Consider the following 72089-nt stretch of genomic DNA (forward strand, 5'->3'; position numbering starts at 1 on the left):
GCCAAAAGTTCAATTTTGGTTTCATCTGACCAGAGCACCTTCTTCCACATGTTTGGTGTGTCTCCCAGGTGGCTTGTGGCAAACATTGAACGAGACTTTTTATGGATTTCTTTGAGAAATGGCTTTCTTCTTGCCACTCTTCCATAAAGGCCAGATTTGTGCAGTGTACGACTGATTGTTGTCCTATGGACAGACTCTCCCACCTCAGCTGTAGATCTCTGCAGTTCATCCAGAGTGATCATGGGCCTCTTGGCTGCATCTCTGATCAGTCTTCTCCTTGTTCGAGATGAAAGTTTGGAGGGACGGCCGGGTCTTGGTAGATTTGCAGTGGTCTGATACTCCTTCCATTTTAATATGATTGCTTGCACAGTGCTCCTTGCAATGTTTAAAGCTTGGGAAATCTTTTTGTATCCAAATCCAGCTTTAAACTTCTCCACAACAGTATCTCGGACCTGCCTGGTGTGTTCCTTGGTCTTCATGATGCTCTCTGCGCTTTAAACAGAATCCTGAGACTATCACAGAGCAGGTGCATTTATACAGAGACCTGATTACACACAGGTGGATTCTATTTATCATCATCAGTCATTTAGGACAACATTGGATAATTCAGAGATCCTCACTGAACTTCTGGAGTGAGTTTGCTGCACTGAAAGTAAAGGGGCCGAATAATATTGCACGCCCCACTTTTCAGTTTTTTATTTGTTAAAAAAGTATAAATTATCCAATGAATTTGGTTCCACTTCACAATTGTGTCCCACTTGTTGTTGATTCTTGACAAAAAATTTCAATTTTATATCTTTATGTTTGAAGCCTCAAATGTGGCAAAAGGTTGAAAAGTTCAAGGGGGCCGGATACTTTCACAAGGCACTGTATACCCTTTAATTAAGTCCCAGGTCAACAAAGTGCTTTAATAAGAAATCAGACTTCTTCAGAAAGTTGGTCAAAAATAATGATGCTTGACTGGCGGCATTTGGAAAAATCTGGAGGGGCTTTGAAGCAAATGGCGGCTTCAGCTAAAGAGGAACTGTGACAAATGTCCGACATTAACTGCTGCTGATTAACAAATCTGCAGATTAAGGGGCCGTTTGTGTGCAGCCAAGTTCGATTTTTGTGTGCGTAAATACTTTAGACTTTGCTTGAATGTGTTTAAAATTCCACGAAGCTGCAACAACTTCAAATATCTCGGCAGCTCCCACATTTTTGGTTGCTTAGTAACAACAGAAGCCGCGGGGGGAATTTGCTTTTCACACATTTTTCCCCCACACTGCTGCACATGAACGGGAAACCTCTTACAAATACAAAATCTGCCAGTTCCTGGAAGCTCCAATCTTTTATAAAATGTTGTAAATACACGTCACATTCCTCTTTTAATAAAGTGAAAAATATCCACTTTGAGTTTTGCCCATTAATGCTGAACTCACCACTTATTTTCCATTAAAACTGTGCTTTTACCATTTTAAATAACGATCTCCTGACTGTGTAAAATGGATCCACCGACCAAACAGAGAAGAAACGTTTGATTTGAATAATAATATTTTCCACTCTCAGATTGATGTGACATGTGACAGACATGAGGCGTTTTTTTGTTAACTATGCTTTTTTAAAACTGACATATTCCTTTTCATGTTAAGAGTAGCAACGTTTTCCAGTCTTTATACACAAAACCCCCCTCGAGTTGGAACACATTCACTAAAAACCTTCAACATGAAAGGTAAGAAACTGACCCAGCCTCATTCATGTCTTTTTAGTTTTAAACTTATACTAAGTGCAATTTTACTTTTGTTTTTCATAAAAATAGCAATTTATCAAAAGGACAATGCATATTTGCATTTCTTGTCAGTACAATGTCTTTACATCACAGTGTAAATCAATCGTTCTTTATTGTCTTGAGTCATAATTGAGGGTTAGGCACCACAGGGTAAATTTCATATTCTAATCTGGGTTCCGCAGCTCTTTGCGGAGATCTGGTCGTGTAGATAAAATGAGCAAAAGCAGCGATGATTGAATCCCCTCGTACACGACGCGGTTTGCAATGCTCTCGTCAGTCAAACATCATTTTGTTTCTAAATGAATTAAATCACTGTATGAAAACAGACATTGCTATTTAGAAAGTGTACTGTAATACCTTAGTAATACATAAGTAGTTTCACCAAAGGGCTAATTCATTTTAAATAGTACCTCAATTCACTGAAAACTCTCTACATCACCACTTGAGTATTTTCGTTCTACAGTAAGGACATTCTGTTTTACTAGGTGCACACGTCTCACAGAACACATAATGTTGGCAAGGCTGCAGAACAATGCAACGATCATGCTTTTGGCAAACTATACATTTCTTTGACTGAAGCTGATATATTACCTGTTGGGGGGGAAGAAAAAGAGCGAATATCAGCCGGAGCTTTAAAGGAAAAATGCACTTCATGCTGACTTTTTCAAAACAAAAGCATGCGTGATGATGAGTCTGTTTAAAGAAAAAGAAAAAAAAGAAGAAAAAAAAAAAGACTACGGCGAGGCTACGAATGAAAATGCGTTGTATGATCTCGTCTTTCTTACCCCGTCTATAAGGTCTAGGTCATTACGCAGCTGACTCTGGATGGAGTGGAGCTTGGACAAGGGGAGCTGCTCCAGCTCGCCATAGCTGCGCAGGAGCGGTGTTCCCGGGGAGCGGCAGAGCACTTCAAAGTCTCCTTGGAGCTCTTTCAGCTTGCGCTCCGTCTCCTCCCATTTCTGCTCCGCCAGCTGCCGCTCCGCCTCGGCCGTTTTCGCTTGCTCCTTCGCCTCGCGGGCTTCTTTCTGACATGCTTCACACGCCTGCAAGAAAGACAGAGTCTTAGGGTCAATGAATGAAACTCGTCAATCGCTGTCAGTAATGTCGCTTTTGCATTGTACAGTTCAAGATTTTAGTTTTTTGTTTTCTAAGCGAGCTGAGCTGATACTAAAATGTGACGTCAACACACTCGGTGTCGGCCACTGATTGGTCAGAGAGTGTCGTCACATAATGACACAAGAATCAAACCCCGCCGAAAATTGTTTTTTTAGCTGTCAAGTCAAGCAAATTTGACATTTTATAATGTTTCTGACTGTGTTTATTGCCATTTCTGACACCTGAAGTTTGATGAAAACTTGCATCAAAATACAAATACACAAACACTTACTATACGAGACCAAATAAATGAATTTAGCTGAAATTATCCACAGAATATGTGATTTTGTTTACGCAGTAAGAGGAGAGAGACCAACACAGGCAGAAACCAGGACTAACTAATAGAAAGGGAGCATGCTCCCTCATGTGGCTGTGGGGTGTACTGCAGATATAAGTCTTAAAACCAACTCCGTTTCTGGGTTTAGAGGTGCAAACAGGGCTGCAATGATTAATAATTAATAATTAATTAATTGAGTGTTGAGTTTTCAATAATTACAACATGCTTTCTGACATTTTATGGACTCAAATTAATCCAGAAAATCGAGAAAGTTGCAGCCCTAGGTGCAAAAATGAGTCTTTTCGGATAATTATATTATTTCTATTATTATTATTACCCTATCAGTAGGATAATGATAGGGTTATTTGACTATTTGCCTGCCTCCCTTTTTTTATAAGTAAAAATGCATTTGATCCAGTGTATTTTTTGACACAGTGAGTACACACAGTATTTAGTGAAGAATCAAATAAGTCAAATCGTACCCTTAACATACACTTCAGTGAGAGTTGGTGTTAAACACTGACCTGTTTGACCTGATGCCAGGCCTCCTCCCATTGCTTGATCTTCCTCTTGGCCTCGTCCAGCTCTCTAAAAAGTCGCGTCAGATCAGCGCCGCTGCTTGTGGAGGTCAGGCTGCTGAAAACTGGAGATGGACTCGGCGAAAAGCTGCCACTAACAAAGTCCCAAATGCTGCTGGCTCCTCCATTTAAGCCTGAAAAGACACAGGAAAGACGATTAATCTTCGTCAAGAGGGGTTTTGACTGCTTGAGGTGGTGATATTGGCACTGGTATCAGAATCGAGCCATCCCTAACCCTTCATTGTGCTTATTTTAGCAGTGATTTAATGTTTTGTTTTTTAAGATACAATCAGCCATACTTCGAATAAACAGGAAACTAGACTTAGAATGACAACAAGAATCAAAGGAAGTGCAAACGACTTGGTGCAGTAACTGTATAGTAAGTCAAAGGTGCAGTGGAGGAGTATGAGATTGAAATCCAAAGTCACATGCTTTCCCTCTGATGCTATCAGCTCACCTAAAGAGTTCTGGGAAGAGGAGGTGGTCGTTCCCAGGAGGCCGTGCTCTTGTTTGGCCAACATATTTGAAGGTTGATTCTGCTGCGATACCGCCGCAGACAGGAGGGACTGTGACAGCGACTGGGAGAGCGAGCTCAGCGGGGAGGTGGAGAGCGATGACGAGGAATTGAAAGAGGACGACCGTGCCAGAGAGCCGGGAATGTTAACGGGGGCTGAGCCGACGAGAACTCTGTGACCTGTCGGCACGAGGAGAACACTGCTGTTACAAAGTCAAAGTCTCTTAATGCGTCTCCCGTGGGAGAAGTTTGTCTCCGACAGGAGGAAATCGCTGCAGTGCATTCAGAAATGAGCTTACAAGCACATTCTGGTGAAGTTGTTTAAGCTAAATGAAATACATGTTCTGTTTAAAATCAACCTTTATGACCTGAAATCAATTCATGAAATTGTAAGATTCATCATTAAATACACACCATTACCCATGGGCAGCTCAGACAGATGCAGGTGATGGCTGCCATATTTAAAACAACAGTTTTAAAATAACCAATGATAAACAAATAGCTGCTTTTATTCAGCCGTGATAACTGAGCACTGCTGCCAATATTTCACAAAGTCGACAATAATAATGATTATCATTCATAAAACACCTGAGCATTTCCCCTTAAATTTAATCTGAAAATGAACAAAATTGATACTAAATCACACAAATCAAAGACTTTGTGATTAATCTGTGTGTCATTTGTTCTGTCAATATTTAAATAAGAATCTAAAAGAGAAGAATTTTATTTAATTACTATTTAATTACTAATACTTTAGATTTTGTGCTCAAAAACGTTTTTGTGTGTTTGGCAAATTAGGCAGTAGAAAACCTGTATTACATTACAAAAGTTTTTTTTAAAACTTCTTTTAAGATTTTAAATCAAAAGATGATCACACTAAAGCTCTAGGACAAGTTTCTACAAATACCATCGGTACGAAAGCCCTCATTATTTTATTGAGTGTCCTGACATGATTACCGCGTGTACCAACGTTCATTCATGTACGTGAAAGACAAAAAAATCACCTGATAAAAGCATTTTTTTCATTTTTGTTAGCCCCTGCCACTTCCAGTTTTCCCACGCTTTTTTTCAAAAAGAAGAACTAGTACAAATTGTCTAGTTCTAGCATTTACAGAGTGCGCAAATCGCCAAGATGGCCGACTTCCTGTTGAGTTGAGGCCATGGTCCCAATTGACTTTTCTGTTCGTATTGGGCTATTACAAGCTCCCACCGAGTTTTGTGAAATTCGGTGCAATGTAATCTTGGCTCGATAAATCCAGGTTTCGTCTATAGAGGCCTGGTGCAATGCACAGGTCCGAGCACTATGCGTTTTCACCAGATTTGACCCCCGTACAAAGTTTCAAGAGTTTTTATGCATGTTAACCCCCTCAACAACTACCGTAAAGCCACGGATATTATTATAATAATCTGAAGGATAACAATAGGTTTGTTTCGGCGCCTAGCATTCATGCTCGGGCCCTAATAACTTCAACTTCCTCTGCACTTTTTAGATTCTCAGTTGAATATGGAAAGAATGAATGATGCACAGCTTGTGATTCATAATAAAATGAAAACGGTAACAAACTACAGTTCCTTACTTGTCAACCCAACACTGTGGTCCTGCTCCTCGAACTCCTTGTCCAGAGACGCCACATTAATGTCACTGAAGTTGAGGTCCAGAGCAGAACCTGAGGGAAGAGCAAAATGCGTCCTGTCTGACATTTGACAAAACCCAGAAGGGAGCAGTGGGTTTAATCCGTTTACCGGCGTCTTAATGTGACACTTACCTATGACAGACTCCACCGTGTTGCTCCCGGGATAGAAAGGAGTGGCTTTTGCATTCATCGTTGATAAGGTGGTGGGTGACGAGCTGTCGGAGCCAATACTTGAGGCCAAGCTGGACGTTATACTGGAGGTAAAGCTGGACGCTAAAGGGTTCACCGCAGAGAATACAGTATTTTGTGTCTGAAAGGGAGAGCAGAGGAGGTATTTGTTGTTAATTATCGTTTTGTTTTGAGTTTTTATACCAAGTACCACCAACATATTGAGCTTTTGTGTGTTTTTGCAATATTTAAATTTTTTTTCGGATTTTTCAGCTTCTTAAATGTGAATATTTTCTGGTTTCTTTGCTCCATGCAACAAAGAAATCAATAAAACTTGGTTTGTGGAGAAAAGAAGACATTTAAGAACATCAACATTTCCAGATCACACAGATCAACATTTGTCAACTTTTTACAGATCAAACAAGTACTCGATTAATCCAGAAAACAATCGAGATTAATGGATTATGAGAATAATCGTTGGATGCCGCCTCCTCACATATGCTTCGCACACTGGTAGAGTGAAATTAGATTAAGATTATTTTCATAATTGATTAATCTGTCGATTATTTTCTCGATTAATCGTTCATAATCAGAAAACCTTAAAAAATGTTGATCGGTGTTCGTCAAACCTGGAAATGATGATGTTCTCAAATGTCTTGTTTTGATTCACTTTTAATGATTTCTTTGTTATCCAGAGCAAAGAAATTAAGAAAGTATTCACATTTAAGAAGCTTAAACAATCGGAAATCTTGTCTTAATCATGAAAAAAGCTTCAAACCAATTAATCGATTATCGAAATAGTTGTCGATTAATTAAGTAATCGATTAATAATCGATTAATCGTTTCAGCTCTAGACTAATTATTATTATTTAATGTATTCTTCTTTTGTTATTTGTTCCATTTTCTACACAATCTGGTCAGATTTCCTCATCTCCACTCCAATCACACTCCCTGTTTATACAGTAGAACAGTATTTCTGATTTACCACCAGAGGTAGCTCGTGTACCACAGTTTGAGAATCATGGTCAAACCAAGTATGATCATCAAAAAGAAACTCATTGAAAATACTGACCTGTTTTTCTTGGTCCATCATTTTGTGATCCAGCTTATTCTTAATCTAAAAAAATGAATAAAAAGAAACAGATGGAAACAGTTAAACATGAATGTTAATTTCACATCCATGCAGTTTAATTAAATTTTTCTCTCTCTTAAGCTGTGATGTGGTGACAGGCTCCTGAGCAGCTGCTGATTCACTCGCTTTTATCATACCACTTAATGTGGTTTAACCGCCGAATAACACGCAATCATCGACGGAGGTGGTGCGAGGGGATTTTGTAGTCATTCATAGAGCGACATGAGGCAGAGTCGAGTGTTTGATTACAGTTTCTTTGCTTTGAGCGGTGGAAACAGACGAGTGGGCAGCCTCCTGCTGTAATCACAACAACACCAAGAAGCAGCGACAGAAAACTAGAAAGGGGAATTAAAATGCGGAGCGTCAAACACAAGTGGCTGTTTAGTTTTTTTGTCTGATTGGAGGACTGTTTGTTTTTAAAACAATCACATCACCCTGGTATCAACTTTTGTGTTTCTAATAAGTATGTGTAGGGCTGGCTAAAATTCAGAGACAATAAAAATGATAGAATTTGTATTGATAATATATGTTTAAATGTATAAAGTGTTGTTTTCTGACCATAAAGACGTTTGAAACCAGAACTGGTTTCTTTAATTCTCATTTCAGGACCGAAAATCTACCTTTAATCATCTGACAATTGCAGGTCTGCAATGATTTATAGACAATTAATCGGTTTGAGTGTTTTTTAAACAATTAAAACAAGCTCTCTGGTTAAATGTGTGTATATTTTCTGGGTTCTGGGCTCCATATAACATAGAGATAATTAAAAACTGAAAAATTGTGGGAAAACATTTAATAATGTCGTCATAACTTGATATGGGAAACAATAATTGTTTAGTAAAACGATTACTCAAGAAAGATTATGAAAAAAACATGTTCATGGATTAAATGTGAAATAAATATGACAGAATTGCAATTAACCGTAAAAGTAGAGTTGTTTCCACGAGTGGCAGCCATCTTAGAATTAGGGGTGGGAATCGCCAGAGACACCACAATACGATACGGTCACAATATTGCGATATACTGCGTGTTTACGAAATCATACATTGCGATATACTCACACAACAGCTGTAGTGAGAGCGAGCACTTGTAGGCACCATGTAGTGGAATGAAACGTCAATTGTTTGTTTTGTTTTTTTGCTAATCCACAAAATGTTTAATGTTTATTTGTAGTTAAAAATGTATATGCTTTTAAAAAAAAAAAAAAAAAAAAAAAAAAACACATTACTTGGTGTCTCAAAAGCGATATATTGCGACATTTCACCATATCGATTTTTCTACCCACCCCTACTTGGAACCCCAAGATAAGGTTGATTAGGGTTGCCCTGTTTTTCCGAGTAGGGAATTCCAACTTCCGACTACAACTGGAACGAGTCCCCAAAGGAGAAGAAGATGAGGCTTAAAAGTGCAAAGAAATGTCCTGCGTGTAAACGTCAATAAGGGTAACAATTACTTCAACCATTTCCTCCTTTTCCCTATGCTTTCAGAAAATGTAACCGATACAAATCAAATGAATGTAGACTATTATTTTCCGGATACGCACGAGTCTCTTGACAACACATTCAACACATGACATGACCTGCAAATTAAGATCAAGCAACAAGCCATTGGGAAAATGACTTAAATAAAAAAAAAAGGCATGGTAAACAATGCATGAAAAACAAATCAATCATAGTCCCTGTGTGTATTTTTCCTGAAGCTGAAGAGAGCAGTCTGTGTGTACCTGATCCTCACGTTCAAAGCCGGGAGCTTTAGGATAGTTAGACGTCAGAGATGAGACACTGGACACTGTGGTGGACTCTGAACATAAACTACTGTTAGTTGAAGGTGACATAGACCGGAAGCTCCAATTAACGCTGCGTTTTTGTGTGTATCTGCGTCATTACCTCGTTTATGAAACCCTAAAGTTTCAGAACAAACAGTTCAGCCACTGCTGAGAAAATAGTGTTGTATTGTTTTCCTGGGCTCTGCGAAGCGGATCGACACTTCCTTAATTTGATGTCGTCATCAGAAATCCTCACCACCGTAGCGCCTCCCGGTGCGGGCACTAGTCCGGGCACATCCGGTTGCGTACATTCAACCGCAGAAGAAGAAGAAGAACTAGTCTCGTTGTAGCTGCTGAGATGCAGAGCATCCACCGTGCCAGAGGGGGAGCTGTGTATCTGAGCGCTGGCCTATCTATTACGTCACTTCCAGGTACCTGGCCAATCACAGGACAGTAGGAAAGCTCTCGTTGGCTGGCCAATCACAGCAACTGTTTGGTCTGAAACAGCGCGGCTGACGAGAGCGTCAGCGAGGAGATATTTTGATCGGCTCGTTTGCAGCGATTAGGAGGTTTTTAATCATGAAAACAAGTTAATATATGTAAGTAGACCTCCATAACTAACATATATGTGTGATACAAGCATTCTATGTCGCCTTTAAGGATTTGCGCCTGCTGATGGATCCCACTGGGGATAAACTGTCGCTTCCTGAGCTTGGCGTTACAGTTAAACTATTAGAACATGAAACCTGAGAAAGAGAAACGGCACATGGTCTCAATAAAAAAACGTGTAAGCTGCTGAGGAACTGCTTGTTCGTGTAAAACAGTGGTAATGCAATGAAAAACAGTGAAAGAAAATGGTAATAATGACAAATCAATGTTAGGAAAACAAGACTGGGGGTAAACGTATGTGGAAGTGTTATTTAGCCTCTTTTTAAGAAATCCAAAGAGAGGGGGAAACTTACACTTTCTACTTGTCCGTTGCTACTGGTTGCGCTGATGGTGGAGTTTCCTCCACTGCTCCACTCACCGACTGGACACTCTGAATACTGCTGAGAGCCCAGCTGGGACTGTGAGCTCGACTGCATCGCTGTCAACAACGAACCCATGGTCTCTTCTGTGGAGGGAATTCCTGGAAGGATGGGAATGAAAACTGAGACACAAAACCAGGAAGCACGAACGTCCGAAACAGAGCTGAACATTTCGCTCGCTTTACACCACGGACAATAACTGAAATCAAACTATTTTGTTGTGCTGTAAAATGAACATCTAGATAAAATGACCCTCAATTATATTGGTTTCAGTTGTATTTCCAGGCTGACTCCTACAAATCAAAGTTTTGTTTATAGTAATTACAGCTTTTTTTTGTCAGTGTTTATCAAGACACTACGGAGTTCCCCTAACACAACTCACTCACAGCACAAGTATTACAATAATTACAGTTGAATATAAACTTTACATTCCACAATTGGAATTAATAGTTTCTAATAAAAAAAAAGTGACAGCCACAGCCCTGAGTAAACTGGGACAGTTATCTGATTAACAGACAGACAGATGTTCCTCACAGATAGACAAACTGCCACATGCTGTGAAGAAATAAAAAAACACAGAATGCTTGATATCCTCCATATTTACCCTTTGGTTACTGTGTCATGTTCTACTTCTATGACGTTACGGTATTCACGCAACTGACGCCGCTGCATAAACAACTACATCATTTACGCATCGAACCAACTCGGCCCGCAGCAGGACCACAGTCAGATTAGAGTGTACTGATCTAAACAGCATCGTGATGAGCTGCACACTGCAACACTTGGTAGAAAACAAGGCTATACAGTATTAAAAAAAGAACCTAAAGGTGCCCCAGTAAGTTGAAAAAAGATCTAGTATTTTATAAAACTGTATAAAGTAGATATGTCTAATCAGAAACATAAAAGGGTACCAAGCCTTGGTACGATAAGATTCTATGTTTCGTAACACTACAGACTCTATTTTCATTTTTACACTCCAGGGCTTTATTTTAGTCTGAACAGGCAGAACCACATTTGTAAATAAATGATGATGTTATCATTTCAGTCACTACTCCATGATCAACTGTGAAAACATTTCTTGGTCATTTCAGTTCCACTTCCTCATCAGAGCAAGAAAAAAAAAGTCCCTACTCTCCTCCCCCCCCCCCCCCCCCCCACCACCACAATTGCTGTTCCCTTTTTTTTCTTAAAGAAATAGTATTTTATTAAAGTAAAAAAACAACAGCTGAGAATGTGGACACCAACATGAATATGTCAATGATTATGTGATGTGATGTTTTCAGGTGAGATACTATGGATGCAGATTACCTCTGATTAGGGCTGCAAATAACGATTCTTTTCATAATTGTTTGTTTTCTTGATTAATCTTATTCAACTCGTACTTATTTGGTCCACAGAACGTTAGAAAATAATGAAAAACATTGATCAGTGTTTCAAAAATCTGAAAATGATGTTCTCAAAAGTATTTTTTGGTCCTCAAACCAAAATGTAATGATTTTTTGTTATATGAAGCAAAGAAACCAGCAAATATTCCCATTTAAGAAGCTGACCCTCAAACCGTTCAAATCGATTGTCAAAGTAGTTGACGTAATCGATTAATAATCAATGAATCAGTGCGGCCCTACTTCTGATTCTGAGAACATTCTGAAACATTTACTGTTATGTTTTAAAAAGTAAACTTAGTGGTATGGATGTAAACTGTCAGTGTTACACAGGCTTTTTACTTACTTTCTACATGTGCGAATGCACAAAATGGTCCTCGTGGACAGTATCCAGTTTGCCTCATATCATTGCATTTGGTAGATTTGTAGATCTTAAAGAAACAAAACAAAAAGCAAGCCATGAAGACACAAATTCAACCCTTAAAAAACTAATATGTACAGATTTACAGAAAAACGTTGTAAAACAACAACTGGAACAAATGTTGAATGTGACGAGCCTTTAATTTTCTCACCTCTGGGTGAAACTGCTGTTCAGTGCGAGAGTGACAATACTGGCAACTGTCTCCACTGTCGCACTTGGACGGCTCGCCCCATTCGTCCCCGTGTTTCACATTCGGGCAAGGAGTCGACCTGCAGCGGTGTTTCAACCACAACGGTCAACGTGCGGCTACTACACCAATCAAAACCCATTCGTGTTTTTTTTTTTTAAACTTAAACCGAGTGACATCTTACCTATATTTGAACTTTCGTGGATTTCGTCTTCGGTCTCTACTGTTGTGGTAGTGTGGGCAGGCATAACCCTGTCTGCATAGTCGTGGGGGCTTAGTACACTGGTCTGTTTTATAATTGGCTAAAACAAAGTTGGTATCTGTAAAAGAAAAAAAAAGAGACATTTTTTCATTTCATTTTGCTGAAAAGAAGAGGTTTACTCCTTTGTAATGAGTTGTGGATTGAAGACGGGGTTTTTTCTCACCTTGCCACCGAGGGTCTTCAGTCAGAGTTTTCTCAATCATAGCTTGGCTGGCTAAAACACCAGGCTGCAAATCTGGGATTCCTTCCCCAGAGCCGAGCTGACCATTCTGAAGAGCTTCTTGTGCTTGAATTTCTCTGTGTGCAGAAAAATTATCGTTATTTTTTTAAGCTCGGTTCAGCAACAAAAAGATTAGATTTCACAGGAACAAATTATTTTGTTAACCTCTCGCTAATGCTACAACCTTATTTCATGAATGAACAGCAGTTTCTCAGCTAAATATATGAAATAAATGTCAAAATGATCACTCAATTTGGTCGATTCCGTGGGCTGAAATCAGTGGGTATTAGCGCCGCAACTAATGACTCTTTTCATAATTGATTAATCCGTCAATTGTTTTCTGGTAATGTTGGAAAACTGTTGATCTGTGTTTACCAAACCTGGAAATGATGATATTCTCAAATGTCTTGTTTTGTCCACAAACCAAAATGATTCATTTTTGATGGTTTCTTTGTTACGTGGAGCAAAGAAACCAGAAAATATTCACATTTAAGAAGCTGAAAACCTGTTTTAATTACTGAATAAAACACTCAAACCAACAGGTAATCAATAATCAAAGTAGATGACATCGTTGGTCGTTAAAGCTCTAGACGGAGGCGGAACAATTTTAAAATAAATACATCTAATTGCGATTAGCATTTTGATTCGTGTATCAGAAGGGATGGACATTTTTACATCATTATTCTCATTTTAATTCGCAAAAAAACATATTTAAAAAATGACCACTGAGAACAGAGTTCTGAGAAAAAAATGTTCTCTTTAAGAAATATTGCACCTTGCGCTATTTCGATAAAATTTCAATTAATTGTTCAGCCCCACTGGCAGCCATGGAAGAGACCAAAATGTTAATCAACCTTTAGTTTAAGATCACGTAACTCCAAATTATGCACAGCAGAAACTGATGTTTATCACTCCTGAATTTTGAACTCCTAAATGTTGCTTTAAATCTAGTATCTGCTTTTTTCAAGAAGACGACAAGTTTTCCCTGAGTTTGTCACCTGATATCATAGACTGGAGGTCGAAGGTCATGCGGCCCGTGAGCAAACGCACAGTGGAGGCCGTTCTTCACACAATGCCCTCGAGCATCCGTCTCATGGATACAAGTGCCCGTCTTGTAATAGCGTAGATGGTACTTGCGCTCTGTGTCACCAGTGGTCCGGTGTAAATAAGGACAGCTAAAATGAAGCAAACGTTTATTTTGATCATCAAATATATCAAAACAACAGAAAGATCTTTCAATTCAAGGTTTATATAAATGTAAAAAGGCGCATAAACAAGCAGTTGTTTTTCTATCATGACCCAGAAAGGATTATAAATTACCCTACGAGGATGTAATTTCTAAGTTGCATACATTTTTAATCAGGAATGATATTCCACTGAGAGTCAGCCATGCCTCAAGAAATGCACTTCCAAAAAAGCCCGTCTGAATACAGCAATATTCTCCTTTCTTGAGTAGCAACAGTTGCTATAGCAACACATAAGGTCATACAGAAATAGCTTCCATTGGCAAAGGAGGAATTGTAAGGATTGCTATGGTGTTTTTTTTTTATTTGTATTATTTATACTTCTATGTGAGGCCCAATTAAATGTTAGACTGTTTACTTTAATTAAATCCCTGCTCACACAATGAGGCAACTGTCTTTAATTACTACAAATTAAAAGACTTGAATCACTCATTATATTGTTTTCTTTCTCTCCTGAGATGAAGCTTCAAAATGAAACTTTGCATCAGACGTTACATCAAATCACATGTTGCCATTTTAGCTGAAGAACAAAGGAAATAAAAAAAAAGCAACAGTCATAAATATAACGCTGGAGGCTGGAGCCAACCAGTCAACATTAGCCTAATTTGAATACAAACGAGTTGAGCCTGTTCAGTCATACATTTGTGACACAAAGACAGTAATTACCCACCAATATGTATGAGGCGTAATCAGATTACAATGCGACATGTCACAGCAGTGAACAGGACGTACACACAAGTCATAATCAGACTACGATCTGTAGCATTAAAGACGGGAATAATAAATGGAACGCTATCAAACGTCCTAATCTGAATAGTTGGGACAGTAAATTCAGTAGTCTGATGTTAATCACATTATAAAACACTAGTCGCTACATCATCAAACAGCATGTCCTAATTAACTTAATCTGAGCAATAGTCAGTTTGAAGATGTGTGAAGTGTTCAGAGACACAGACGTATTCATCTCAATCAGATTATATCACCCTTTTTTTCATAATAATGAGACTGTGTTCTGTGACAACAGGACTATATGACACCACCATAAACAGCATGTTCTGATTACCTTTATCTGAATAAGGTTACACTCAGAAAAGCAATAATCAGAATGAAGATGTGAGGAATGTTCAGAGACATGTATTCATCTAAATCAGATGATATCATGTTTTTAAAGTTCTTATAATAATGAGCTGAGACTGTGTTCTCTTACAAGTAACCAGGACTATATGACACCACCATGTAAACATCATGTTCTGATTAACTTATTCTGAATAAGATTACACTCAGAATAAGCAATAATCAGACTGAAGATATGTGGAGTGTTCAGTGACATGCATGTCAATCACATTATAACATCCTTTATAATATACTTTCACTTTTCCTGAAACCGGACTGTGTTCTGTTACAAGGAAACAGCATGTTCTGATTAACCTAATCTGAATAAGTGTACACTCAGAATATGCAATAATCTGATTGAAGATAAATGGAGTGTTCAGAGACATGTATTCATCTTAATGAGATTATGACATCCTTTTAAAGTTCTCATAATAATAAGACTGTGTTCTGTACTATGTAAACAACATGTTCTGATTAACTTAATCTGAATAAATGCACAATGAGAAATAATCTGAATGAAGATAAATGGAGTGTTCAGAGACATGTATTCATCTTAATGAGATTATGAAATCCTTTTAAAGTTCTCATAATAATAAGACTGTGTTCTTTACTATGTAAACTGCATGTTCTGATTAATTTAATCTGAATAAAACGGAATGCATGTGGTGTGTTCATATTATAATATCCTCTACGTTTTCATAATTATAAAACTGTAAACTGGATTTGTGATTCACTTAATCTGAATAAGATTATACTCACACCACAAAGATTAAGACATGGAGCATTAGTCACACTGTGTATATATAACACCTTATAACACCTGCTCTTTAACAAGTAAATTTGAATGCAAATAAAATACTCAATTAGCAAATTATGCCAAAATCCAGTCTGAATAATGTCCAAATTAAAAAAGTAGTAGTATTCTAAGGAGTATTCTAACCTCAATACACAACTTGACCAGTTTATAACATCAGATTTCAGGTGTGAAGAGGAATGTGAGAGTAAAATCCCACGAGCATGTTGTGCATAAACAACATAATCTGAATAGTCAGCGACATTCCCATGCAGACATTCCCATGCAGCGGGGAGGGTGACAGTGAGTGGCGGCGGCGGCACTTACTCGTCTCCATCGGGGCAGATGCCTGTGGTCTCGTCGTATTTGGTGCAGTAGACGTCCGGGCTGTAGTTAAAGGTCCCGTCTCGCCTCCTGATGGGTCGCCTCCGCCGCTGGTTGAGGAAATGCCAGTGAAAGCACGTAAAGGGTCTGTGCTGCGTACACTTGTGCTGAAGGAACAACGGGCACTGCTCTGTCCTGAACTCCTTCAAGTACCTGAAACAAAGCCACGCAAAAGCACAAACATGGCGTCAACAACCGAGTTCTTACTGCGAACATTAACCGAGCAAGGGGGGGGGGAAAGGGGGGAAAAGGAAAATGTTTCGTGTCGTGTTCTGTTGCTAGTGGCTGAGGCTTTTCTTTATTTTTGGGTCACTGGCGTTAGCTCGCTATTCCGACAGCGAACTACGCAAGTATTGTGACGTAGTGCCGATTGGAAGCCCGTGAGCGTACGCGTATTTATGTGCGTAGTAAGGGGGAACTCAAAATAAGGCCGAGCTATTTACAAGCAGGCTGGTTAGCGAGTTCCTGGCTAATCATTTAGCAAACCGCGCAATGCTCAAGTGACGGTTCAAAACAAGCCCCGAACTGCGTGAAACACTTGCGGGGGGTTTCCGCTAACGACTGTCGGCTGCGTGTTTCCCACATTAGCGCTGGTGTCGTCAGTGTGCAGCCACTGTTTGCTCTGTAACGTTAAGGCAGTCACAAAGCCAGGAAAAGCACCATGTTTTTTTTTCTAACGCGCACGCAGGAGTTTGAGGAGCGAGGCGAAAATGCAAACGCGCGCTACTGCACGTGCAAGGAGCGTTTTCCTCGACAGCGAGTGATTCGGCCGTGTGTGCGAGAAAGGCTTTTACTCACGTATAGTGGGTAGGTTTCTCGGTTTGAGGAGACGCATTGGCCGCCGTTTTCGAAACCGACGGCATTTTCAGTCAAAACAATGAATTGCGCATGCGCTCGGATCTGTTGCTTGCGTGCGTGCACGTCCGCCAGCGCGATGTAGGGGCGGAACAAAGGAGCAGGGGGCGCTGCCGAAGCGAAAACTAGGGACTCCAACTTGATGCGCTCTCGCCCTCTAAATCAACACATACTCTTTATTTATTATTTTTTAAATAGTTTTTGTTTAATATGAAACTAAAATAAATAAATATAATACTATTCTCATTCAACTGCCTTTAAGCTTGTACCAGCTACTTTTACTTTATTTTTAATTTACTATCCAATGTTTATATTCATTACTTGGTTTTTTTTGGAAGTTCTTTTTTATATACCTGTTTCTATTTTTTTGTACATACTTTCTCTGTATAACTTTATTTTCTACCCCTCACACCACTATGTAAAGTTGAGGCATCACTGATAATGACAATCAAATAATCTTGAATATTATCATTGTTTTGTTATTGTTATTGTCATTGTATTTTAGTGGGTGATCCAAACAGCAAAAATGCACTAAATATATAAGGTAAAATATAAATAAACTAAAATTCTTCCACTCACTGACCTCCTCATTCCGTATTGTTATTTTTTTCTTTCTCTTGTTTCTCTTTTAAGTGGTGTTTATAAATATATATTTTTCTATTTCTATAAATTTCAATGAAAAAAACATTGAAATTAAACTGGAAAAAGCACCCACAGAGTGTAAAAACCTTAAATGTCAATACTCTCCTTTATGGTAAGGTTACTTTTTATATTTTTATTTGAATATGAACATTTTCTTTTTTTTGTATGACCTACATTTCCATAAAATGTCATCAAATTATGTGCTTCCATTGCAATAAATTTATTATACACAAAACTTAAATAATAATATTTAAGACACGATAAGATCATCCTTTTTTTAGTCCCACAATGGGGAAATTATGCTGAATATTTACAGCTATTAAATTACATGATTTTCAAATTGTATAAAAACTAAATCTGTTTTTATTTTTACTTCTTTCAACAAGGTTTTTTTGAGCATATTTCTTTGTTAGCGAAGCCTGGATAGACTATTAATCTGAGGGTCCAGGGTTCAAGTCCCTGTTCATGTGAAATAATTATCATTAAGAATGTGATTTAACTGAACCTTATAGAAGAAAGGGATTGAGCTTGTTCCTGGAGGCACACTGTAAGCAATTGCTGTTAATTTACAGCCAATTTTCAGCACTAACCTACTGTATTCATGTAATACGGTTATGTACTGTAGTTTGCAATGCATTGTGGTCTGGTCAATTTGAATCGACAGCACAAAGACCCAAAACAGTATGCTAGTGTTTTAAATTGCAGTACACTACAGTATTTGTGGAAAAGCGGGTGTTTTTCCAGAGGTGGAGACGCACTTAGGGGGACAGCTGCATCAGTCGGGCTATGCATCTACAAAGTAGAAGGTCAGTCAGTCATCATCTACCGCTTTATCCTCTGCCAGAGGGTCGCGGGGGGTGCTGTGCCAACAACCATTCACTCTCACACTCACTCCTATGTTCAATTTAGAGTGTCCAATTTACCTATCCCCACATTGCATGTTTTTGGACTGTGGGAGGAAGCCGGAGAACCCGGAGAGAACCCACGCAAACACGGGGAGAACATGCAAACTCCATGCAGACCCTTGTTCCAACCGGGGCTCGAACCCAGGTCTTCTCGCTGCAAGGCGAGAGTGCTAACCACTACACCCCCAAAGTAGAAGGTAACATTAATTAATCATTTTTGTAGTCAGTAACGTTATCTTATTCAGAAAGTTTGCATGACCAAAAATAATGTTTGAAATCCAACTGATGTTCAGCAAGATGTCTAGCTAGTGCTAACCTGAGTGATTGTGAGTGTGATTTTAAAATGTCACTTAGATTTGTATAATGTTAGCTCAAACATTTATATATTTACATGCCCTGTCACTGGTGTTTTATCAAATGCTCACTGTTTTGGGTCATCTGTAAATTGTATTAAGAGTAGCAAGCTAACGTTAGCTATTGTTAGCTGATCGATTTTGCCCCTTGTTAGTCAAAGTCAAAGTCGGGCAATTATGGAGGCAACTTTATGTTTTTCCCGCATTGGCAGCAAAAATGTTTTCCTGTCAGGTCTGTGGTCATAACTGTGCAACAATATTGGCTCATATGAGGCACATGAGAATTCATAAAAATGCACCTAATTTAACTTTTAAGTGTGTTTTGCCAGATTGCGGCCGGATTTTTAAGTGTCACACTTACAGACATAAAGACAAATGTGTGGATAGGTCAGTGAGCTCTCTCTCGTCTCTCTTGTACTCCATGTGTTGTTTTCCACACTGACGTTGACGTTATTTTTGACTAATTATTTTGTTTGTTGCTGTTTTACAGTGGCAACAATATCTCTAGTAAGATGAACGACTAGCAAAGTGATGATCATCTCTACTTGAACCAGACTTCCTCTTTGAATCAGGACTGGCCACTCCCACCCAGACTCTGAAGCTAAGTAATACATGCACCTACCTCCAGGACATTAAATGAGCCAACCCACAGGGCTATTTTTAGAGGTCAAGAAGCCTACCTCACATTTTTTAAAGGTAAACAAGGCTACCTACAGTTGTTTCCCAAATGTTGCTGTTGATGCATATTTTCAAAAAATTATTTCTGATGTTTGTCTTCAGAATAGTCTTAATAGACTTTTTCAAAATGTTCTTAATAGTAAAGTTTTTTTTCTAATTTTTTTTCCAAATGAGTCAACTTCAAGTTTGGTGAGACATGTCACCTATAATAAATACTGTTACAACTTTACAACTATGTAATATAAATACATCTTATGTCTCAGGTGTTTTCTCATTTGGTAAGGGACAGTCTCTGACATGCAATTTAAGAAAAAATTCCCATTGCTTTGAGCAGACATTATTAGGCACTTTTTATTTTGCTACTCAAAATCTCTTTTGGTTTGTTTCTCTGGGTCATCCATGTTTTCTGCTGTTGTTTTTCACAGTAACAGTATTTATGTTGATACTTCACACACCTTTTAAATGAAGGTCTGTTTGATTTACGGTATATCTTCTCTCTGTTGTTGTTTTTTGGATAATTAATCATAATAATGCACATTTTTAAGCAGATTGCTGTAGCCCACAGAACAATAAGGTTCTAATGTTAATTGCATTGAAGATTGATATTTAAGACATTTCAAACTGCTAAATGATTTAGTTATTTTACTATCAATTATGCCTGTCTACATTAAAAAGTGGGGATTTAAAAGTAATCTACTAGCAACCCCTAACCAGAATGTTACTATAAATTCAAACAGTCACATTAATATACTGCATTTTCATTTTTACTGTGAAAAACATGTATTTATATTGTAGAAATACAGTGTAGCTGGTGTGCCACTATTTTATTGTAAATTGCAAAATCATACAGAAATATACTGTATTGTATGTTTACAGTAATAGGCTGTAAAGTAATGTCACAGTATGACTACTGTTAAATAACAGTAATCTGCTGGCGTCTCTGCTGCCAGCACTTTGCTGTTATTTTACAGGAAAATTCTTAAGTTGTGATGGATAGGGTAAGGGCTAGGGAATGCGTTGTGTGTGTGTGTGTGTGAGCGTCTTCACTTTGGTTGTCCACATAAATGAAAATCAATGAGGTGTCCTGAGAAAAACAGCTGCACAAACCTATGTGTGTAGTGACAAGTTTAGGTTTAATCATTTTCAGCAACATCCCATGAGTTTACAATATTTTATTATTATCATTATTATTATTATTATTATTTTCCTGTTTTGTTTTCATCTTTCTTATCTTATTTATATATCTTATTTTGAAGGTTAGTCACAGCAAGACAGAATATATGTGTGTGAATGAGAGGAGCCCAAATGGAACCATGAGGCTACAGGGAGTCAAGATAAAGAAGGTGGAGGATCAACAGTCCAGAGCAGTGGAGATTGTGGAAAAGAGGTGAAGAAACTTGTTTAAACTGGTTGGAATGGGTGGATAAAAGTGTCAGGGGTAATGTGTGATAAAAGAGTATCAGGCAGAATGAAAGGGAAGATATACAAGACAGTGGTGAGACCAGCGATGCTGTATGGTCTAGAGACAGTGGCACTGAGGAAAAGACAGGAAGCAGAGCTGGAGGTAGCAGAGATGAAGATGTTGAGGTTCTCTTTGGGAGTGACGAAAATGGATAGGATCAGGAATGAGTCAATCAGAGGAACAGCACATGTTAGATGTTTTAGGCCAGAATGAGATGGTTTGGTCATGTTGAGAGGAGGGATAGTGAGTATATTGGTAGAAGGATGCTGGGGTTGGAACTGCCAGGCAGGAGGTCTAGAGGAAGACCAAAGAGAAGGTTTATGGATGTAGTGAAAGAGGACATGACGTTAGTTGGTGTGAGAGAGGGGGATACAGAGAACAGTGTGAGATGGAGGAGGTTGATTCACTGTGGCGACCCCTGAAGGGAGCAGCCGAAAGGAAAAGAAGAAGTTTTCATCTTTCTTATCAAAAAGTTAACTTTCCTCAATTTGATTTTGCAGATTAAACTTTTGTTTTTCAACAATTCAGCTTCACTTTCAAATCACCTCGTAATCTACATCATGTGTACAGTACACATAGGAAAAATTGATGCAAACAATATGAGTTGGATGGGGGGGGGGGGGGGGGGGGTTGGGGGTGTTCCTCATCATTACTGAAGCCTGTCAAACTCAGAATCTGGAAAGCCAATCTCCTCTATTCAGCTCCCCCCTTTTTCTTTCCTGCAAGGGTTTTAATTTACAAATGCAATTATACGTCTAATCCATTATTCAGCTGCTCAGGTCCACCGAGTGCATTGCCTTGTTATTATGCATTAGCCCGGTCTATCCAGTTGTAATTACTTTGACGTGCCCCACCCCCGATGTCCAGTGCACCTTTATGTAAGAAAACTTTTAAAAGTGGTCATTTTTGTGCAAATTCTAGGTTTATACATTAACTCCTTGTGTTTTTTGCAGGATTTTTGTGCAAGATGACACATTACTGCACCTGTATGTGCACGTGCAGGGGCAACGAGGCACAATGAGGCAAAAAAAATTACCCCTTTTCCAGACAATGTGGTCACTGGAAAGCACCGAGATTCGTCTCTAAATTATGTGACAATCGTTCATCTCCTTCCACGGGAAATAACCCCGTCCAATTTTACACAAGAACATTAAAAAAAAAAAGAATACAGTATGATGCTATTTATTTATTTAGTGACTGTGATTTTCCTCCCAATGTCAATATTTTCTTAGCATCATCCAGAGGAAATATCGCGGATGTCAGGGAGGGCAAAAGTCACGCCCCCCCTTCTTTTTCCTTTCTGTGACGTCAGCCACCACAAACCTTTAACCTCAGCCTCAGCTGTGCACACAGTCCACTGTCAAACTCTTCTCACAGCATCGCCGTGTGTGCATGTATGTGTGTAATGTAACGACGGTCCTTTGCCTCCTTCCTCAGGTTGGATCTTTGGAGGGTCTCGACCTCATAGGTGTTGCTTATTTATTTCCCGCTGCTCTCACCTCTCCTCCTCCTCCTCCTCCTCCTCCTGTGCATTTTCTGGCTTTGGTATAGAAACAAAGATTCATGAAAAACAACAAATATTTAACACACTGCATGTACTTCAGGATATCAGAACATGAAAATAACTGTGGAAACATCGTGCGAGACAATCTTTCGTAACACGTACCACCACCACCAAGTTTTTGCCTTTTTTTTTCCGCAGACCCTCTAAAAAACAATCCCTCGACCAATCCTCAGTGCTGCTTTCCCAGGCTGCCGGGGCTGTTACAGCTGGAATAACAGTTTGTGGTTTGGACTCCTGTTTTTCCCACTCGCGCCATTATCTCACACACACACAGCACAGGTTTTTATATACTACACTTATTTCTACACCCACCCCAACACATGCACGTAACCTGTTTTTTTATGATCCTTTTGACCTTGAGCTCTGTTGAATTTGAAAGAAAATAGTGCGATATTACGTGGGAAAGAATTTATAATGTTTGTCTTGACTGATCATCAAAGAGAGAGGCCGTAAAACTTTACGACAGGTTTCATGGAACCTCTCCTATCACTATTAGAAGAAAAATGTTTACACTGCACCCGTGTAGCCTGGTAATGTGCATTACAATCATCAGTTTGTGAGGGAGCATCTTTATTCGGAATCAGATTTTGATCGTATAAATACTAAAATCAAACCCCACACGTCCTCAGGTGAAAACAGTTTTTTCTCGTGTTGTTTATGAGTGTAATATATGTTTTAGGCGGGTAATTGAAGCAAGCCCCCACGTTATCAACATTGAATGATGTGTTTACTCAGTCTGGTCCCCCACAGGCAAAACAACACCTGCCTCTTTGCTCCATCATTATGCTAACAGGGACTGGCAGGTGGAGGGGAGGGGGGGGGGGGTTGTTGGGGGGGTAATAACTCAGCTATCTCTGAAAGGAGCACTCACCTATTCCTGCCTCACCACGTCATACTCATCCCAGAAAGACTGCATCCTTCGCCGGACCATTCAGTGCGGCTGCATCAAAAAAAATAACTTTCACATTCTTTTTTCATCCTTGAAAACGTGGGATTTTCTTTAATTTGTTAAAAAAAACAAGTATGCAAACACTTGTTTGCATAATCAAAAGAACATCCCGTGTATATATATATGTTTATATATATATATAATGCACATTTTCCATCGCTGTAAAGGAGGTTAATGGAACAAAGCACAAAGCTACAGAGGAGATGCAACATCAAAGCTAGGGTCTGTAAGTGTGGATGAGCGAGCAATTGCAGGCTACATTTATGGAGCTTTTCAATTATCCAGTTTTCTACTTGATTCTACTCGGTTGTTCTTGCTTTTCCATTAGTGATAGTACCTGGTACCTGGTGCTATTTTTAGCACCTGCTCTGGCGAGGTTCCAAGCAATCTGAAAACGTGACGTCACGTCAGAGAGTGTCGTCACTTTGTGTGTTTGTGTCTGTTTTGTGTGTTTGTGTCTGAGTTAAAGGTCCAGGGAGGAATAATTGGTGACATCTGGTTTTATCAGCGATTTCCTTCTGTTTAAAGGGAGTTTTTTTTTCTTTCTCTCCACTGACCAAGCACTCGATGTCAACTGCTGGGTTTCTTTTCTCTTCTCTTTTTAATATTGTAAGGTTTCTGAATTACAATTTATTTGTTTTGATCCAAAGGACGAGACTTTCCCTTTCCCAAATGCATCAGCAAACTACGGTGGCCTTTGCATACCACAAAGGACAAAAACTGTACTTCCCCTCTCTCTCTTCTACGACTTGAATGCAAGATATTAGATAACCAATATACCAATATATACACTATGTTTTACCCTGTGCCCAACTGCAGAGGTAGTTTAGTTTCTTCTGCAGTGAAATTAACATATTTTACATACTTACATATTTTCTTGTGCAAAATAAATAAAAAAAATAAGAGCTGTAGAGGGAGCTGCTTCTATTCCTGGTTTTCATAATAAGATACATATAAAGGGCTTATTCTAAGGCCTATTTATTTTTACACTTATACTCTCATATTTACAGCTGGTCATTTTTGCCACTAACAATTTAACTCCTTTCAGACTTTAAGACAGCTTCACCAGTCAGTACATGTAGAAAATGAAATGATTGGTCATTCTTAACGACACTTTTTTCCTCAACTTGGTTGATTAAAAAAGTGTTTTAGTAACAAATTACAGACCCTAGCTTTAACAGTGACGACCTGAATTGATTTTGCATTGTTTTACAATGAGCTACTCTTTTGATATATCACATTTTTGTTTAAGGCATTTTCATGACGTTCATGTGGATTGTGCGTTTCTTAAAAAGATAAAAGGCCACAATTTGATATCGTACAAGTTCACATGGGTTGTTTTTTTAAAACAAAAATGACACTTACACACTCTTCATCTGTCACTCTATCTGTCAGTTATCTTTGCACACAGGCTCACATTTAGCCTCTCAGTAGTATTTCATTTAGTTTTGCCTGCGTTTGCTCATTCCACCAAACCTTTTAAAGGAACAGCACACCAAATTCAATTAAAGGAAACAGTCCAACATGCAGATCGAGTCATTTTCATCACTGGAGTGCACATTCCTGCTGCGCTTGTGTGTTGTTTTTGTTCAGAATGTGAGCTGGTTAACTGAGACGATGAGGCAAAGCTAAACAACAGGAGAAAGAAAGCTGAGGTACTGTAATATTTCACCCTAGTTGATATGGAGTTTTTTTTTTCTTTGTGTGTGAACTAAGTTTCATAACAATCGTGCCTCTTCTCAGCAGTCACACCTGAGACACTACGTCCCTAACGGGGAGGTGCAAATCAAGGCTGTGGCGGCAGAAGCGGTTCACTGCCGACCAGCTGGCCTTCCGCTTAACGAAGAGTCGCAGCTTGTCTCTGAAGGTCTCTCCTAGAAAGCTGTAGATAATGGGGTTGAGGCAGCTGTTGGAGAAGGCCGCCAGGTTCACAATGTGGCCCGTGAGCGGGTAGTCATGCCACAGTGTGGTAGCAGTCCTCTGCGAAGGGTCAGCCGTGCCCTGCAGCAGCTGGATGCTGATAAAGACGTTCTCCGGCAGCCAGCAGATGAAGAACACCAGAACCACCACCACGATCATGCGCAGCGCCTTCTGCCGCCGTGGCCACAGTCCACGGTGCTTCTGCGCCCGCATGAGGATGCGTCCAATCAGAGAGTAGCAAAGGCCGATGATGGAGAAGGGCACCAAAAAGCCAATGGTGACCTCCAGCCACTGGATCTCAAAGACGTTGGCGAAACAGAAGTGCACCTCGCCCCTGTGCTGTGTCTGCACGATGGTGAAGGGCAGGAGCGTGGCCAAGATGGACGCCATCCAGATGAGACCACAGCTGAGCTTGGCGTGCTGCATAGTCCTCAGCGGGCTGCTGCTTATGGAGCTCGCCAAGGCTATGTAGCGGTCAAAGCTCATCCACGTGAGGAAGAAGATGCTGCTGTACATGTTGACCTGCAGGAACAAGGACATGAAGGTGCAGAGGACGGCATAGTCGTAGTACTTCTCGTTCAGGTTGAAGACCTCGATGAGGGAGTCGGCCACCAGGATGAGGTCGGCCACGGCCAGGTTCACGAAGTAAAGGTCAGGGATGGTCATCTTCTCTCTGTGGTTCAGGTTCACCACCAGGATTAAGATGTTCCCAATAAATCCAATAGGAAAGAGGAGGATGGTGTAGAGGCAGGACAGGAAGAGACCAATCGTGTAGGAGTGGTAATTGTCTGAGTTTTCGGTCAGATCTGTGGCGTTGTATTCATGCGAAGCGTTCAGCTCTTCTGTCCCGTTAACATATATCCACAGCAAAGAGGCAGTCTGCACTTCCATACTGACCGTGGTTGCACTGTCTTGAGTCAGAGGCCACATCTATGTCTCTGTTAGCTGCTACATCATCAGACTGTGTTGGCTCCCACTTATGTCTCTTTAAAGGGTAACTCATCTATGCTGTGTGAGCATGCTGACACAGGTGGAGCAAAAAAAACAACAAAACAAAAAACCTCTTTGGACCCATGCTGTCGAGACTCCCGGCGCGCAGATCTAATGTGACGACTCACATTGTTCACACGTTTTGGGGGCCCGTTGTTGACCTGAGATTAAAAGGTGTCTTTTTTTCTCCTCTTGTGAGTCATCTGATTTGAGTGCTGCTTTGTCTCTTTGAGTCCACGTGCATCTTTATTCAGTGAGTCCTGTCCAGAGACGCTATTGCTGTGACACCTGAGCTGTGGAGAGGAGAGAGAGAAAGAACAGGACATGAAGGAGAATTAGGCGTTGGAAGAGCATTCGTCTCGTATGCAGTCAAATCAAAACACAATAAAACAGTTGAAATAATCCCTTTAAATCTTCACATCAGATACGAAAATATGAAGAGATTTGGGGAGTTTTCCCGAAACGGATTCGAAAAAAAGGGATGTAAGTAAACACATTAAACATTCAACATTCTTCAGGCTTAAACAGATGCATTGAAATTCCCTCTTCGAAATCCTCAGCCAATCTGAGCTCACTCAAACCACATTTGATGACTATTAACTGCTGAGATGAACAAAAAACACACACACGCTCTAAACCTTTTGTCTTTATGCTGGATTCAGTCAAAACACAATCACACTCAGTTCTGAATAACAGTCCTGAGTCCTTTTTGTTGACCAATAACAAACCTCAGACTGTCCCTGCTTGTCAAACATGACTTTCACTGCTTATTTTTTTGTTTACTCTGACTACTAGTAAACAAATTGCCAAATCAATGCATCCTCATTAAGAGCAGTCTTCACAACGGGACTCCAGCACATGTACGACATGCACACATACACACGGAGGTGAAACTGGACAGAAAGAAAAACAATAACAGAGACAATACCTTTTAAAGTTTAAAAAACATTTTTTTTTTAGCAAATAAATGATAAATATCATAGTGTAAGAAGCTTCCCTTTCCAATTTTTAGTGCCTGTTATATGTGAAATAACAGGCACATTAAAGCAGTTTAATGTCCCACCTAATACAAATTCTGCAGAGATCCTTCAAATATTATTACCTTTCGAATTTAACAAGTATATTCCTATTTTTTGGTTATTCCCATTAGATACATAAATCTGGAGTTAGTCCTTTGTCACATGAGGTTGTTGTGGAATTCACTAATTGAAATAAAAATCTAAAGTATGTAATGGATCATGATACAGAGCTGGTTGATGAAATGGCCCGTCCACACTGACATTATTATTGTTGATTATATACTAATAAATAGGTACACAAGCCTTGGCTTGTCAGTGTATGTACAGTAAAGCGTCCTTGTTTAAGGGCCAATAAAACCACAATAACATATAATACAGTTATAGCTTATAGCATAAGTTGTAAGTCTTTTAAAATATGAAAATCAAAGCACTTACATTTGAAATTTGGGGACTTGTTGTTGCTCCATACTTGACTGCTGCAGAGAGGAATCAGAGAGCCAGCGGTTTGTTCAGTCCCAAGTGTGGGCTTCTCCTCCTCGGCACCACCTGCTGTTTGGCCCAACCCTGTGTGGACGAGGAGGAGAGGAGGGCGGGGGAGACAGAGACAGAGACAGAGACACAAGCAAAAAAGAAGATCTGTCACCAAAGGACTGTCACCGTTCTTCATCTGACGCTCTCTCTCTCTCTCTCTCGCTCATCTCTGCTTCTGTTCCTTTATTTGTTTTGATTTGTTTTGATTCACCGTGACCACTGAGCATCTGGAGAAAAAAAAAAAAATTATCATAATAAACTAGAAACCAAAATGGCTGAGGGCTGATCTTATAACACAAAAGAAAGTTTGGACAGAAAAAGACGTCCAACCAGGTTGTGTCGTCATGGAAACCACTTCATTTTTTGGGAGTGGGGGCAGTATTTGTTCACCTGGGTTGTGCAGACCTTAGTGTGAACACACTCCACAACCTTTTATAAATCCTGTCCAACCTCTGATCTATATCGATTATTGATTCCCACATGTAATGGAAAACACTGCCCTATGCTTATTTAATGTTTATTCTTAATCCCTGCCGTTACATTCAGATAAGGCTGAGGAAACCTTGAGCCTTCAGTCTCAATAAGAGCGAAACAGAACAGACCCTTCGCTCCTGGGCAAAGAGCAACATTAACATAATTTGAACTAATCTATGCGACTATGGAGACCTTTTTTTGATGTGGTGTTGGCGAGTGAAGAGTTTCCTTGGAAGGGGAATTGTTTCTTAAAGATCAGTGTGGAGCTGTGGGAGGAAAAACAAGTTTGGAATTAGGTTTGTTTTCCAAAACTCCACAGATGGAGGCAGATTTTTGGGAAGGTCACTTAAACAGCCAGAGGGAGAGGCCAGTGAAGAGCATGACTGGCCAGAATCACTCATACGTGCACAGTTAGTTATAGTTATAGTTTTGTTATAAACTCAAACCTTAAATTGTATGATCTGCCAAAAAGGTTACAGAGAACTGCAACAAAACTGTTGTTGGAAACCCCCTAAAAAGGCCCCAGAAATATTATATATTTCAGTTCCAGATACCTGTGACCAAATGCCTTTTTCGATCTACTGTGAGTTGTAATGCACACGTGCAAATGGTAAACATGGACATAATATTGTTGAAATTGGCCTAATTTTTCCTCAAGAAACTTGGGATTGTTCATAATATGTTTTGTAAAAAGATACTGAATGAAATCTAAAACATTTGGAGTTCTTATTGTTTATAGGTTATTTGACTATTATTTTACAAATTGTGCTCTATGTGGGCCCTGAACTGAAAACGAGTTTGACACCCCTGGTTTAAGGGAAAATAAAGAATAAGGAGCCTAAGAATGACAAAAAAAAAATAAAAAATCATAATGCTAAGTGTTTCATTTGTGGCAGCAGAAAAATTGAATAAGCCTCCTGAATGAGGTGAACCGTCCTCAAACTAAACTCAAGCGGTCCTGATGATTAGTGGGAGAGGAAAACAAGGATCAATTAATTACTTTTAAAAGGTTTCAAAGTCAGATTGTGTTATTGATTAATTAAGTGACATGTGTTAGTCCAGATAACCCCAAAGCACTCTCCACATACATCGATCAAATCAAACCACACATGATGACTATGAACTAGTGACATTCTCGTTCCTCTGCCAAAAATCTTGGCAAAAATGTTGACAGCTCCTAAACAGATTAGTTATTTTGTAAAAACAAAATCGTTTTTCTTTCCAGCTAAGCCGCTTAGCAAAGATTAAACCCTTCCTCCCACACAAAGACTTTGACTTTTGCGTTATGCAAGTTTTTATTATGTCAAATTTGGACTACTGTAAACATGTGGGTATAGAAGAGTCAAGTGCAAAATGAAGCAGCTTGTGTTCTGACTGGAAAAAGAAAACATGACCACATTACACCAGTTTTGTCCTCCCTCCAATGGCTTCCTGTCCCAACTTATTTATGTGATCTGTTTCATCTCCAAACTCCTACCAAAGAGTAACAAGGTCCTATGAATGTTTTCCCTGATTAAACCAGCAAATGTCGCACTTTCTAACTCACTGTGCTATGCTAGCACTTTGCGTTTAGCTCGGTGTAGCATCACCCGCTAGCAGTTGTAAAGAAAAGACGTGTGTGGAGCACTTTTACACACTTCTATTGTACAGTTATATTTCTGAGGTCATATTATCCATGTGTTTGCGTCCAAAAAAACCCCCATAATTTGTTGTCCAGTAATTAAACCGAGACCCTAGCAAGCTGCTAAGTAGCTCAACTTATTTTGTAAGTTCACTCACTTTTCATATCGAAACAGCTTGTAATAAGTAAAAAAACTGTATTTAATGCTCCTGTAATGCAGTGGCTCACAAATTGGAACATGTTTCTCATTAATAATAAAAACAGAAAAAGTGAGTCAAGGCAGAGTCACTTCCCCTGGATTTTTAGTGGTAAGGAAGTCTGGTGTCAGTCACAGCAGGTCTATTCAGTGTTGGTGCTCACCAGCATATCACGTGTCACCGGTCTGGCTCTGCCCAGTCCTGTTTGTCATTGTTTCACTGCTGTTAATGCCCCCAGTGTCTGCACAGGTAGATTCAAACAAGAGAGCATTCACACACTCAGGAAACATGTGAGGACGTACACTCAGTGGCCACTTTATTAGGCACACAGGATAACCGTGGGTAAATAACAAGAGTGGCACCAGGTGTGGTCTCCAGGTAAACATAGATTTTTTTTTTTTTATTCTCACAAAATTGTTGTTGCTATATGGGCAAATGTTATCACAGTTGCTTCTCACAGTTCAGGAAAGGGACTGTGTATATTTTCCTATGTTAAACCCCCTAAAAAGAAGTTTATTGACATGTACCAACTCCAGGATTCCTGTAAACTAGAATGCATGTTTGTAGGAACTGATATAGTGAGATAAGATGAGGTTAAATAAACAGTGAGCCTCATCTGTACCTCTGAAAGGCATTGGCTGAAATTCTGTATGATGGGAAAAACTGATAAGGAAAACAAAATTATTTTTAGAGACTCTGTTTTCCTCTGACCTCGATTTTACCTTTTCTAGTTATCTCCATTTACATCAGCTACACGACTTCCTCTGTTAAAACATCTCAAACTGTGTATCTGCTCAGGCTTCTGAGAGAGGTTGCACTCCCTGCTCATGTCCACTGGGTGGCCCACTGGCACAAACGGTGAATAATGCTTTGGCAATCTGAGGGAAAACTGCACAAAACAAGATTTGGCTGAATTAGTGCAGTGAGTGCTGTGGTTATGGAGGATGGATTTCATGCAAAAAGGAAAAATGTACATTTACAGGTGAGAGGTGAAAGCATTGACTGGAATACTGACTCTCACAGAGGCTGAAGGGGGAAGTAATTGAATTATATGGTAAATGACGGGGAGAATCCGACCATTGCACTGGTCTTGGTTTGTTATTATGATAGCCGTGAAAACCTACCGTGGCTGTAAAAACCTGTCATTATAATACTATATTGTTTTCTTTCCCATGAAAGAAAGAAACAACGGCACTTCCCCTCCAGTCACATTTAATGAACAAGACAACATTAGCAGTGTTATTAATGGGAAGTTGTGGAGGTTTAACTGCTTGTGGTCGGGGGAGAGTGAAAGTGGGAGGTCTAATGGGAGAGAGGGAGGGGAGGGAGGGTATACAACACCCTCATCTGCCTCCACTTACCAGTCTGATGTGCTTCTGGCTTCGTCCCACAACCACAACCTCTGGATGGAACATCCTGCACAGTCCAGCTCCTCTGCACTGCTTCCAGGGCCGTGTTTGATATTTAGCTGATGCTGGGATTTTATTGTTAGTTTTCTAATAGAATAATTTCTGAAGAGTAGAAGAGGATGGGTTGTTTTCCGTGTGTCCCAAAAGCTGAAGAGACACTGCGGGTCAAACTGCCTTGTGAAGCCTCCGCCGTGTTCTGTGGCTCTCATTATGCCGAGGGCTTTTAAATACGTGGAGAAATGTCTTCGAGATACAGTCAACAACAATGAGTGGAAATGCTTTGAATCACAGTGATGTTGTCCCGGTGGTCTTTTCAATTTGATCCCATTTTATCTTCCTTGCATTGAATTCCACCCCCTGTTTTCTTTCCTGTATACAGTATATACAGAGAAAACATACATGCATGAACATTGTTCGGTCTCTCTCAGGTCTCTGGCACTTGAGAAAGGATTTAGGATTCTGTTGCCCCATTTCTGACACACTCGTTCCCAAAGTGCATCTAGCATTGTGCCTCGTCTTTACATTCTGCAGCTCGGTTTGAGCTGCATCCAGGAAAGCTATGGTGGTCTAGTGCTGTGTGTGAAATCTGGTTGACAGCCAGATTAAACATTTAAAGCCACAAGCCAACTGTTCTGACTACACTGGTGGTCTGACGCTCAGCGCTGTACGTGCGACTGGAGTTGACCCTCATACTTTTGGTCTGGCTGATCCTCGGAAGGAGAAAAACAACATCAAGACTAATGTGGCACATTAAAAAGTGTGCAATGTCAGCGGTACTGCGTTCCCCCTGACAGCTGAAAGCTTTTCCTGGTACAATCTGACTTTAATGCAACCTTGACGAAAACAATGCAAAACATCTCATTTCACACACATGGATCATGCTTAAAGGTTCTCAAACTGTGGTACGTGATACTTGAGCTTCCTCTGATGGTACCTTAATCTAATTTCACTTTGTTCGTTGACTGTATTTTAACGTTGGGGATAATGGCATTACTTCAAGAGCTCAATGTTTTTGGTATTTGGTATAAAAATTTTAAGAACAACTTATCTACACAAAAGATTTGCGTCCGTCATTGTGCGCCTCGCCGGGGAGTTTGATGATGGATGAAACTGAGCAATACCACCGGAATTGCGGGGGCAGTATAGAGTTAATACTCCAATCGGTTAGGAAGACAATGAAGAGGAGTCTATATGGGCATTTAAAAACTGGCGTAAAGTTTCGAAGAGTGTCTCTTGCGAGATTATGGAATTATATCCATCGATATGCTGTTAATGGGACGACTTCAATGGTTCAATGGGGTTCGCGTTTCTGTGGTCGCCATGTTTGTTGATGCCTGCAATTTGGCTCTCAGCACTGCCCTCTACTGTCACGTCCAACACAAAAGATGCAGAGTGGTAGTGACGGAGATGACAAACTGACATAAAACAGATGAAATTGGAGTATGTTGGCGTATTTCCACCGGCGATTATTGACTGGCCAGAGTGCGTTAATCTCCAATAACTACCACATAGGTGCATTTTAGTAATTACATATTTTTTTTACTGTTAAATTGTTATGCTTTTAAACATGAGACTAGAAGACTGCACGACTCAAAGTCAATGTAAAGGTTTAACAAAAAGTTTACTTAGTAAAAATATAAACAAAAAAACGTTCACAAGGAGGAGCAAACAAATCTCAACACAATTAAACAAAAACCAGGGAAACATGAATAACTTGCTATGAAAGAACTTGACAACGTAACTCATGGACCAAACAATCAGAACTGGCGACATGACAGGGGAAGACCGGGACTATTTATACCGGAAGTAAGTGGTAACAGGTGAAAGCAATCAGGGGCGGGGCAGACAATCACAGTGGCGGGAAATCCCACAAGGGGAGGAAGTCAGGGTCTAAAACGAGAGGGAAAGGTGAATACAAAATAAAACAGGAAGTGCATATGAGTGACTAAACTTAACAAACTTGACGTGATATTACATAAATTCACTGAATTTACACAGATTTGTTGTGGGTCAGGTTTTCTCCGGGTTCCTCTCAAAGTCACACAGCGGTTAATTGGACAATATTAACTGTGTGGCCCTGCAACGGCCCTAGGTCAGCTGGGATTTGCATCAGCAGTACATGATGGATGAATGAATGAATGAATGAATGAATGTCATGGGCCAGACAGCTAAAGATCACTGTAACACTTCAAGTGATAGGTTTCTTTTTGACATACGATGCAATGAAACTATCGCTAGTATTAGATTCAATATTCTGGTAAAAAGAATCTCATGTTCAAGCGAAGCCTCCTTGATCTTCTGCTATCGCATATCTACTAATATCGCCCTTTAGTTCTTGACAGCCCCGAAAGAAAAAAGCCTCTGGTCATAGCTGTCACCGGCAGAGAGCCATAAATATGTTAATTACAGCCACTTAAAGCACAGACAGCAACAATTAGGGCTTTTTTACGGGCTCATTTCCACTTTGCTCGGTTGACGACTCGTACCCCTCTCCGAAATAAAAACGCACTGATGTTTTTACTTCACGCACCTGTGTCGAGTGGGACATGGAACGTGGAGTGTTGAAGGATGATTTCTTGAGGGCCCTCCTCTTGATCTGGCACACGTCATTGTGCCGTCACAGCTTGTGCCAGATTTTAGAAAAAAGGTTGAGAAAGATTTAACTACACTTGCTCTCTCGTTTCTCTCTCTAGAGTGGTGGAAACGGCAGCCATGACAACCATGTTCAAGTCACTCCATTATCATATCATTTCCAGATGTAGTCCATCTAATCCAGGACGTCCTCTTCCTCCTGCTGTACTGATTATGTTTGGCTCTGTGTGTTTTCCTTTAATACACACACTATTGTGCAACGGCACACTGATGTTATTGTTGCAGAGTCTGTCTGAAAGGAAAGGAACACAAGCTGCCAACAACATGGCACTGTGTGTCAGTTTGTCCTGATTTAATTATACACATATCTGTTCATAAAAGTGTAATTCATCCTCTCACCCATGTTCCGAGCTTCCTGTTGTAGCATTATTTTCTTTTTTTCCAGCGTCTATACGCAGAGGCAGCATTGTGCACAGCTCTGTTATCAGATGTAGCCGACATACACGGCATTCTTTTCATTTTGAATGGCAGCACTTTTTGGACTGTCAGACTCACAGGAGACAAAACAATTCCCAGAATGCCTGAAATGTTGCTTCTTTTCTTTTTTTCTCCCCTTGTCTGACTGTCAAGTGATCCGCCGCTCGCAGAGTGACAGCACAACAAGCTGTGGCACAGAATTTGATTCAAGAGTCCTTTTTCAAGTTTTTTTTTTCATTTTGAGAATTAAGTCGTAATCTTCCGAGAATAAAGACGTAATTATTATTCAAGCAAAATCTCACATGATCAGCTGCGACCTGTGTGAAGATGAGGAGCGCAGGGCATCTTGTGAAGTTCCTTTTTTTTGCTTCACAAATAAAGAAATCTTTTTGGCACATCAGCACCACATTCTCATCAGCATCGGGTCTGTTTGGAAGAAAGAATCACACAGACGAGGAGAAACTGCTAATACATTAGATAATGATATAAAAGAAGCTCATATTACCACTTTATGTCGACTTATGTCGACTTTATTCTCGTAATATTACAACTTTATTCTAATCACGACTTTATTCTTGTAAAATTACGACTTTATTGTAATTACGACTTTATTCACGTAAAATTATTACTTTTATCTCACAATATTGTGACTTTTTTAATACTACAACTTTATTCTCATATTATGGCTTTATTCTCGAAAGATTACATTTATTACATTTTCTCGTCAGTTTGGCCCTAATACTCCTTTGTATACTTTTTGAGGACAGAGACACATTTTAATGTCACATAATAAAGAGTGATCAAACATCCATGTTAGTTTATTGTTTAATCAGTCTTTGACTCAGTTGACAGTTGATTTCTTACAGAATCATCGTAGTACATCTCTCATAATATAACACTGTAGGTCTTTCTTTGCTTTTCTTTTTTTTCAAAGAAAGAGCACGATGTCTTCCTGTAAATCTCTGACACACAATATATACACATCACATATACACAGGCACTAAAGCATCACATCTGAAAGTGGACACATCTTAACTTCTGAGGTTGTGTTTTTTTTTCTATTTTTTTTTCCATTCAAACGTCTGAAATGCGAGCGCATACATTCGAAACCCTGTTTTTTTTTTTCACACTCAGCGTGTTTCAGTAAATTAACCCAACTCAGTGATTATCACTCAGATTTCTTCTTCTTCTTCACTCTGAAATAACAAACCAGAGCGAGGCAGACAGGCAGGCAGACAGTGCACTCATCAGGGGTTGGGTCCTTCTTTGATCACGCTTTCTTTTGCTGCTCGCGAATATCGTGCAGTCAGTCAATTTGTGGTGACTGCTAATTATTAGCTTCGGGCTAAAGGTGTTTGTTTTAGCCCACATCTTAGTGAGATAGAAAAAACCCAACATTTAAAACCTGATTAGATGTTAGAAGTGACGCCGTCTTTACATTAACTGAATTGCTTTGCGTAATTGCATCCACTGCAGCAACGTGGTACTTAAAAATCACACTAATCTCCAAAAGTCGTCAAGATTGTCTTTCAGTTTCTGCAACAGAGTCTCACGTGTTTTCGTGACAATTTACCATTGATGTTATCTGAATTAAAACACCAGTGAAAACATGATCAGTTGTCAAATAATTGAAATTGATTTGGTTTTAGTTAATAAAAATGGATCAGTACAGGCTTGGACTCTAATCATTTGACGTTCTGTGTCGCTCTTTTTGACTTCCAATTGGACAGGAATAGTAAGCAGTGGGACTTTGAACTTCAAATAATGATTAACTGTGTCACAATCCCTATTTTCTGCCTTCTTTAAAAATAAAAAAAATAGCACACATTGTAGCTTGTCATGTAAACATACAGCTTAAGTGGAAAATAAACTTCCTACCGACTCGTGCATAATGATGGTGGGGCTGTGTGGGAGGAAGTAAATTGATGGACACTGTTTCAAATCCACTTTGTGCTTCTTTACTCAACGAGTAACGAGTATTACACTTTCTGCCCATAAATAGTTTTAAACGCACAATACGTGAGATACAAACACATATGACAGGCATGAAATCATTGTCCAATCTTTTAAATGTTTCAGTCAAAGTGTTTTTTTATTACAATTATTATGATTTAACGTTTAACGTGAGTGGAAATAAAAGCCGTGTGTCCACCTTCAGATTAATGCCCCACACCGCTGCAGTATCTGTTCACAGGATGCATCATGAACTGGCAACACACTAACAAAACAAACAAACAAAAAGAAACTGATTCCATGGTGCAAGTACAACATTTCACTGTTTGTTTTTAATCACTTGGGTTCGTCAAAATCGTTGTGCCGAAGATGTGCGGGATCATGCATGTCATTGGGACGGTCTGCGGGTGTTTGGCAGGTGAATATTTGTTGATGACTGCTGCTGCTGCTGCTGGAGCTGCAGCTTGGTCAGGCTACATATTTCCACTGAACAAAAACCCTCCCCAGCCACTCGTGAGTGTGCATGCAATTTCGGGGAATGTACATTCCACCTGCTCGGGTGTCTTCCCCATGACCCCGCGTGGACTTTACTGACCCCCATGTGAGTAAGGCTCTGCGTGCGCGACAGATGAAAGCACAGAACCGCTTGTTGACTACAACAAATGTGATGTGATTTCAGCGGAGATCACCAGAGGTATACTTGTTATGTCTGAACCCTGAATACGAGCTTAGTTCTGTATGACTTTAACGTTTCTCGTGGAGCTTGGAATACAGTTTTCTATTAACATGAAATGAGAACAACTCTTCACACTAGCCACCAACTTACAGCGACAGGCTAGCGCTGGCATCGGTAAAGAAAATAGCTTTAAGAAGTTAAGAAGCCACAACATCTGAGGGAGACTGTTAACTTTGTACTTCACCTTTGAAATGTCAAGAATACATATTTACTTTCACCGCATGTGTAAAAGGGGGGGTAAAATCCGGCTCCCGTCTTTTTCATTCAAGTGATCAAGGCCTCTAGCTTCAGGGGGAAGAAAACGGTGCCGTTAGCTGCGAGCGCTAAGTGCAAATGTTGACACACAAAGGAAGTTCATTAGCGATGCTAAGTTGCTGATACACAGTTTTCTCCTTGAGAACACAAAATAACTTGGCGTCGCTTGATAATTAAAGTTAATAGCTTACTGGTTCTGGCTGTGTGATTGTGGGGGGAAACGCATTATGCTGAAAGGAAACGATACAGAGATTCCAAAATACACGGCCCAGCCCGGAAAAAGTCGCACACTCCACTTTCTGTTAGTACTGTGTTAAGTCTTCCTTAGCATAATCCCAAAAACTCTCAGTGGGGTTAAGGTCTGGACTATGAGGTGACAAATCCATAGCCAGGGATTTTCTGCACTTGGGTGAAACCACTAAACAGGGGTGTCAACTCAAATGACCTGGGAGCTACTGAGCATCTAGTCTGGACAGTAGTCTTTATGATGCAACATGACTACATTTTTTAAAGAAATGTATAAATAACTTATGACATGAAATCAGTTGGAGGGGCCACATTTGGCCCATGGGCCATGAGTTTGAGACCTCTGCGCAAAGAAAAGGCGACTAACACAATTTTGCAACAAACATTTATGCTAACAGCTATGCTAACAGCTAGCTACCAAAATGGGCAGATGAAGAAGAAATTAGATTGTTTTGACCAGTGGGAACAGGGTTCATGGTTCAAAAAATTATGACTCATGCTCCGTGAACCTTTGTTTTACAATTTGATCTATCTTCAAATATGCTCAAAAAACCCTGGTCATTCTGTAATTTTTAGAAAGTCAGCTGACCTCATAACGCTGCTGAACCTAGATCTGAGATAAAAAAACTGCTAAGTATTTCTGATCGGAAGTAATCAGAATATTACAGTATGTGACTTTTTCTTTGGCTGGGCCGTGTAAATCTGATAGCATATTGAGACTTTACAGTAAAAATGCAGGCAGTTGTGCATGAGCACGACAACAGTGTAACACAATACAACACCCAAGCACAGGCGTAAGTGATTGGGGGAGTCCTTGTTGTTGTTGGTTTGCCTGATTGTGTCAAATTTACCGCTCTGAAACTAGAAGCCCACAGATAAAGAACTTCACTCTGTGACAAAAAAAACAACAAAAAAACAACAGCACTTAGTGGTTTTTGTGTGTCTCACTGCAGAACAGGATAAATCTGATCAAGTCCTGGAAAGTGACAGGAAATTCCACAGTTAGCTACGTCGCTCTTAACACAGTCCAGAGCAGCAATGAAGCCCAGGGGGTGGGGGGGGGAATAAGTGCCGGCTAGGCCATGAAACAGATACAGGGGATTGGGAGGTTACTGATCTTCAAGGATTTGGGGGGGTGCAGGGGTGATCTCACGTCACCACTTGCTGCACTGTAGAGCGTTCATGAGGGCAAGACTGGCCTCCGCAGTGCAGCCGCCGGAGCAGCCGCTGGAGCTTATTGGAGAAGTTCTTGTTCATCTGCCTGTACATGAGAGGCATCGCAAAACTGCTGGAGAACGCCAGCAGCTTCGACACACATCCCAAGAAATAATAAGTATTTAAGTATTGTGGGTTGCTATGGTGCCCTGGCGCTCCGGCTACAGTATGTACCAACAGAGTCATATAGTATGGAGTCCAGAGGACAAACTGTACACAGACTGAGGCCAACAGCAGCCTGTGTATAGAAGGGTCCAAACGAGCAGAGTCCTGGTCCAGAGGCGTGGACTCCTTCCTGATGCGCAAAATCAGCACAAAGGCGTAAAGGACGGCCACAGCTGGAACCACGTAGCCGATGAACATCATGATGGCGTCCGCCGCCTCCTTGTTCTGCATTTTCGAGCACTCGACCATCTTGGTGGAGATGTGGTTGCACACGTAAAAGAGCAGCGAGGAGAAGCTGGTGAGCACCGCGCCGCCCCAGATGAACCCGCACACGTGTTTGGTGTTGTACACGCTGGACATGTACGTGCGAGGCAGCGCCCGCTCGATGTAGTAGTCCAGACTGAGCAGCGTGGTGGAATACATAATGACCAGAGAGGAGATGTTGAAGAGGATGAGCAGGGTGATGTAGACCTCGTTGTTGTACTCCCACGCATACCAGTAGGTGAAGGTGGAGCTCAGCAGCTCCACGGGAGCCACCACGTTGAGCACGAGGCCCGCGATGGCCATGTTTACGAAATAGACGTCCGGCATGGTCATGGACACCTTGTTGGAGAGGTTGACCACGACCAGCAGCACATTGTAGCACAGCCCCAGTGGGAAGCACACCAGGAGGTAGATGAGGGAGGAGACTGAGAGGATGAGGCTGAAGTCCTGGCAGAGGCGGATGTCCACACTGGTGTCCGTCTCATTGTAAACCATGCAGATCCACATCGCTGGCCTCTGACACTGGTCAAGTACGATCAACAGGTCAGCTGCAGGAGAGGAGAGGAGAGGAGATTTAGTAACGGCACTTGAGAAGAACACTTCAATTTAATTGTTCCCAAACTGGGGTGTGGAGTTATAACAAGGGGTGGCACTGAGGCCAGATTGGACGATTTTTGAAATTCCCTTTCAAGGATATGATTTTGGACATATTTTGTCAGCTGTGAGCAGTACAAACTCGATAAGTAAAGGAAAGACTTGAATGATTTTTTTCTGGGAATGAAGCTTATAGCTCAAGGAAGAATTGACACTGTGGGAAACTGGGCGCAGTGGACGGCGTTGTTTTTGCTAATGAATGTTCTGCATCCTGAAGAACTCTACTCTACTATAAATAATGAATAATTATCTAAATTAATGCAAAGAAATGCTGTGAGGGTTCCGACAATAATTAATCAATTTCACCCCAATGACTAAGCTAATCCCCAACTGTTTTGACCATTAATTCATTATGTTTTGGGGCATTTTAAGTTTAAAAGTTTCAGATCTAAGCTTCTTAAATGTGAATATTTTCTGGCTTCTTTGCTCCTCTATGACAGTAAACTGAATATGTTTGGTTTGGTGACATTTAGAGACTGTGACAGTACAGATTTATTTATTCCTTTCATGAAACTGCACAATAATACAATTGATTGGAAAGGAGCAGATTGAAGAATACAATTCTTATTATTTGACTGTCCCTTACCCGGACACTAGGAATCTTAGATGGTCTGTCATTTCCAGTAACCTAAACCATCAACTACACCCTTGACGACAGCATAAATACAACTAAAATAACCTTTAAAATTAAAATTTTTACATTTTTCTGAAGATTTCTGATAAAAAAAAATGTTCAATTCATTTAGAAAATAACCCATACTTGTTAGAAAGCAATAATAATTTGTTATTCCTAATCGTAATTGCTGTCACTTTTAAGTGCAGAACATCAAACAATTTACATTACATGTATTATGTCACATGTTCCTGAAATTTGCCTTGGACACCAAATCAAATGAGAAACGGTGCAATAATGAAACAACAAAAATCAAACATTTCCAAGTTTCATTGTGTGTGTGTGTGTGTGTGTGTGTGCCTGCAGAACTCAACCCTGTGAGGCCTCAACACAACAACACGTCAGCTGTGGCACAGTCCTATTATGTCCTGGGTAACACTGTTAATTTCACTTCACTGCATCTGACTGGCTGAACGCCTCACAATGACGCCACCACAATGTTTCAATTGCGAGCTCGGGCCTCAAAAACCCACCGTTTCTCCTTCTTTGAGAGCCACAGTTGCCCCAGCAAGCCCTTGTACTAGATTGAGAAAAAGCTGAGTAAAAAGCCTTTGCACCTCCAGTCCGTTCAGGTTACTGCCAGGTTGAAGGAGAGGGGGCGGGGACATGATGATGGATAGATTTATAAAGAGTGAAATGTGACGCAGGCTACGGTGAAGGGTCAGCGAGGATTGAGAGACGGGGGTTGGAGTTCAGGGCAAGGTCAAAGGAAAATGACCATGCACATGTCAGGAGCCTTTGTGTCCCAAGACTGCTGAGGCTGCAGGTTTTTTTAGTTATGTAATTCTCCCTACGCATAATTAAGTGCAGTCATTTTAAAGCTGCGGCGCTTAACTTCAGGTGATTTTTGTTTTTTTTTGGTGATGTCATTATTGATGCCTCCGTATGATATGATCATTATTTGTCCTTTTTTGGTATTTGAACATACAGATGTTGAAATACTAATGTAATAATATGACAATGACAAAAGATATAATAGTATGAGAGGGAAAAGGTTTTTTTTTAGCTATATATTTGTTGCATTTCTTATCCAAACAGCATCAAAGTCGGCACTGCACACACCGGTGTCCTCAGTAAGTCACCTGTCAAGTTTGAAGCCTGTCAAGTGCACCTTCAAACAGTTATGTGATTAACAGACAGACAAACAGAGGTTCCTTTTATAGATAAAATCTGTGTCCTTCATCTGAAAACAAGCTCTGTCAAGCAATAAGGTGCGTTACATTTGTAGCGGGAATTTCCGAGGTCATGCGGCGTTCATGTAAGGAAGTGGATTTCCAACTCTTCACCGACAGTAACCAACCCCTGCATGGGTTTCCAGGAGGGCTGCCGCCACACAAACATGGCTATATTTAACATTAATTGTACTTCTCTTTCACAGTTCCTCACTCCTACACATAGCACTGTTTCAGTTTAAGTTTTAAACACTGACACATTGCTGTGCACAAAATAACACAATTGCACTGTTATTGACGGGTATTGCTATAACAATAGCTAACAATGGTTAGACCCAGATACATTCTTCCATGTCTTTTTCCGACTTCTCGAGTTCCTGAACGCAGCAACACTGTCAGATCCGACTAATGGCGCTTTTACTTTATACAGTTCTAGCACTACTCAACTCGACTTTACTGTTTGGTATCAGTCTGATCGCTTTCCATAGTCCCTCCTCATCGTGGACGGGGTCATCATAGCACGGCTGAACACAGACTCCGTCACTGAACTGAAATACAAATGAACGGGTTGTGTTTTGGCTCACAATCGCCCGCTTTCGGCACTGCTGTCGCTAAATACACCAGACTAAATATTGTTTTAAGTCTTTTTACCTGATCTACAGTTCGGCATTGTTCGGTTTGATTCTTGTGTCGCACGTCGCACGAGAAGGTACGAAAAAAAAAAAGCAGCAGATACCAGGTACAATCACTAATAGAAAAGCAAAAAAAAACTAAACAGAGGCTGTATAATTGAAAAACACTGTAAGGGAGTGTTTGTGCGTATACAAGGTTTTTTAAGGAGTAGAATTCACTTCAGAAACTTTCTCCATCTGACCTGGAAATTTCGTTGTGCAGTTTTGGTTGTATAATGACAATAAAGATGGTTGCGTTTCCAGTCATATTCCAACCTGTTTGCAGCCGTCTTGCTTCACCGTCTGACTTGACAGAAAAACAACACATGTCACCAGGGGACATGAGATCTAAATGTGTAGCTGACAAACAGTCGGAATGCACTGTATATTTACATAAGTATAAAAGTTATGCATGAAAATAAATCACTGAAATTGCTTTGGTCAGGAAAAGGGGGGGAAGTTCATGAAGGCTATGGGAGCAGCAGCGCAAGTTCCCCTCGGAGTTTACTCATTTTTGTTTACTGCTGCACTTCCCACAAACTGAGTCAAAGCTGAGGAGATGAATGACTGAATGAATGACTGGGTGAATTTCTGGAAATGACTCCAATGAAGAAAAATAAATGACCTAGATAGAACTACGCGTAGGACGTCAGTTTTGTTTTCGGGAGGATGAGTAATGATGCCAGTAAAGGGGAAACATTCCTCCCTGCGTTTACTTACATAACTCCACTACAGAGGGGCTGTTTTGGCCTTCAGCCGCAGACACAGACGCGCACACACACACACACACACACAGTCCCTCCTCTATACTACTCCAATTGGCTGCAGTGACTATAGTGGAGGCTGCAGAGCAGAGCTGGACTGGAACAGGATTAGGAGGAAGAAAAGTGTAGAGTTACTGTGTCGTTCCCAGAACAGAAGCACTGGTCAGCCCTGTCGTAAACACGGCTCTCTAACAACAGCAGCTTTAGTGACTCATTGACAAAAACAGACCAGGACAAAACGCCACATAATTACGTTGATTACGTGCCGTTTTCGGATCGTTTCGTAGATTGGAAGTTTTCTCGGCCCCTTCACTCCCGCTACAACCTTTGATCACTTTAAAAAGAGAGAAGCTGGTGATTATTAAAGAGAGCGCTCACCGCTTTGTGGTTGGCTCCCCCCCCCACCTTTCATTATCACCTGTTGTAAGCGGACATTGCTGCCACCCTTTCATTATCACGTTGGCTCAGTCTGCAGCTTCCGACAGCTGAGGAGTTTCTCATAATTCTGCATAGAAATGAGTTTATGTAAAAGGTGTTTTTGCTCTGCGGGTGTTTAATTACTATTCAAATGAAGTCTGAACAAAAAAGATATGAAATAATCAGATAGCGTCTGTATCATGTGGTGCAGACACTTGACTCTACACTTCCTGTTTCCTGTGCCTCTGTGGACAAGATAAACCGCGTATCTGATGTTCCAAGGCGTTGACTGGAGATGTTAAACACCACAGCTTTTCAAAGGTGTTGTGAGTTCGCCCGACACAATCTTTTACCAGGGGGTCAATGTGTGCAATGGCATGAGATTCCGCTGGCATGATAAAAATAAAATAATAAAATATCAGGGCATGACGGCATTGTTGTGATCACGGCTTCTAAATGTCACCTCCTTCAATCAATAACACAATCGCCTGACAGACTCTAAAAGATTGAATTATCTGATCTACATCTGATCATACGTGTGCGGTTAGTAGGGGTGGGTCAAAATATCGATTTGGTGATACATCGTAATCCTTCCTCATGCAATGCAATACTCGATACACCAGCGCGAATATGGAGTTCTGCTAGTTTCACTCGCCGGGCGTCACTACTTCATGTCTCCTCATGGCAGCGCTGTTCAAATGAATGAGGGAAACTTGGGTGGAAGTTACCGGGCCGAAGAAGAGGGAGTTTACGGCGGGATAATGGTGGAGAAAGCTACGTTAAAGAGATGCCCCCATCCACGTTCAATACAATGACTTTATGCACTTTGTTCTCCATGTTGTGAATAAATACAGAAATCCTGCACTTTTAACCTATCTCATGATGAAAATAAAGCGCCTCTATTCAAACAAGAGTTGGTACGGACTCATTGATGAAGGCCAGTTACCGGCTACGAGCTATGGGTAAGCCGAGGTGCATCGGCACCGTACCAGAGGTTCCCAAATAAGGTTAGGAACCAGCAACTGGTGGAGGCAACGCAAACATCTGTTGCGTCACCAAAGCAGAGAAAATAAACATAGATTACAAGTCAACAGCTTGAGAAAAAAATTAGCTACACAAGCCTGGCAGTCGCACATTGGCAAGATGGAATTTAACAGTGGGACAGCAACATACGATTTCCTACATTCACCATCTGGAACCTGATTTCACTCGTTAGACTAAGACAAACAAGTCCTAGCACAGTTGTCACCTCGCAATAGCAACACTTTAATATTCCAAATCTGGTTTTTCATGTTCGATGTTCTTAACAACCAGTGCTCTCTTTGCACTGTCTGCCTCAGATCACTCTGGGGAGCGACGGCACTCTGTTGTTGTGAAAACCGCTGCACTGCACCGCTGCACATTTTGCCAGCAGCCTGTGATAATGAAATCTCTCGTTTTCCACTCAGCAGAGAGGAAAAACAGGAACTGAGGTGAAAGCAAACATCTACTTCTTCTCACTTAGAGGCACCGCCACTCTGTATATCGTGAGCGATGTCAAAACAAGGAAATTCCATGTCGGAGGCTGTCGGAGCAACAGGAGAATGTGACGTTGAGTTGTTGAGAAGGTCTGAAATACCGGGAGGAAAACATGCTGTATTTGTCTCTGTAGGTACAAGAATAATACAACGAGTCCAACAAAACATACCATGAAGAGTCAGAAATGATAAACTGTAATTCAGCACAGAGAATCTCAGCAGCAGTCACAGCTCTGGTTGGTTCTTACGTGATCGGCAACCGAATCACAATGCAAAGTTCGATTTACACGAGCCAACTTTCACATCCACATCTTTTTGTTTGCTTTGTAGCGCCGGAGATTACTCAGTTCTGCAAAATGGCTGCCAAAACGGCCTAAGTTTCCTCCAACACAAATATATTACAAAACTGATCATTACTTAAAAAATACTGAAATGTAAAATGAGAATTTGTTATGGGCCTTTATAATTATGCATTTAAGTTGTCATTTTTAACCATTGTTGACATTTGGACTGCATTTTACCCTAGATTTCATAAAGATGAATTGGGAAGCCAAATGGATCGCCTGCTGTACAGGTCATACAATCCACCGCCTCCATGTTATGGTGCTTTTCCACCATACAGTACAGTTCCAGCAAGACTTGGCACGGCATGGCACCGCTCGACTCTACTCGGTTTGGTATCATTTTTCATGATACTGATACAGCGATATTGCCATAAAATCATATTACAGTATAATACATTGTGGAGTATTTCTGTCTTAATGAAGAATACAAAATATCGGCTTCACTGTAGTCAAATTCTTCTTTCGCCCTCAATCCTGTGATAAGCAGGTAGTGACACTAGTTTGCATATACTAATATTTACAATATTTAATGCATTAATATTTTGTCCCACCTTGTTTTCAGCGTTGAGTTTGTACAATGAAAGGAAATGCATCATCTATCTTTATTTATAGTCTCTGATGAATACAAGATCACCGGTTCCTGTATTTATTTGATCTCTCATGCACCATTTTAAACACAAAGGGGAAAACAGGGCGGGCATAGAGGGAGGATAAAATAAAAAGGTGCAGTCCTTAAAACTACACGGCTATGTAAATAAGAGCAGTCTGAGCTCTCTCGCAACCACGTGAGAAAAAAGGCTGTGCCGAGTTCCTCCTGCCCGTGACTTTGACTGCAGGCCCGAGACTGCGGGTTAAACCCCGTCTGAACTTTTTGCACCATTTCATGTCAGATGTAGTTAAGTTGTATATTCCCACGGCGGGAGGCCCCGCTGCAGCATGCTTCAGCGGCCCCACCAAACACGATCTCGTAACAGCGACGCCCACATGCTTTGACGTCTCAGTGTTTTGAGGCCAGATCTCGCAGCCTGATGGGAGTAGTGTGACACACTGGGCCCACACCCCTCATATATCCTTACTGGAATTTACAGGCCCTTCTCAGAAAGCACTGGGAGTGATGTCACATGACTCTGCAGCCGCGCACAGTGCAAGCAGAAAAAAAAGCAAACACAATCACACGAGTCACATGTGCGGCGGTTAAGCGGCATTAAGAGGCGAGGTGGGAGCTTGACAAAGTGGCGTTTGTTCTGCGGAACATTCGGGCGATCCAAATTCGACAATAAACACTTAGAACATTAGAGGCCAATAACTCTCAATCTTCCGTGGTTTTAGTGAAGCTCTCAGCTGTCTGTTCCTGGAAAGCAAGGCATTAAAGCTGTGATTCCATCATGGTACGGCTCGGTTTGGTACAGTAGGGTATGGGCACCTACAGTACCTTTATTTGGTAGGCAGGGTGCGGGCTGCGCTCGATGGCCATGTTGCGTGACGTCCTCCCGGTGTGAAGACAACAAACGACAACATTGGACGTGACACAACGGACGACAACAACGTAGGGCATCAAGCTTTGTTTGAGAATTGGCTGTGGGAGTTGAAGAAACACTGGTCGCCAGGGAGGGACGTTTTTCTGTCGCCCAAGAGTAAAATGGTACGGTCTTTGGTCGTAGTACCCAAGAATGGAACGGTTGGCGCTGGTCATTTTGGTACCGTACTGTACCAAACTGTTCCACTCGGTGGAAACACGACTTAAATGTCCAGTGCGTTAGAAATAGTGACATCTAATGGTGAGTCTGCAGACTGTAAAAAAACACTTTCTCCCTTTGTAGTAACCCTTTCCAAATCAGAAAACTATGGCTTTAGCTTCAAAATTCGAAAGGCCTTTCCCTTAAGTTCCTATAAAAGGCTTATTTTAAACCCAAACAACGTGTGGCTTAAAGCAGTAACACACTTACATAGAACATGTCTGTCAGTAAACCCTTCCAAATATTACACACTGGAGCTTTAATTTAGAGCAATCACGAGGGGGATCTGGCTTCAGGTGTATGCTAATCCAAAAACTATTTTCAAAATTAAAACACTTAAGCTCTCAGAGGTTATTAAAATACTTGCCACTGACTCTATTTCTGTGGAGTTTAGTGTAATGTTTTTTTTTTTTAACCAAATCACATCACGATCCCGAGAGGACTGAGACACAGGAACGGCATTTGTTTCGAGTGTGCAATAGTTTTTTTTTTCTTCCCAAACACGTGTTTTGTGCCAAAACTGTGTTTCTCAAAGTTACTCAATGTTAAACGAACACAAATATACAAAGACGTAATTTTCCTTTTGGAAAACAAAACAGCTTTTCCCTCACGTGAAGTTCCCGTGTCATAAAAGTCACGGTCGGACTCGGCGGGCCTCACATGCTGAAGTGTCACGGGCATCAGTGCAGTCAGAGTTCAACGGTCAGCACAAAGAAGGCTTACTGTCACTAAGCACACACACCCTTTGGTCACGTGGACGGAGCTGACAGCAAGTGCAAAGCCCCAGGCGAGGAGCTCTTTAACGTGGTGAGCTGGGAGCTTTCTGTTTTAACGCGGCGACACGATCAGGTGAACGCGTGACCAGTCATATATACGCAGAATATCACCACCCTTACTGGATTATTATACTGCTGCATATGCTTGACCTTGAAAAGTGCTGATGTGTCCACTTCTGAGTATGTGAAGAAGATAATGAGCCAAAGACAGGTGACGCCTGCCAGCGTGGTAAAACTTAATCGTTGGAAAATGATTGATTCTTTTTTAGTTCACCACATGAAAACGATGCATGAATCGGGTTTATTTACTCTCATCTTCCTCTCCAAAGAGGCTGCATATGATTTACACTCTCTCCTGAATGTTAGGGCAGAGTATTGGCAAGAGTTTGGAAATATAATACATATTAAATAACAGTTATATTAATCACGATACAGGGTGATGATACAACATAGTGTGATATGTTGGGATACTACAGGCAGGCAATAGTCCAAAACAGTCTATTTTAACCAAAAATATCATAGAAAACATTATAATGTTGCATGCAGGTGTGGAAAGACAGGGATCAGGTGATAGATAAAGAAGGGCTGAGTCGTAAATGAGTAAAACCGTGATCGGTGGGAAAGGCTGCAGTCTAATTCTTCCATTTGTGATTGTTCAATTATCTGTGCAAATTCAAGTAAACGTAGCACACATGTTGGAAACAGCAACATCCTGAAGTTCTCATCCTTAGACTGCTGTGTCAAGTCATAGTGAAAACTGAACCGGACACAAAGCAGTTGCACCATCATTTTTCTGCCAATAAAAAAACAAAACGCTCTTCCACTCTGATTTGGACGCAAATGTAAAATCTTTCATCATCAGTTGACATTTATCGCAATACTTGTTGATACCTGATATCCCCATATGACTATATCTCATGCCAGGATAGACAGATAGTTTATTTAATTGGGGAAACTCCAGACAGCTTGAAGATCTGATGCTTTTTGATGCATTTTTATGCAGATATTTGATCTAAACATAGATAGATAGATAGATAGATAGATAGATAGCAGAATAACAAAATACTGTCCTAATTTCGCTGTATATCAGTTGTAAACATGACATGTAGTTAAAAAAACAAGCTCTCTGTGGACAATTCTTTAAGTAAAAAAGAATTCTGCTTGTGTTTTTGAATCATAATATCATATATTATAATACTTTTAAACTGTTCTTACTTCACAGGTCTCTGATTGAGGTGATAGAACTTTTTTTCCCTTTCTTTATTCAGCGCTCGAGGAAACTGATCCCGTGAGAAACGTCTTCAGGTGTCTTTCCCCAAAGCGTCATTAAAAAAAAACAGTGGAGATCAGAACAACAAAGAGACACTTCTCTGCATCTACTATGATTATTGTTGTTATTATTGTATTTGCAGACAGTGCAGGTCTCTCCATCACTGTGAGCCTGAGCAGATAAATGCGTGGAAAGCTGTCATGGCTTTTTTTTTTCTGGCACTATTGTTGGCACAAGTCTGGCACAGCCTCCGTCTGCGCGTAAAATCCACCTCTGCTCTGCGACCGAGGAGATGACGATTGAGTGCAAATGTTTGCGCTTTGCTTTTCAGGGAGAAATTACACTACAACTACTACTACTACTACTACTACTACTAATAATAATAATAGTACTAATAAAAAGAGTAAAAAAACTCACCAGAAACGTTTGGCTTTGGCTCGGTGACAAACCTACGGAGGCATCGGGTTCGGATGCAGCATTTCCACTGGCATTTCTCGGTCGTTTCATTTGACAAACAAACGTCCAAACTCAGAACAAACAGAAGGTGAGGGAACTAGATTACGCTGCTGCTGCTGCTGCTGCTTATGTTGCTGCTGCTGCTTCCTCCTGCGCTCGCGTGTGGAGCCTCGACGCACAGAAATGATCCGTTTCAGCGCGTTCGCCTTAGCTTCGCTCCACATCTATCAACTTTACGGACTGAGGCTCGTTCTGAAAAAGGGGGCCGTCCGTCCGCAGACTTTACTACTGCTGAAGTGCTGCTGAGCCCCACACTGTGTACACACGTGACCCTCCCCCACTGTCTCCTCTCCTCTGCTCTCAGTCCTCTCTGACTGCTGCGCTCTGCGCTCTCTACTACGCACCGGACGCCAGGCCCCGAATGGCCGCTTCTCGGCTCTGATTGGACGAAGGTCGGGGAGGTGGGGACAGAGGGGAGACCCCCCCCCCCCCCCCGCCCCCAATACACACATAAACACACGCACACACGCACATTCTTGTCCACCGTCCTTAGTGAGGACACTAATAGACAATGAATTATTCAAAGTTTAACTGTCACAACCTCAAACAAGTCTAAACTTAATGCTAATGTGAACCCTAAAACCAAGTCTAACTCCTCAAAATGCCCAGCTATGAGTGGATATGTGAACATTTAAAAAACAAAACTAAATCTTTGTATTTTTTAAATTTTATATACACCTTTTGCACACTTTCATTGTACATTGAGTATTGATTTTGTATTTCTATTTTCATATGTGATTGCAGTATTTGTCTGTTTCCGTCCCTGCTGCTGTAACACGTGACTTTTACCCATCGTGGGATCAATCATGCAAATCTAATCTATTACAATTTAATCTCAATGTCCTCACATTGTCACGACACACACACACACACACACACACACATACAATTATACACCCATCTCAGACTCACAGCCATGTTATTTTAGCCCTAAACCTAGGCCTACAGTAAATTTAAGGGGCTGCACACTGATTCATAGTCCGATTATTCCTGTGTGTACATGCTTAGTCAGACTGGAGTCAGACTTGGCGTTCTGTGCGTGCACCAACATTTCCTCCTCAATCTTTGACTCGAAAGTAGAATGTCGTTCGCTGTTTGTTTTTCTGTGACGTAAAGGTCAACAGGAAACTGATTCCATATACACAAGCTTACAGAGAGATACAGCGCCACCTACAGAGGCGGAGTCAGACGTACACAAATAAATCGAATTTCACCCCCGCATGTATACTGGGACTCAGTATGTTGTCCTTTACGATAAATTATATTTTTCCTCCTTTGTCGCCCTGGCTTGGTTCATTCTGTCTCTGTGTCTGTTATTGTATAAATCAAATAATGCTTTATTTTATATTAAAAAAAAAGGTTGTATGCAGCCAGCACACATGCTTTATGCACATGCTCAACGTCTCCTCCTCCGATTTTGGTGTATTTCTGTGCCACGTACAAACCTGCTCCACACATGCTATATTTCTACATTTTAAATCCAACTTTTACAATGAACGACACAATAACTACTGCCATGTTTTTCCCCCTTTTACAGCGCCATAGAAACAGCAATAAAGTCTTGCTTTAGAGTGCAGTATCTTGTGACTGATTTAGTATGAATGATTTGCTCTCCACCGTATGCATTTATTACACTTTATTACTCATACTGGGGGCCCCCGGGTTGTATTTCATCGTCTCACCGGTACCTGAAACAACAACAACCCCAGCAAAGCAAAAACGTCTGCTGATCATAACCGAACCAGAGACCTTTCCCGAAACCACAGAGGGCAGCGCTGAAAAAAGAACGAGGGAGGCAAAATATTTACTCAGCGTCTAAGTTTGCACCTGTTGGCTAACTTTAGGATGAACACATTGGATTGTGACAGGGAAAACATGTTGCAGAGCTGTGAGCTTTTAAAGATTTAATATGTTATATTTCTGCTTTTGAAATGCATGAAAACCATAGAACTAATTTAACTTACATCAGCCCTGTTAGTAGGTTCCAATACTATTTATTTCTTTGACCGAGTGACCCCTAGTGGTAGACATGACTTTTACAAATAATGTACTGAGAGAAAACTAGATTTCTGCTCCTCCTCTAGACGAATAAGACAACTTGCCGAGTCCGAGTATACATGCGGGGTAGAAAACCTATTTATTGGCTGTGTACGTTTGACTCCGCCTCCATAGGTGGCGCTGTATCTCTCTATAAACTAGTGCGTATTGAATCAGTTTTCTGTTGACCTTTACGTCACAGAAAAACTGCAGTTTATACGTCATCTTCTTTTACTTCAAGGTCAAAGGCCATGTGCAGAACGCCAAGTCTAACTCCAGTCTGACTAAGCGTATACATGCAGGAGTAATCGGACTATGAATCACATTATCCAGGTATGTTAGCCCACCTTACTTGATTTAAGTCAGACTAGTGCGTTTCCATGACATTTAGAAAACAGCATTATTGTCTTAGTCCGACTAAAATCGGACTTTTAACATAAACGCACTGACTGTCAGTCTAATGTTCCATGCATGCGTACTCAATCTCAAATTCACCAGGATTTGTCGCCCTCATTTGGGTTTCCTTGTATTGTTTGAGTGCTGACTTGTACATGTGTGGGTGCTGGTGGACTTCCTCCGACAAAAGTTTCCATGGTTACCGTCCTCGTCATTGTCACTTTTGTCCAAAACATAGTGGACTAGAAAGGAAGCCTGCACGCTCAGCATGTATGGTCCATGTGGAATCAAACTGGAGGTGTGTGCTGATAGGATCCGGGCGGTCTGAAGTGGAAATGAGCAGATTACAAAATCTGCATCACATGGACCCTAGCAGGAAAAAGACTACTGAAGTAACGTGGCAACTTCAGCAATGGCTACAAAGCAACCTAAAGAATTATAAAATAGTCTGAAAGAGAGTTGGACAATAAAACATGTGTTAAAATGGGTGGAGCCTTTCAGAGATTGTCCTCGGTCATTTTGTGTGTGAAGTGCATTAAACTGTCCGTTCTCATCAGGCAGGACGACATATGGACCCGCATTTAATGAAGTGGAGATAAGATTCAACAATCAATCCTGCCGACCACAACTTTAAGACTTTACTACTCCCCAGGACGAGAAACATCTGGAGCACTGGAGCAGAGCGCAGGAGCTGATGCACAAGTCTCTGTCGCGCTGGAGGGCAAATCTGTGTTTGAGTTCGACTCTGACACAGTTGGCACAGATGTTCCTCTTCACTGTGGTCCCACCTGCAAAAGCTCGACTGTTTCTGACACATGTGAGGAGCAGCGATTCACAAAAGCAACACTAGTGTTTTGAATCACTCCTAATTTGCTTGATTTGAGATATGGGAGACAGACAGTTCCCAGGTGTGATAGCAGATTGCAGCCATGCGTGCCAAACACGCAGCTATCTGTTCTTGTCGTCACTTGCTGTGTTTGTGCGTCGTCCAAGTTTCTCGGAACAGACGTCGGTTGGAAGACACGAGACAAAACACTACCCAGGGAAATCAGCAGGTTCAAATGGAAGACAGATACATAATCATGAGGCTTTTGCATCCATCCATTATCTTTGTTGCTGATCTTTTGCTTTGTGGGAGCTGGAATCAATTCCACAAAGAGCTGACTCGGTTACAACCCTCTTTTTGTTTTTTACAAAGTGTTGTCATTAATACTGTGTTTTATTAGAATGACGGAATACCTTTGTGTTGCTCTAATCCTTTGGCTGGTGTTTGTGAAAAAGATGAAGGACTATGATGAACAGTAAATTCTTTATTATTCTTTATCATCCTATCATAATCCTGAGAGGGTGTGATTTAAAGTATCAAATTTGCCTTGTTTGAATAGAAGAAACTACTCTGATATGAGATAATGAGCCACGTTATATAACGAGTGCAAACACTTATTTTAATCATGTTGTTTCTTGCTTTGATGGTCATTCATTATTCAAGTGGAAAGCCTGAAATTATACAGCAATTTACCAACACAGCTGGGGTCCACTTTATTAGGGACACCTTAGTTAGTGGTCTACTGCTGCTGTAGATCTACTTCAAGGCTCGACATGTTGCGATAGAGATGGTCTTGGCTGTGAACTGATAACTTGCTGTTGAACCAGTCTGGTCATTGTCCTTTGACCTCTGGCATCAACAAGGCCACTCTCACTAGAGAGTGATTGTGCCTGAACATCTCATTAGATCAGCAGTTTCTGAAAAACCAGTCAGTCTGGTTACCAACAACCATGATGATGAGTTGAACAGGTGTACCCAATAAAGTGGCTGACATGGTTTAATTCTTACACTGTACAATACAGCGCAGACCTTTTAGAAGGTGGTGATGAGCAGCAGCAGCGCAGTTAGCCGGTAAATGTCATGTTCATTTATTTCAGGCATGGCACTTTGTCACTGGAAACCTATAAAAGCCTATTTGATCCTTGCTAAGCTTTATCCGGATATAAGCATGACACATGCAGTGCGGTAACATCAGGTCTTAATCTGCGCTTCGCTGTGTACACATCCGTCTCTTAATTTCCTGCCCTGCACCTGGGGTGAAGGCAGGATACGGCAACAAAGTCCTGCGAGTGAAACCTTGAAGATCCAGCCCCGGAGGCAAATATTTCATTAAATGCATGAGAGTCGTCTCTGTGCAGCCTCAGCCCTCAGACTCCGAGCAAGATAATGCAAAAGGTTCCTTGGCCTGCAATTAAAGTGAAAAAAGATGAGCACTGGAATGCACACTGTCACAACAAAAGCCATGGTTTATTGGGTGCACTCATGCAGGGGTGTTTCAAGGGATAGCAAAAAAGGGACCCGGGGGGTGGGTGGCTGCATTAAACTGAACCAAACCACCTTCAACCCTGGCATAACAAATTCATTTAATGCAACAGAATTTCACTTCACTTTGAAAACTCCCTGAAGCATAAATGCTCTTCATGATTCATACAATGTTGGTGTGAAATTAAAAAAAGCTTGTGGCAGCATGCTCATGGCATGAGGCCTCCCAAAGGGGCGTTTCCACCCCATAGTGTCATCTCCTGTAAACAGATGATTATTGATTTGAAGGGAGTTTGCACCAAATTTGAGTAGCTATGGATTAAAGCAGTCAACTGCTCTTGGGTTGCCTGTTGCAACCATAGTCTCTTTATAAAAAAATGACTTAGTCTGTCGTGAGCTACTATCGAGTTTGGGAAGGTTTTTGGTTCAAGTCCCAGCTCTTCTTTTCTACATTTCAACGGGTCAAAAAGGGGTGTACCACAAGGTTCCGCTCTTGGGCCACTACTTTTTTTCTATTTTTGTTGACGATGATCTCTGTCAGGTGTGTTCAATGGGCAAGACATTGACAACTCTGCTGTCTGTGGACATAGATGCACTGTATGAATGTGTGAGTAAATGGGTGAATGGTAAAACTGTATTGTGAAGCAGATTAGAGGGGTCATTAAAGACAAGAAAAGGCTTTACGATTCTTCTCGAAGCCAACCAGGAATTACAAATATACAGAATAGCCACAAGGGGGCCACTCCATTTGTTGCAAAAATAACTAAATGGAAGTTTATAGAAAATCAGTCAAATTGTGAATGTTGAGGCTTTACCAGAGGAGTTCTGTTTTCTGTTGTTGAGGCTGACTGGTCACCACTTGGTTTCAAACAGCCTGCTCTCAGGCTTTCCAGAGAGTGTGTAGGAGAACTGAAGTAGATATGTTGTAGTAAAACAATTCAGTTTAAGAATATACTGTGATGCCCAGAGGGTTAATTAACCCTAAGGGAAATTGGTATTGAAATCATTTCTTGTTTCAATCTAAAAAAACATAGTTGAGCCATAAGTCTGTGGTCACATTTTCTAAAAAAACATCAAAAATCTTAAAAACACAAATATTATGACAAAGAACAATATGCTTTGTCATGGCGGATTAGTGTGGCGGTAAAGTCATTTATTTTGCATGTGCTTTAGCCTTCACTTATGTATAAAGAGGGTGCTACACTTAACTTTTTGAATTTGGTGAAAGCACATCTTATAGTGCACGTGCGGACGCTAATAAGCTCAGAAAGCGTTGAATGTTCCAGTGTGACGGGTTTATTCTGCACACAATAAGAGGTTTAGAGTGCGGACTATGCTCAGCGCTCCGCGGTACGTGCTGTAGGTGTAGCATTTTCTCAAGTTTGACGACACGGCAGCTTCAGTGTGAGGCAAAAGTCTAAAAAAGAAGTTTGGGCGGAAAATCACCACAAGGCGAATTAAAAATCTCTTCTTATTCCTTGTGTTTTTATCTCTTCTTCTCAGTAGCACACACAGACTTGATCCTGCAAGACAGAGATTAAAAAATGTCTCTGTGATTGCTTGTTGACAGTTTTCCTTTTAAGATAAGAGGTTTTAACCCTCCCCTATAGTGCACACTCTAATGCTTGCTTGCATGCTTGGCTCTGCTCCTATCATATCTGCAGGTTTACATCGGTCAGAAAAGCACAGGGAGTTACAGTCTTTGACCCCAGGACTTATTCTGATAGTTGGTACCAAAGGTTGATATTGAACTAGGGAAAAAGGCGTTTAAATTAGCTCTTCCTGGAACCTTCAAATGTATCTTAAAGTGAAGGTTCTGGTCTCATTGGACACTTTCACATGTTCTGCCAATTGCACTTTATAATGATTTTATTTTACTTGCATTCTGTATGCTATTCAAATAGTTTTAACCTTGTCCTGTCAATAACCTATATGTACTGCTGGGTTAGGACACTTTTCACCTCAATGTTTTCTTTCCTGTTTGAATAAAAACAAAATAAAAATAACACAACTTCCATTTAATCCTGGACTGCATGTTTAAACGGGGAACAAATATTTATCGAGGCTGGTTATGTCAGTGGCCAGGATGTGGTCAGTTGCTGAGAGAGTGAGCGTTTGTGTTGGAGCTGGAGAGGACCGCCGGGTCTGAGTGAGTTCTAAATCACAGTTTATCCCCAATCAGGCTCTGAAATCTGCTCCTATTCTTGGAAGCCACTGCAAAGCTCCTCTCTGCATTTAAGGACGTTAGGGTGCATGACGACATATGGGTTGTTTACAAATGAAAGTCAGTGCGTGGCCTTAGACGCTCCCCCCCGGATGCATATCAGCTGTCTGCACAGTCACTTCGGCACCAGATGGTCACAGACACGTAATGTCTATCACGCTAATGTCTGTGGACGCGCGCAAACCGACCGTGACAGTTTTTACCCCACAGGGAGTTTGGACCTTCAACACCTCAGTGATTTTTTAAAAAAGAAATGCAGTTTTTAGTGGAGGATAAGACACAAAGAAGGCGTTTAAATAGTGCAGTGGAGTGAATGCTGTGCACACGCCTTCAGGCTCAGAGGCCTGGGAGTGCACATTAAGCTCATTAAGTGTGTGGTGGAGATTATAGTGTGTTGACCAGACTCCAGCGTCCAGTCAGTGGCTGAGCCATCTTCTCATTTTCAGCAAGAGGAAGTGGGAGGGAGGAGGAGGAGGAGGAGCAGGAAGAGAATGTTTTACTGATGGCAAAGTCACACAGTCACGATTTGTGCTAACACGATCATCCAAAAAAAAAAGTTTATATAACATACACAAGAGAACAAAAGCTTGTTTTTGTTTTGCCGTCACGTGTGACTCGGCACCACACTGAGGTCTGTCATCCTGTCAGACGCCTTTTCCTGCATGGGGAAAAAAAAGGCTTCCCATGTGTCACCAGGCTCGAGGATGTGTGAGTGCGTGCGAGTATCTCGACTGATGGAGGCTGCTGGTTTAAGCATCTCTGCCGTTAGAGCCACGACAATCTGGATTCTTCATGTCTCATGTTAGGGTTCATTCATTATTGGTCACATAATGTAAGCTGGGAAAAAGAAAAAGAAAAATCTTGTTATTTCTACATCATGGAGCACTGGCAGGTTAATGTTCATCTGCCAGGCTGCACTGGTGATGAGTGGCGCCCCCTGAAGGTCAACAGGTGGCCTGTGGGCGGGCGTGATGAAGCGGCCACAGCCTCGGTGTTCATCATTTTGAGGAACTGAGAGAAATGGGAGGAGAAACACTGCTAGTTAGAGTTAGAAGACTTTAAACAGAGGCCCCAACTCTTCCTACTTGTCATGACCCAGTATGTAAGGAGAAAGGGAAGCAACATAATAACACAACATTAAACTAAAATATTACTAAAAGAGGACCCTTTAAAAGAAAGAGCCACTTAGTCGATTACATGCACAGTTTAATCAAGCTATGGCCGTAGTCCGACTAAGACAGGCATTCGGATACATGCGTCCACTTATTGGCCATGTGTGTCTGGGTCTGGGACCTTTACCTCATATAAAAACAAACAGCGAACGGTGAGAGGTCCAAAAGTGGGTATTCTCCGTAGTTTTCACTCTCACCGACACCATTGTGTTGTTTGTTCTTTTCTGGTAACAGTACTGCAGTTTATACGTCATCTCTTTCCACTTCTGGGTCAAAGACCGGGGAGTAAATTTAAGACTGCAGTCTGACTAAGCGTATACATGCAGGAGTTATCGGACTATGAATCACATTATCCAGGTAGTATGTTAGTCCGACTAAGACTAGCTCGATTTTAGTTGGACTAACTTGTTTACATATTCTAAAAAACAAATTATTGTCTAAAATGGGACATTTAACATGCATATAAATGACAAAATCAACCCGGCCTATATGAGAACACCAGCCTTCATCCAAACTTCTCAATCACAGTTTCTGAAATGACTGAAAAACCTGCGCTCAAGGTTTTTCCAAGTGCCACTCAACAGAAATCTAAATCACAGAGAGATTTATGAGGCACTCCAACTCTGAGAGGCGCCCAGTCTGAGTGAAGTGAAGCCTTCTTGTAGTTTCCTCCTTCAGTGGGTTGGATCGCTGGAGATTGGGTGCCACAACAATCCCATTCCTGTCCACACAAGGACTCCGCCCACTGGGTTCTACTTTGCATCTGTGAAAGCAAACAGCGTTATGGCCTGGTGAGGATGCAGGCAGCAGGCCGTAACACTACTCCTCCTCCTGCACAGGTAAGATGTGCTGTCTTACCTGTGTAAGAGCAGTGTTACGGCCTGTTGCCTCAGGCGTTAAGCTGAACTAACCAGGAATATTCTGACTGGCTGACTTTGATTCTTGCAGGAGGATCCTGAGCTTGTGTCAGCTCTGAAAGTAGTCACATTAAGTTAAAACATTTTTTTTTCTTTACAACAAGTTGTTTTTTGTTATCCTCATTCACAGGAAGACGTACAGTGCGTATATGGTTAGGTTAGGTGTAGGGCTACAACTAACCAAGGTTATTATAGTTCAGTTTAGTTTAAAACTAGTTTTTAAAAAAAAAAAACAATAACTAACTGAAACTGAATTGTGTGTTTATAAAACTCACTTAATCTAACTAAGATTATAGAGAAAACGTGCTACACAATTGGGTTCATATGAAGTGTATTTATTTTCTATAATATGAGGTGTTTATTACCATGGCAACCAAGAGTTTGCACCTGCAGCACGGGTCTGTGCCGTGCGATCACTAAGGGTTAAAATGCCATCTTTTTGTTGGGTTTTTATGCCATTTTATGATATTTATGATACCCTTTTTGAATCTTGCACCTGGCAAATACTCCATATTACAAAAAAAATTAATTAAAAAAAACTAGCAAACCCGCTCGTAAAACAAACTAATTTAAAAAACAAAACCTTGCAACTCACGATTACTTTTGTAATCGATTCTTTTCTCGATTAATCGAGCACTTGTTGCTCCATAAAATACCAAAAAGTGTTAATAATGCATAAATCAGGAGCAGAGACCCTGCCACTGCAGATATGAAGGCACTGTGCAGCACATATACTGTAGCTGCACTGAGGTCTGCATAGCTGCGTAACATTCCTGGAGTGAGTGAGGAGGACAGGCCGTGTTTTGGTTGTGGGTGTGTTTTAAAAAACAGGGGGGCAGGTCTGCTGAGAAAACACACACTCACTCCATCCCTCCCTCCCCTCCATCTGCTCTTAGTTCGTCCCTGGTGAAAAAAAAAATGAGCGCTGACCTAGGGTCAAACCTTGTAATATATACTTTTCAATAACATCCACCTCAGCTCGGAGCTTAAACAGTAGTTTTATGGCACGTTCCGTGGATTTTCTCTGTCTCTCGTGGGAAATTTTTTTACTCGTAGTGTTTTTGTCACAGAGTGTGAATGTGGTTCAGCTTTGACTGTAAACACACTGACCTTCATTAGGAATGTGAGTGATTTAGGCTCGAGAATCATCAGCTCTGTTTCCCAACTGATGGTTAAAAGTTCATTTTTGCTTTTTGATTTCACTGTTAACTCAACATCTCTCTGGTGTGTTTTTGTGAAAAAATATATTCATACAGTTTTTTTTTAAGTGACACCGAAAACATTTTTAAATAGAATATTTATTGTTTATTTAGGACTTTTACTGTTGAAAACTATACAAAGTGATATATATCTACTGTAAAGCAGGGGACTCAAGCTCAAAATGACCTCTTCAGTGATTTGAAATTCTATCTTGATAATCCATTATGATATTGTAAATGAAACATATCCAGGATGATATTGCACACTATTTCAAAGTAAAAGTGTTTGTTTTAAGATATATTTCACAAAAAAAGAGCATACTGTATTTGTGACGCAAAAATTCATTCATTTATAGATTATATACAGTTAAAAGTTTAACTATGGCCTAATGAGCTTCGTCTGAACTCATTTACAATCCAAACCCATCCAACTTTATTTATAAAGCACTTTAAAAACAACAGTGACAGCTGAAACAAAGTGCTGTAGATCAGAGATGAATGAGATATAGAAACATACTACGTAAAAAACTTCAATAAAACAAAAAACTACTGTAGAAAATGTATAAAAAAAGCAGGTAAAATCAACGTACAACCTCATACTGGTTCGAAAAGCCAAAGAGCATTTGGCAGTGATTAAAAGCTAATAGACATTTGTTTATATTTAAAAGTGACAAACTACAGCGATGAGTGTGAACCGGAAATGTAAAGAAAAGTACAACAAAAGAATAAAATCTTTAAAAAAACAGAAAATGTATTATATATGCGATTAAAACCTTTTGTTTGGACTTGTTTGGTCAAGTTTACGACTCTTTATAATACGAATAACATAGTTACATAATGAGCAAAACAATGAATTCATTATGTAAAAAAACAATGTTATTCATTCATTGCTGGGCAGACTCATGCAAATCCTCTTGTACATAATCTAGTTAAGAATTTATGGACTCGTTTAAACACTTATTCTGTTTTTTTTCTTTTAAAAGGACCTCGTGACACGTCTCATTGTTTTCCCTCTGAGCAGGAGACAGAGAAGCATGCAGCCGGGGATTGTGATGTGATGTGGGCCCCTCATGACTCCCGCCCTCACACCCGCCTCACCCGGCCTCACGCTCCTCTGCTCTGCAGCCGCTGTAAAACAAGATTATTCCGCTCTTTGGTTCTGGCAGATTTTGGCAGCGCCACTGTATGGGCACTGTCTGGCCCTGATGAGCAGATCTAAGCGGGATTAGCGGGCTGTTGTGGTGGACGGGCGAGAGCAGTGGGAGGCTGTGCACACACAGCTGTGTGTCAGTGTGTTTCATAATGCTCACGGCCTCTGGCCTTTTTCCAGCTTTGGCTCCAACCGTGAACCAACCTTTCCCTCCCACTGACCTCACAGTTCAGGGAGCTCCTGGACCGAAGACAGCAGGCACTGGGACATTTCTGGACGGACATGAAAGCTTGTTTTTTTGTTAGTGAAACACGAGTCTGGTGAGGGACTGCGCGGTGGACAAACACGCAGCCTTGATTGTTTAGGATTTAAACCGCATTTTTAGATACACAGATTCATTTCTTGGGGAAAGATGTTGGTGTGTGTTACATCTATCATAGACTGTATTGAACAAGAAGTAGGAGTGAGGTAGTATTGAGCCACCAGGGGGCGACTCTGCTGGATGCGAAACACAATACATTTTCCAAGGAGATAACATTTTCTTCAGTGATTTTGTAAATTACGTTCCCATTTAGAGGGAAACTGACCGCTTGTATCGTCCAGTAGGAGCGTAACCTTGAACATTTACGATTAAGTGTATTATATCTCATAGGCTATTAAATATAGTAGTTCTGTTATATAGAACATATTAATGCAATGTCTACATATGTGTATATAAATAATAAGGGTGATTATTTTAATGTGAATTTATATTTTAGTTCCTATCACTGCCTGTGTTGTCAGGTGGGAGAGATAATGGCGACGGAGAGCGTGCGCATGTCGTGTGACGCACTTATCGTAAGAATAAAAGTAGTAATGTTGGAAGTGTCGGGCCATGTTAATAAATTAATACTGTCAGTGTATGAACTGTGACCCGCTACTAAGATCAAGATTCAGGGTTACAGGAGTGTAATTGCAGGGGACGTCTGTGTAATTTCCAGTTTCAGCAAATCTCAACGCTTCACAACGGGAGATTATCCACTTTTGGTGCTTTTCAATGATACAGTTCTCGCTCTACTCGGTTTGGTATCAGACACGTCGTTTTCCATGACTTCATCGTTACTGCACGAAACTGCCGTGACGCTGTTTTACACACGACACAAACACACAAACTAGTGATTAGTTAGTTAGTTAGATTTGTTTAGAACGCACCAGGTACCAGGTACTATCACTAATGTCCTGCTAGAACTGTATAATGTAAAAGCGCCATTTTAGATCAAATCTATGGCAGTTCTTACTCAAGTGTATGTATCAGGACCATAAAACTACTGTAGGTGGGGTCATGTTAGGTCATAAACATCAATAAATATAAAGCTTTTAATGTTCAGTTTCTAAAACCATAAAGATATTTATGATTAGTTATAAATGATTAACGTTGCTATTTGTAAGTTGTAAAACCTTCAAGAAACGACACCTAAATCATGAGCCAAGTCTGATAATCATAATATTTACTCCTTAAAGGCAGTCAATTGAACGTATCACTGTGCAGCTACATGTACGCGCAGTCTGATTTAAAATCCTCTTGTTATTTTCTCCGTGTGTGAAATAAATGATTTCAGGGTTTTGTTGGGCCAAAAATGATTTTCAGACTTTCAAATGGGCTGTAACATTTACATGTTTGGGAATGAGCTGCTCTGTCGTATCCGCAGAGTGAAAGTGATGCATGGGGACGATGAAATAATCCTTTCACGCACAGAGAAAGAGGGAGAGAGAGAGAGAGAGAGAGAGAGAGAGAGAGAAATCCTTCTTTGGTGCGTTTCGTCTGCTGGCACAGACAATCGCTTCTGCTCAGGTGAAGCTGCCAAGTTGTGTCCCGACTCTGGTCGTATTTCAACCCCCTGTTGTAGCAGCCAACGTTGGTTTCTATTTACAGACAACAATCCCCGCGGACAAACAGTTACTGGAAAATGTCAGATGATGAATGTCTCATGGAAAGGAGCGCCTGAACGCGGGGGTATTAGAGAAATAAAACGACTCCCCCCCCCGAGACGTTTAAATGCTACGCTATATTTGTCATAGCATTTGCAATTGTTGGAAAGTATAATCATGAAAAATGTCACTCGACGCTGTCATAAACATTGCTGAAGATGAAACCATGAATGTGAAAGGGAAATATCACCAACGTTAAAATACAGGCCGAGCAAAGTCAGCGACTCTTTCTGATTTGTACCACCAGAGGAAGCTCGTGTACCACCTGCGGTACACGTACCAAAGTTTGAGAACAAAGGTGTTCGACAAAACCCAAGCAGAAACTTTAGCTCTAATGAGTCGGGGTCTATTTTCTTTGTTATAATCCATCGTTTTTTTGTTTTGTTTTTTACGCCGCCATGCATCGTACGTGTCAGCAGACCACAGCTATGCGTGAGCCCACATTTTGTGGACCAAGATTACACTACTTATTTACATGTCTGCAGATGTGAGAAATCAGCGTAATGGTGTTTTAATCACTTGTGGTGCTTTGGAGAGAAACGAGGAAATGAGGGCGATGATGATGATGATGATAACTATTTCCTTGTCATGAATCTGGTTAGGTTTAGGTTATTTCATTGCAGCATCGACATCCTCTCCAAAGAAATTAGAAAATCCATAAAAACGCAGAGATATTTGATCTCAATACTGTATATTACATGCTTTGTGTTTGTCTGATACCAATACAGGCGGGGGAGGAAATGTGCTCCAATATGTACGTACAGCAACATTTGCAGAAAAGTAAAATAGAACGTTTTTCTGACTTTTTGGCACCAAAAGCTAATCATTGCATGTGTAGATCCTGGGAAGGAAACAGAGATTATTACTAGTGCTAGAAACCATTTATGACAAGACACAGAGTCGACCCAAAGCATAAGCAAAGTTATTCTTTGGTTTAATTTTGTCCATTTAGTGCACATTTGCACATAAATTACATTCTAAAGTTTTAAAAACCGACGTCTTTAAAGTGGTTTACTAATTCAATTCATCTTTTATTCCCCTTCATTTCCTTTTATGTCATAATAATATTTTCTTACTCTGTGTATATGTATGTTAGTATATGTGTGTATATAAGTACAAATTATGTGATTAAATGTTGTAGAAAGCTGTCAACCCGGAAGTCGTATTCAATGATTTCAATGAGAATGGGTGACATTAAATAGGTTTTAAACTTCTTCTCACTCCTTTTCAAACATAATGGAGGTGAATGATTTGTATGTCTCCTTGTGAATTGAACATTTGTTCTTCTTTATGTTCCGAATAAATAAACTAAACTCAAGTTCAATATCACCACACTTAATGGTTCACTTTGAATATGAAAGTGCAAATAAATTGAAAAGTTACTCTGAAGTGTTGGAATGGGGCCCCCCCACAAAATCAAATTCAGCTTAGGGTCCCATTAATGCTTGGGCCGGCCCTGACACTATACAAAAACCAAGACTCCACATTATTAAGGAAAATTCAAGAGTAATATATGATTGATTGATTTCATCATTGATTTAAAATCAGCGACGGCGTCTCTCTCTCTGAAATCACCAGGTACTGAGCTCCAAAAGTCTGTAGCTCAAACATAAAACCAAAAACCATCTCTGCTGTAGGTCTCGTTTTGCACAGTAACTTCGGTTAGTCGTCCGCGTGCGATTGGAACTCTTTATTGACCAATTTTCTTTGTTTGTATTTTTGGTATTTTTTTGGTGTGGGCCACTTTGTTTTCTTCGCCCCTTTCTCTGAAAACACTTTCCCTCAAAGGCTGAAACAAATAAATGGAAAAGTGGAGCGGTCAGGAGAAATCACCCTCCCTCCAGACCTTTCATTTGTCTAGAAGGCCTCAGCATGCACACAACATCGCCAACGACTGTTTGGATTCTGCGTCTCTCCCCTCTCACTCTGTGTGTGTGTGTGTGTTTGATGTCGTGGTTTTGGCCGTTCTCTAAAGCATTCATTTCAGAGCGGTTACTCTGAGCCTGGTTTGGACTCACTGGCTGTCTGCCTACACCCTGTGGTTTACCAGCCACTACAACAACTGTATGTGTAGATATATATGTGTGTGTGTGTGCGTGTGCGTGCGTGTGTACAGTATTTCTTTTTGTGCACAAATACTGTACATTCCACTAGAAACTATATATGATATTCTGTACATTATTGTCTCCAGAATTATACAGAAGAGCTGCAGTCCTTGGATTCTCCACAGTGACGGCAACAACCAACGTCCACTAAGCTGCCGATTTCCATCGCCTATCGTGGAATATACATAAAAATGGATGGAGTTGCTAAAAGTGCTCAGTTTGAATGAAGGTCTATGGGGAAAATGAGCTTTTACTTCTCACTCACATCATCAGTGAACATTTCACTCCTAGTTTCGGGTCTTCTTCAGTACAACATCTTGTCAGTTATGTTCCCATGTTGAGGAAAATCCATGATAAAGTGTGGCACATTATGAGAGCTCACCAGTTTGATTGACAGCTCATATTGTCCAATAGGAGCCCGGTTGCAGGTGACGCCTGTGAACTTACAAAACCTCAACTTGAAAGGTTACGATTACGTCACTGAAAACAACTGCAAAAAAAATACTTTGAAAAGGGGTGAGGAGTATAAAAGAGACAACAAAATGAGTCGATATGGGCAGAGCATTTCAACGACGAGAAGTTTGTCTCAAGTCATCAATCGTATTTGAAGAGTGCAAACCTGCATGGAAAACATGATGTACACCAAGTGAAAGCTATTGTCTTCAATGTTTTTGGTTATGGAAAAACATTGAAGAAAAGACAAGTTCAGAAAAAACTTGTCTTTTCACTCGTCACAAAAATAAATATACAGATTTTTTTTTTTAAGATGTTTGTGTAATTTTATGAAATTAAAGTACTAACATTATAAACAAACATTATAGTTTGAATGATAGTTTACCATCTTTAGAATGTGGGTCTCCTCATAAAAACCCTAAACTGAAGCTTATAGGACATCATTATAAATGTGGATTTGTCTATTCAATTACAATAACTTTGAATCATAACATCAAGATTAAGCCAAAAGAAAAAAAGGTTTTATTTCCGCTTCAATGACCTGGAGATGGGGAATCCTGTCCACTGCAGCTTTAATGGAAGGATGAGGAGCATACAAACAACATGCTCATTATTGTTTTAAATGAATCCCATCATTGTTAATTACACTCAGTGTCATATTCTGGGCCAGACGTGCTTATGTAAGAGCAGAGTTCATCCTGTTAACGGATAACAGTAACTCCTCTGGGTTTCCTGGAAGAGATGAACCTTTTGCAAGAAGAAGAAGCCTCTTGTAAAAATGGTTGCATCTGCAACAGGAAGGCCCCGAGACGACGTATGGAGAAGCTGTCATTACCATTTTATGCACAGCAGGAACAGTATGTATATTCATTACTAAAACAGAACTTTGTCAGATGTTGGTGGGGGGGGGAAACTATTTTGCAATTTTGCAAATCCGTCATCTGCTGTGCATCATCCGATACCTCGCATCTGTATATTCTGTTTTTAATCTCACATCTCAGATGTCTTTGACTGCACTGCTTTATGGGCTGACTTCAGACGATGTGTTGGGGAAAAACACCACAGTTTGGTTTACAAATGAATGCACATAATTCTGATTTATTTACTTTTTTGGGGGGGAGACCCCTTTTTGACTTCATTGTTCAAAAACAATAGCGTCTTTTCATTCACCGTGTGTAATGCCCCTAAGGGGGCTGAGTCTGCTGAAGCCTCTGAAGCCATTTTTAGAACAATTGAGCCAGCGACATGACAGGAAGTGTGCAGGAAATGACTGGACGAGAGAAAGAAATGTTATGAATTCTTTGAACTGAAACAAAAAACACCCAAAAAGACACCGTGGCCTTTGGCATTTTTGAACTCTTGATCTGGTCTGTCCCTGCTGCAGAGCCGTTAGAGCTGAAGTTGTTGTGAATCAGGCCGTAGCGGATTGAAGGATGTGTATACACAGGGGAATGGAAGACAGCGGGGGAGGAAATGCTACTGATCTTTATGGGCAGTAAACTGGACATATATCTTCTTACCAATAGATGGACATGACCTTTGAGGTGATTTAGTTACACTTAGGAATCTGTGCGAGCGTCTGGGGAGGCCTGACGTCAAAGGATCTTTTAGAGTTCCAGTGATGCAGAGATGAGAAAACACAGGAGCTGAAAAGCCTTCACTCAGTGTAAACTATGTGGTCTTGATCTATTGTTTTTTTCGCCTCCAGGAACCAAAACATTTCTGCTTCACCTCAGTCTAAATACTCCCGGCACCGAATCGTCTCGACTCGGCCATGTTACCAGGCGTCCGTGTCGTGTCGCTGTTACACGATCGATCTCCTCGGAATCTCCTGGTCTTTGACCCGTGTGTGTCTGTTCAAATATTTAACGTCCTCTTCTGAGTTCTAGTTTGTGATCAAAGAAGAAGAGGCTTAAAGGCAAGGGACATTTGGTGGCACCTTCACAGTGGATGTGTGCACCTCCTGCTGTAGCTCTTAATGGAGCGGAACAACCTCCCCAAACACACACACACACACACACACACACATACTCCATGAGCCCTTTCCTGCCTCTTATGAGCCTAATGAAATGGGTCTGGGGCCCCTTTATCAGATAACACCTGATAGGGCTTTTGCCTAGAATACTCTGAGAGAAAGAGCCTTCCATGTGGAGTAAACACTCACACACCCAACACAAATGTAGGGTAACAAAAGGGAACTCATTTTTTTCACTGAAATATTTCAGTTTATTATTTCCCAGAACTTGATGAGGAGGTTAATACTGTAATTCTGGGTTTTTCTAGGATTACATGATTGTGTTAAAAGGGCGGTGGAGTCTCTTCCTTAGAGTCTTCCTTAACTCAAAAAGGTACTTTTTATTCTAATCATCACATCCTCATCACTCCGCCCATCTCAATTACAACACTGTAAGACAACACGTGCCAAATAAAACAGTTCCTGTTCAATGCCATACAACCACATTTATAATAGATTTAGTTGACGCTCCAAAAAATAAACCTCGTTTTACAATACCATTCTCATATCTGTTTAATCTGAGTAACAAATCTACCAAGTATACCTCTAAAAGTCAATTTATTGCCATACTTACTTACCAGATAAGTTGGAAAACCAAAATCAACATGTTTAATTCCACCTCCTAAAAGGGTCTTTGATTTGTTTCTGAAAACACTCAAGAGTTGTGTGTCTATAGCTTTCACGATACTGTAATTAACACAACCAGTCGTTTCATTCAGATAACATGTAAGGCGCTATTGCTAGCTATTCCACATTCACGGGCACTAGCTTAAAAGTTATGTTGTCAAAAGGCTATTTGTTTCTGCATATCTGGAAAAAACAACAACAACACAAGATAAGGAACGGACCTGTCATGGGTTTTAAGTGATTTTAAGTGATACTTGCAGTTATTAATTGTGCTATAATGTTCAAGACTCCAACAGAGCTAACAGTAACTAGCTTAACGTGAAAAGTCATGACTTCCTGCTCTTTGTTGTTACGCACTTCTTTGTGAATTTAACCAAAGAATTGTACAGGTTTAGTTTCTCTGTGTTAGATGGTTGTAGGTTTGTCAACCATCGTGTAAAAATCAGGATTTTTTCCATTTTTGAAAGATAAAGGACATGTTCCATGGTGAGCAGGTAAGGAATGCACGTTGTTCCTCATTTTGGACAATCAAGTCAGTACAAAACAATGACAACGACAGATTGCGAAGTGTCATTCTTTACTATCCAACAGATAATGGTAAAATGGTGAGGAGTAGAAGGGAACTCAGAGATTAGAGAATTATTTCTGTTTTGCACTTTTTGAAGCAAAGTTTGCAGATTATATGTATTTAACGTGTTAGCACGACTGAAAAATGTGATTTTATTTATTTTTTGTTAGGGTTATCGCTTCATGTACTGAAAACCATCAATAAATTAAAGTTGTGTGTAAAAAGAGAGAGGTAAAAATATCCAGTTATCCAACAAGTTTGTATTCCAAAGTTTGGCCCACTATTGCCAGCTTTTTGCTAAGTGGCTGCTGTCAGTAGCATCATATTGACATGCAGGTGTTACTATGTGCCATTTTGTTTCTGAACTGCTTTGCTCATGAAGCTGGAAGAAGAAAATATTTCCAGTCTTATTTTCCATGTGAGAGAATCTTGTGTCAAAGTGACCTTTTTGAAGCTTCACTTCACAAAACCGTTTGTGCACCTGCTCCCGGCTGATTCGTTTGTTTGTTAAACACAGCACACTCCTTCTCTTTAACCCGATGTAGATTTCTGAAAGGCAACTTTCTTCTGCATGTTTCTCGCTACAACGTATGAGGTCCATATGTATTGTAATCAGGAATGCCCCTCTTGTTGTGGTTATGGCTCATGTCGTAGCTTCACCACCAGATCATGCAAAAAAAGCCACAGTTTCTGAGAGATTTATCTTTCAACACCCTCGTGGTGAACCAAAAGGCAGCCAGCGGAGGATCTAACATCAACCAGCCATTTGTAGAAAATAAAGCCGCAGAATAGTACCACATGTTTTTACGGTCACGTGAGGTATAGACTGGCCTGGTTGTGTTTATACAGCAACAGCAAAGTCATGATTTCTGCAACAAAGAGAAACTTATGTCACCTCTTTGACTTCATCGACTTCCACCAGCGCATACAGACATAAAACCTGCCTGGAAACACACTCGTACTTTATTTATTACACGATACTGTGCCCACAGTGACCAACTGTGACAGGTGAAACAGTCAAATGACAAATATCCCTCATAAACTCGGGGTTTTAGCTGATTGTTACAAGAGCCATTCATCCCTCTAAGCTTGTGCCATGACAATCATGTTTGTGCAAACATAAATGGTTCATTTAGAGAGCAAAAAAGGAGATCCTACAAGAAGGCAAAGACATACAAACAGGGTTGAACACCTGATATTAAACTCGGATGAAGTATGCATGTGGGGAATAATAAAGTGACGCACACCCTTATTTTGTATGTATGGAACCACAAAAGAAGAAATGTGTAGCAACTATGCAAATACAGAATGTTGAAAGTGTGGAGAGGCAGTGACAACATCCTAATCTGTGTGTTTTTGGACTAAAGGAGAAACCTTTAGTCCAAACGGATTTAATCCTAGAACACTGCTGTTGTTGTGAGGCACCGTTACTAACCACCGCACCCCTGTGCTGCCCTACAGCCATGGCGTGTCACATTAAATCATTTCCTCTGCAGGACTTCTTTGCATCTGCTATCAAAGGTAATTATCGTTTGCCTTTACATTTATTTCCCTGTCTTGCTTGCAAGCACAGAATAAAAATCAGCCATGTGACAATTTGTTATTGTTAGTGAGATGTGAGATGGAGGCTAATTTCATTCTTGATTTTCCTTAACCACTTTCCAAACAATACCCAGTTTCCCCAGGCCTGCATAACAACTCACAGAGGGGAACTTTTATATAACCAGCTTCAAAGAGCGCCACGTCTCTCATCGGGATTACGCAGAGCCCAGAGAATATGAAACTCTGCGCACATGAAGTCCATTGATCTCGCTCTGATGCAAATTACATGGTGGACTGGCCACATGAAATCTGTCTGTGCAGTGAGACGCTAAAAAGCTGCATTAGTACACAATGGAGACACAAATGATGGCATCTGCTGTGTGCATGCTGTCGGTCCATGTTTGTGCCACCTGTTCCAGCTTGGGCGTGAAATTTAACAGAGATTTCAAAAATGTTTGTCCAGTTTTGTGTCAGTCTCAGCCTTTTCCAAACACTCCAGAGACAGAGAGAGAGGAATACAGGGAGTTTCAATGAAAGATGAGAGACATGTAGATGTGAAGCGATAAAACAGCCAAAGTGTACTCATTTGAGAACGTGTGGGTGTCTGCTTAAATGGTTAATCATTAGTTTGGCTAAGTACCTATAGCGCTGTTTTGATACACATGGGGATAAAAAGGAAGGAAAAACAATATAAGCCTCTCTGGCACAGTTCGATGTGCTATTAAATCATCATCCCGGCCACAGGGAAATCTTTGGTTACTACGCCTCCAGCCACAGTGATGGAAGCCTGGACAAAGTTTGACGCCCTAACTGGAGAAGGAGAAGGGGCACTTTTTCAAACCTTTTGTGTGGTAACAAACAGTCTGTTGTTGTGAAAGAGAACAGGAGTGAAAATGCTGGAAAAAAAACAACAGCAGATGGATCAAAACAATGGTTTGTTTTTGATTCAGAGGAGAGGAGATTTTAATTGACCCACTTGAACATGTTCCCCTAAAAACAAGCTGAAATGACCATCAACAACAAGAGGTTCTTGTGAACTCATTCAGTAGAAAATTAGACACATTTAAGTGAAACAATACTGCAGGTCATACATGTATGTTACATTTAAGAGCCTCTTCTACCAAATATTCATGGGACACTTACATCCATCATAGGGTTCTTGAGGTAAACTTGAGGTAGATATCTATCCAGAAAGACACCTTAGGCTTGACTGTCCACTGTCCAACATGGGCAAAATGCAAATACAGGGTAATGACGTCACATACGGTATATGCTAATTAATGTATGATGTGTTCTGGCGACTTCTAAGCTACTTTCCATTGAAATTATAATACGATATAAAAGTCTTGATATATAAAGTGCTTTTGTAGTCTTGTGTGACATCTACATGTAGACTGGCAAA

General features: G+C 40.6%; 3 protein-coding genes across 4 annotated transcripts; all 3 read right to left on the reverse strand.

The window, feature by feature from the left end:
• Positions 1-1771: 1771 nt before the first annotated feature.
• unkl (unk like zinc finger) lies at positions 1772-16901 on the reverse strand. 2 transcript variants are annotated; one of them, XM_058654437.1, is made up of 17 exons: positions 16824-16901; positions 15969-16178; positions 13490-13666; positions 12435-12568; positions 12194-12329; positions 11974-12091; positions 11748-11832; positions 9954-10120; positions 9653-9737; positions 8950-9071; positions 7167-7211; positions 6059-6236; positions 5870-5959; positions 4236-4472; positions 3725-3912; positions 2554-2811; positions 1772-2359 (listed from the first exon to the last, which is right to left on the reverse strand). In XM_058654437.1, the coding sequence occupies exons 1-17, from the start codon at positions 16886-16888 to the stop codon at positions 2204-2206; spliced, it is 2451 nt and encodes an 816-aa protein (XP_058510420.1). In that variant the 5' UTR covers positions 16889-16901; the 3' UTR covers positions 1772-2203. The 2 variants fall into 2 exon arrangements, with proteins under 2 accessions (XP_058510420.1, XP_058510418.1); XM_058654435.1 differs by lacking the exons at positions 8950-9071; positions 9653-9737.
• A 7607-nt stretch (positions 16902-24508) lies between these two features.
• Positions 24509-27977, reverse strand: gper1 (G protein-coupled estrogen receptor 1). Its single transcript, XM_058654158.1, has 2 exons — positions 27798-27977; positions 24509-26636 (listed from the first exon to the last, which is right to left on the reverse strand). Exon 2 carries the CDS (start codon positions 26281-26283, stop codon positions 25180-25182), a length of 1104 nt encoding a protein of 367 aa, XP_058510141.1. The 5' UTR covers positions 26284-26636; positions 27798-27977; the 3' UTR covers positions 24509-25179.
• Positions 27978-35474: 7497 nt separating this feature from the next.
• On the reverse strand, positions 35475-50325 carry gpr146 (G protein-coupled receptor 146). The gene is made up of 2 exons (XM_058654135.1): positions 49909-50325; positions 35475-40045 (listed from the first exon to the last, which is right to left on the reverse strand). Exon 2 carries the CDS (start codon positions 40002-40004, stop codon positions 39003-39005), a length of 1002 nt encoding a protein of 333 aa, XP_058510118.1. The 5' UTR covers positions 40005-40045; positions 49909-50325; the 3' UTR covers positions 35475-39002.
• Between the last annotated feature and the right edge of the window lie 21764 nt (positions 50326-72089).

Source organism: Solea solea, chromosome 16 (assembly GCF_958295425.1).
Source record: "Solea solea chromosome 16, fSolSol10.1, whole genome shotgun sequence".
In the NCBI taxonomy this organism is placed as follows: domain Eukaryota; kingdom Metazoa; phylum Chordata; class Actinopteri; order Pleuronectiformes; family Soleidae; genus Solea; species Solea solea.

Bases quoted from the DNA above. Each gene is read 5' to 3' on its own strand.
- gpr146 (XM_058654135.1), bottom strand. From the start codon at position 40,004: ATGTGGATCTGCATGGTTTACAATGAGACGGACACCAGTGTGGACATC.
- unkl (XM_058654437.1), bottom strand. From the start codon at position 16,888: ATGCCGTCGGTTTCGAAAACGGCGGCCAATGCGTCTCCTCAAACCGAG. The intron at 6,237-7,166 runs GTCAGTATTTTC...TCTCCCTTTCAG, and splicing joins TGATGGACCAAGAAAAACAG to ACACAAAATACTGTATTCTC. The intron at 4,473-5,869 runs GTAAGGAACTGT...TCGTGCCGACAG, and splicing joins CCACAGTGTTGGGTTGACAA to GTCACAGAGTTCTCGTCGGC.
- gper1 (XM_058654158.1), bottom strand. From the start codon at position 26,283: ATGTGGCCTCTGACTCAAGACAGTGCAACCACGGTCAGTATGGAAGTG.